Source organism: Lethenteron reissneri, unplaced genomic scaffold (assembly GCF_015708825.2).
Source record: "Lethenteron reissneri isolate LAM-NWPU_2019-01 unplaced genomic scaffold, ASM1570882v1 scaffold_1270, whole genome shotgun sequence".
Classification (NCBI taxonomy): domain Eukaryota; kingdom Metazoa; phylum Chordata; class Hyperoartia; order Petromyzontiformes; family Petromyzontidae; genus Lethenteron; species Lethenteron reissneri.
Genome location: NW_026890971.1, coordinates 1 through 65000, shown reverse-complemented (window position 1 = coordinate 65000; position 65000 = coordinate 1). Strand labels below are relative to the sequence as shown.

The following is a 65000-nucleotide window of genomic DNA, read 5'->3' as shown; positions in this document are numbered from 1 at the left end:
GTTGGTGAGTGGGTGGATGAGTGGTGAGGTTGGTGAGTGGGTGGATGAGTGGTGAGTGGGTGGATGAGTGGGTGGGTGAGTGGGTGGGTGAGTGAGAGGGTTGGTGAGTGAGTGAATGAGTGGGTGGGTGAGTGATTGGAAGAGCTCAACGAGGGGGATGACGGATGCGGGGCGGAGGGCCGGAACGACGAGGCAGAGTGGGAGGATGCGCGGGGGGGGGCGTGGGAAACAAAGAGAGAGTTCCCGCCGTTGAGTTGAACCGTGCCGACGGAGATGATCCTGCGATGGGTGAAGGCCAAGAAACAAAATGGCGGCACTGAAGGGTCGAGTGACGACGATGCGTTGTTCTTTGGTTCTTTCGGTAAAGTCGCGTCTAAAGATAAAATAATAAATTAAATAATAGCATAATACGACGTTTCGATCGCAACACAAGCAATCGTCATCAGGTATAAATGAAATAGCAACAAAAAATCTAACCAGAAAACTATAGACAGACATATAAGCAGACAGACATCACCAAGATACATAGAGAGAGAGTAACACAGGCACAGAGAGGGGTGATCGTCTCTGTGGCGAGGCCTTAAATAGACAGAGGGGGGCGGAGGCAGAGAGAGGGAGGGGTTAGAGAAAAAAATTACATGTCAATGAGTACGAAGAACGCGTAGTAAAGTACGCAAGCTTGAACATTAGGAGAGGGAGAAAGAACACACTAAATTAATTTATCTGTCTGTCTATAGTTTTCTGGTTAGATTTTTTGTTGCTATTTCATTTATACCTGATGATGATTGCTTGTGTTGCAATCGAAACGTCGTAGTATGCTATTAATTAATTTATTATTTTATCTTCAGACGTGACATTACCGAAAGAACCAAAGAATAATTCCTGCAGTCACGAAAGCTCCAAAATTAACGATGCTTTGACTCGTGATAACTCGCCGGTCGCTCTGAGAACAAATGCGTCGCAAGCAGACCACTGCCGTGCCTGAAATGTGTTTTGTGGATGCAGGATGTTTTTTGAGCAAAGGTGTTTCTGGACTAACTGAAATGCTGTTGGAATGAGTGGGTACTAGGGGCGAGGTGTTTTTTCGTATTAAAATGATTGCAAAGAGGTGGAAAACGGAGTTAGGAATGGGCATGTTAAATGTGGATAGATAATGCTATGATTAGGAACATCTGTAGATGGAAGATACAAGAACGATCTGGAAAAAGCCTTTTATGTGCACACTTTAAAAAAGAATAAGTTTTCTACCAGTGCCGTCTTTTACAAAAGCAGCGTTACTCAATGTTTACAATGTTAAAGGTTTGCTTTCGCTAGTCTTGAAAAGATAAAAGTATTCTGCTAAACTTTCACGCAGTGTTATTTGACATAGCATGCAGCTTGTGTAGTTTACACTGTTTGTGCAATTCCTCCTCGGTTGTTGTCGTCTCTCTGAAGCTGCGGTGTTTGTTTGTTTGTTTACACGTTGTCATCTCTGTAGTTTATTCATTCCGTTTTACATGCAAGTAGAATGACGTTGTTGTTGTTCTTCTTGGTTCTTTCGGTAAAGTCACGTAGAAGGGAAATAATAAAATAATAAAAATGAAACATAATAAAATAATTCTCACGACGTTTCGGCCACACCGCAAGCAGCCGTCCTCAGGTGAAGAACAGGTCTGTCGGAAAGACAGCGTCTGAATGAACAGGTCTGTCTTTCCGACTGTCTTTCCGACAGACCTGTTCATTCAGACGCTATCTTTCCGACAGACCTGTTCTTCACCTGAGTACGGCTGCTTGCGCTGTGGCCGAAACGTCGTGAAAATTATTTAATAGTTTTATTTTTATTATTTTATTATTTCCCTTCTACGTGACTTTACCGAAAGAACCAAGAAGATGAATCCCTGCAGTCACGAAAGCTTTAAATCGAAATTTAAAGTTGTTGTTGTTTACAATTGCCAGCCAGAACATGAGTCAGTATTAATACTGTTTGAGCAAGATATTTGTAACATTTTAACAAATCGTCCAGACCACTCACTGGCCTGCGTTGTACTGCGCGTACTATTTTAGCGGTGTATTTTAGCGATGTATTTTAGCGTTCTCTTTGCAAGTTGCTGTTTGACAAACGTCAGTGTATTTCTCCTGGATGTACAACCCCGTTTTTAACGAGCTTCCATTTGAATACATTTTGTTTACCGACGCAGCCAAGGCTGCCAAGACTTGAATTTCTACATTAAAACTCAGAAATAAATCTCAGCGTCTTTATCGTAATGATCGCATTGCTCTGCAATGCTGGCGAGGGGGTGTCGGTGTGCAACTCCCGTATGCGCGATCCTCTCTTAGGACAAGAGACGCACACTTCCATTTCTTGCGCTTATCCAGAGTTCGAAGTTAACGTTCTCCCATTAAGTAAACAGAAGCATGATAATTGGTTTTTTACCCTTCTATCTGGCAACAAAACTGTGACCTTTTTTACAAGGAGTCATGTTTGCATAGACCACAATCCCTGCAGTCGTAATGCAAACAAAACACAACTCTGATAATGTATGCACTGTCCTTGAAGTTGATTGGTCCACACCCGAGACAGCTTTCCTTAGAGCCTAGTCTCACATGGGTTGGACCAGATGATGCCAAAAGGCGTACAACTCAAAGACAATGCACCATCAGAGTATGAGAGCTCGGGGTAAGCATTTACATCATTGGAACCTCATTTGCCAGTAAAAAATAGAATTGTTTTTTGTACCCTTCTATCTGGCAACAAAACTGACACCTTTTTTACATGTTGCCATGTTTGCATAGACCACAATACCTGCAGTCAGAATGCAAACAAAACACACAACTCTGATAGTGTATCCACTGTCCTTGAAGTTGATTGGTCCACACCCGAGACAGCTTAGTCTCGCCCTCGACGAACGAGCCACTGCACGGACCCACCTCGTTCTCTTCACACCACCCCCAGGTGTTGATTGTCAACCCTCACCCGGGTGCTCACCGGCTCGAAGCGTCGTGGTTAGAGCGACTTTGACTGGGGGCCGTGGGGTGCTCACAGCGCGGCTCTGTGAGTCAGCCCACGTTCAAGGCTAGTGTGATTGTTGCACTCGAATGAGCGTTGGGGCAGTGCAGAGGTCGCAACCGGGTACCCGATACCCGTACCCTACCCGATACCCGGCTACCCGTACCCGACCGGGTACGGGTAGCCGTTCGCGACCCTGGTGCGGCCAGGTACGGGTAAGGAAACAAAACCCGTTTGCGACCTCTGGGGCAGTGTCCCATCTAATAATAATTCAAAACAATAGATACATCATGTGCCTGCAGAGCTGTGAGTCGGTGGTGGGACATGTGCACATTGCCACAGCAGCAGCAGGGTGGGTGTATTGTATAGGCCGCAGACTTCTTCATCGCAAGGCCACCAGCGACATGACGCAAATGTGAAAACACACCCCCCCCCCAATCATGCTGCTGTCGAAATCCCAAATGGTTTCAAGCGTGTGGCGGCCCTCACCACACTGATGATGCCTTCATGGCGAAAGTGGTCCCCCCCTATGAGAATGAGTGAAAAACACCGGTACAGGACAACCTCTGTTTGCTTTCCACAAAGTAGTACTCGCTTTATCGACCTCCCGAGAGATGATTTTTAAAATTACAACTTTTTGATGGGCAATCTGTGCCCCAGCCACCGGGCGCTGTGTCCGATTCTACGACCTGAAACTTCTTTCAAACGGTCACAAAAGGTTTCCCACCCCGATGTGTTGACGGCACTGAGCGAGCGGTGGGCATCGCAGCCATCCCACGACAGGGGCTAAGTCTTCCTCAAGTACAACCGCTGCTGACTTCACCAAAAAATGAACCCGTAAAAACAAAGTTTTTCACGATAAATCCTTTATATGTGTGGCGGCTACTAGAGTCCTCTCGTCCTCTGGCTTGAGATGGCTGTCACTTATGGGTCAGATGATTGCATGGCACCATTAAGCAATTGGTAATTAAATATAATATTTTTGTCCTAAAAAGTGTAAAATTTTGGGAAAAAAATTTCACGAACATTAATTGTCACGCACAACGAGTCTGTGTGGAAAATGTCAGCTCGATTGGATCACGGGAAGTGGGTTAAAAAACGACCGAAAGATTTGCACGGTCCTAAGCAAGCAAGCGAACTTAATATAAAGGATTTAAACAAGTAAACCCGTAAAAACAAAGTTTTTCACTATAAATCCTTTATATGTGTGGCGACTACTAGAGTCCTCTCGTCCTCTGGCTTGAGATGGCTGCCACCTATGGGTCAGATGATTGCATGGCAGCATTAAGCAATTGGTAATGAAATATTTTTTAAAAAATTCCCAAAAAAGTGTAAAATTTGTGAGAAAAAAATTTCACGAACATTAATTGTCACGCACAACGAGTCTGTGTGCAAAATGTCAGCTCGATTGGATCACGGGGAGTGGGTTAAAACACGACCGAAAGATTTGCACGGTCCTAAGCAAGCAAGCAAGTGAACTTAATATAAAGGATTTTAAAAAGATGCTTCCCGATGTATTGACCCTGTAAAAGTCGAGTCATTCCGTGACCAAGATCTGGATTCGCAGCCTCGCGATTGCCCAGCTTCTGCACTCTTGCCAAAGTGCAACAGTTGATGAACTACCTATTGGAAATTATTGATCAGACTAAACATCATTTGATCCACCGTAGGAATGCGATTGGCCACTGCTGCACTATGAAACAGTGCAACAGTTGATGAACTACCCATTGGGAATTATTGATCGGACTAAACATCATTTGATCCACCGTAGGAATGCGATTGGCCACTGCTGCACTATGCAACAGTGCAACAGTTGATGAACTACCCATTGGGAATTATTGATCGGACTAAACATCATTTGATCCACCGTAGGAATGCGATTGGCCACTGCTGCACTATGCAACAGTGCAACAGTTGATGAACTACCCATTGGGAATTATTGATCGGACTAAACATCATTTGATCCACCGTAGGAATGCGATTGGCCACTGCTGCACTATGCAACAGTGCAACAGTTGATGAACTACCCATTGGGAATTATTGATCGGACTAAACATCATTTGATCCACCGTAGGAATGCGATTGGCCACTGCTGCACTATGCAACAGTGCAACAGTTGATGAACTACCCATTGGGAATTATTGATCGGACTAAACATAATTTGATTCACCGTAGGAATGTGATTGGCCACTGCTGCACTATGCAACAGTTGATGAACTACCCATTGGGAATTATTGATCGGACTAAACATCATTTGATCCACCGTAGGAATGCAATTGGCCACTGCTGCACTATGCAACAGTGCAACAGTTGATGAACTACCCATTGGGAATTATTGATCGGACTAAACATCATTTGATCCACCATAGGAATGCGATTGGCCACTGCTGCACTATGCAACAGTGCAACAGTTAATGAACTACCCATTGGGAATTATTGATCGGACTAAACATCATTTGATCCACCGTAGGAATGCGATTGGCCACTGCTGCACTATGCAACAGTTGATGAACTACCCATTGGAAATTATTGATCGGACTAAACATCATTTCATCCACCGTAGGAATGCAATTGGCCACTGCTGCACTATGCAACAGTGCAACAGTTGATGAACTACCCATTGGGAATTATTGATCGGACTAAACATCATTTGATCCACCGTAGGAATGCGATTGGCCACTGCTGCACTATGCAACAATGCAACAGTTGATGAACTACCCATTGGGAATTATTGATCGGACTAAACATCATTTGATCCACCGTAGGAATGCGATTGGCCACTGCTGCACTATGCAACAGTTGATGAACTACCCATTGGAAATTATTGATCGGACTAAACATCATTTGATCCACCGTAGGAATGCAATTGGCCACTGCTGCACTATGCAACAATGCAACAGTTGATGAACTACCCATTGGGAATTATTGATCGGACTAAACATCATTTGATCCACCGTAGGAATGCGATTGGCCACTGCTGCACTATGCAACAGTGCAACAGTTGATGAACTACCCATTGGAAATTATTGATCGGACTAAACATCATTTGATCCACCGTAGGAATGCGAAATTTCCACTCGTGGCTCTGAGGATAAGCACCAATATATAAAGTGTAATCCCTTGCAAGCGCTTCCAGGCTGTGCTGACTCTGTAGCTATCACAGCGGTTGAAATTATTTGTATTTTTCTCAATTTCGATTGATTCTCTAATTAGTCTTGGCCAGTAATAATTCGCTTCTGCATAACACTTCCACGTTATCAAAATTAGTTGAATGCCCTTGTTGGCAAGCATGCTCTGTCACTGTTGACAGCTGTGTTTGAGATGTAATTACCAGTCAACATCTCATTTGGGTCATTTTTATGTACCTTATACTGTATGAGATTTCTGATAATTTACATAACCAATACATTTTTCACTTTGTTTATGTAAATCGCTCGAATGCCAACGCGAGTGTTTAGTGTTGATGGCGAGTTTAGTAATTAGTCGTACGTACGGTACAAAAAAAGTTTTCCTCTAAAAAATAAAAAAAAATCTCTCTCCGCCTTGGAGCCAATCACAGTTGAGTGTCTCGCCTGTCACGTGACGCGGCGGTTTGTTTTCCCGCCAAATTTTCTGGCTCCTCCCCCTCCTCGCTGGCGGCCATTTTAGAGTCGTGAGGGGGACAAGATGGCGGCCTCGACCATGACGGCGATTCGACAGCGGTCAGTGTCACCACAATCACTCACTAACTCACTCTTACACACTCACTATCTCACACTTACACACTCACAATCTCACTCACTCTCACACACTCTTACTCACAATCTCACTCACTCTCACACACTCACAATCTCACTCACTAGCTCTTACACACTTACACTCACTCTTACTCACACTCTTACACTCACTCACACTTACACACTCACACTCTCACTCACTATCTCACAATCTCTCTTACACACTTACACTCACTCTGACAATCTCTCACTCACTCTCACTCACTCACTATCTCTCACTGACACACTCACTCACACTTACACACGCTCACTCACTATCACTCACTCTTAAACTCTTACACTCTCACTCACTATCTCACTCACACTCACAATCACGCACTCACAATCTCACACTCACTATCTCACTCACTCACTCTGACTATCTCACAATCACTCACTCTCACTCACTCTTACACACTCACAATCACTCACAATCTCACACTCACTCACTCACCACACTCACACTCAATCTCACTCTCTCACAAGCTCACAATCTCACTCACTATCTCACTCACAATGACACTCACTCTTACACTCTCACACACTATCTCACACACTGACTCACTCACTCACAATCTCACACACGCACACACTGACAATCTCACACTCACTCACACACTCTCACTCACTATCTCTCACACTCTTACACACTTACACTCTCACTCTGACACATTCACACTCACACACTCACTATCTCACACTCACTATCTCACAATCACTCACTCACTCTCACACACTCACTATCTCACTCACTCTCACACAATCTCACACTCACTGACAATCTCACACTCACTCACTCACTATCTCACACACACTCACACTGACACACTCACTCACTATCTCACACTCACTATCTCACAATCACTCACTCTCACACACTGACAATCCCACACTCACTGACAATCTCACTCTCACACACTGACAATCTCACACTCACTCACACACTCACAATCTCACACTCACTGACAATCTCACACACACTGACAAACTTACACTCACACACTGACAATCCCACTCTCACTCACTGCCCCAACACAATGAAGGCTGCACATGGGCAAGGCCGGATTAAGATTGTGTAGGCCCCTGTACTACAAGATGCTGTGCCCCCCCCCCCCCCCCAGTAATATTTACAAAAGGAAAACAAAGTTAAAGAAAAATAATAAAATGTTTTTATTTTTTACTTTTCTCTTAATATCTTTATAATTCTTTAATTAGTAAAAATAATGACAATTTTATAATTATTTAATTATTACAAATTATAATAACATCTGTTTTTATTGGTTCTTTAGGTAAAGTCACATAGATGAAAAAATGTTTTTTTTTATAAGGCTAACAAGAAATAAAATTCATCATTCACGAATGAAATTACTTTTCACTTAATCTCTGGAGGTCAATACTCTTTGGTTCTTTAGGTAAAGTCACGTAGATGAACAAAATATAATAAAATGTATTTTTTACAAGGCTAACAAGAAATAATATTCATCATTCACTAATGAAATTACTTTTCTCTTAATATCTGGAGGTCTATACTCTTTGGTTCTTTAGGTAAAGTCACGTAGATGAAAAAGATATAATAAAATGTATTTTTTACAAGGCTAACAAGAAATAATATCATTCACGAATGAAATAACTTTTCTCTTAATATCTGGAGATGTATACTCTTTGGTTCTTTAGGTAAAGTCACATAGAAGGGAAATAATAAAATAATATAAATATAAAACAATTAAAATTCTCATGACGTTTCGACTGCAACACAAGCTATCATATATTTATAGTTTTATTTTATTATTTCCCTTCTCCGTGACTTTACCGAAAGAACCAAGAATATGAAAATAATTCAATCACGACGTTTCGGAGGCAACACAAGCTTCCGTCATCAGGTGGGACAACCAGAGCACAATCACTGCTGTGAGCAGGGAACTCTTAGTGACACGCTCTTATAGAGGGTGAGAAGGGGGAGGAGCCAGGGAGGAGGGATGCAGGGGGGGGGGGGCTCCCTGCACACGGGGGATGTCTCTGTAGTGCGTGTGTGCATGTTGTAATGTGTAAGGTATATCTGCAGTCGATTTCATGTTGTGTGTAACGTGTAAGGTATAATTCTTTGGTTCTTTCGGTAAAGTCACGTATAAAGATAAAATATTAAATTGAATTAAATACTAGCATACGACGTTTCGATTGGAACACAAGCAATCATCATCAGGTATGAATTAAATAGAAAAACAAATCTAGTATACTTAGAAATGTAATGTAATACAACAGGGAGTCGGATAACATAACAGTCAACACCCTACCTGGTTGATTACGTTCTTCCTGAGAATGCTAAATATGAAAGAGAGATTTAATCTCTCAACCAGATAGGGTGTTGACTGTTATGTTATCCGACTCTCTGTTATATTACATTACATTTCTAAGTATACTAGATTTGTGTTTCTATTTAATTTATACCTGATGATGATTGCTTGTGTTGCAATCGATACGTCGTATGCTAGTATTTAATTTAAGTTATTATTTTATCTTTATACGTGACTTTACCGAAAGAACCAAAGAATAATTCCTGCAGTCACGAAAGCTCCAAATTAAGTGTAAGGTATATTTGCAGAGTCGATCGCATGGAGAAGCCCTCGACAGAGCCCCGTGCTAAAAGGCATCAATGCGACCGGTGTGCCTACAGCACGGATCACACTGGACACTTCAAGCTGCATGCGAGAACACACACGGGCGAAAAGCCATTCAAGTGCACCACGTGTGGGAAGGCATTTGCTCGTTTACAAACTCTTGAACATCATCAGAGAACACACATGGGGGGAAAGCCATTCAAGTGCGCCATCTGCGAGAAAACATTTGTACATTCATCATATTTTCTAGTTCACCAGAGAACGCACACGGGCGAAAAACCATTCAAGTGCACCACGTGTGGGAAGGCATTTGCTCGTTTACAATATTTAACATATCATCAGAGAACACACACGGGGGAAAAGCCATTCAAGTGCGCCATCTGCGAGAAACATTTTATATATCCATCTAATTTTCGAGTTCACCAGAAAACACACACGGGCGAAAAACCATTCAAGTGCACCGTGTGTGGGAAGGCATTTGTCCATTCAAGATATCTTCGAGTTCATCAGAGAACGCACACGGGCGAGAAGCCCTACAAGTGCATCGTGTGTGGGAAGGCATTTGTCCTTTCAAGATATCTTCGAGTTCATCAGAGAAAGCACACGGGTGAGAAGCCATTCAAGTGCACCGTGTGTGGGAAGGCATTTGTCCAGTCAAGCTCTCTTCGGATTCACAAGAGAACGCACACGGGTGAGAAGCTCTACAAGTGCAGTGCGTGTGGGAAGGCATTTGTACAATCAAGTTATCTTCGAGTTCACGAGAGAACGCACACGGGCGAAAAGCCATTCAAGTGCACCGTGTGTGGGAAAGGGTTTATTGCGTCAGGAAAACGAAAGAAGCATGAGAAGATCCATGAGAGGGTGAAATCTACTTGCGATGGTCAAAGTGCTGCTCCCATGAGTCCATCTCGCATAAAACAAGAACCGGAAGAAAATTACAACTTCGCTACGTGGCCAGGAGTGATGGTGAAGTGTGAAGAAGAGACAACGGTGAAGCGTGAAGGTCAGGGTTCGACTCCAGGTGGCGACCTGGTGGATGGAGTCGGCGTGAAGAAGGAGGATGAGAATCGAGATTGTCACTTGTGATGACCCCGTTGCTTTTGAAAAAGGGGTCATTTCAGCTTGGTTGGCATTACCGGGAAAAAAAAATGTGTTTGTCTAGTGAACTGGAAAAGGACTTTGGCCACATTCCAGGGATCCATGAGAAGGTCCATGAGAGGGTGAAATCTACTTGCGATGGTCAAAGTGCTGCTCCCATGAGTCCATCTTTCATAAAACAAGAATCGGAAGAAAATGACAACTTCGCTACGTGGCCAGGAGTGATGGTGAAGTGTGAAGAAGAGACAACGGTGAAGCGTGAAGGTCAGGGTTCGACTCCAGGTGGCGACCTCCTGGTGGATGGAGTCTGCGTGAAGCAGGAGGATGAAAATAGAGATTGTCGCTTGTGATGACCCCGTCGCTTCTGAAAAAGGGGTCATTTAGCTTGGTCGGCATTAGCGGGGAAAAATAATGTGTTTAGTAAACTGGAAAAGGACTTTGGCCATATTCCAGGGATCCATTTGTGCGCCGTTTTCTTTTTTTTGGGGGGGGGACTTATAAATCGCGTAAATATAAGTATATATACTGTATACCTGGTGCGGTTTGTAAACATTGCCCCCTAGGGAGACAAATGCGTTCAGCCGTATTGCTGGCCACCCACCCACTCACTAGTGTATAATGTAACATAGAGACCCATAGGCTCACAAAGAGACCCATAGACTCATAACGCAGACCAATAGATTCATCACGCAGATACCCATAGACTAATCACACATACCCATAGACTCACAAAGAGACCCATAGACTCGTCACGCAGACCAATAGATTCATCACGCAGATACCCATAGACTAATCACACATACACATAGACTCACAGAGACCCATAGACTCACAAAGAGACCCATAGACTCATAACGCAGACCAATAGATTCATCATGCAGATACCCATAGACTAATCACACAAATCCATAGACTCATCATTTAGAGACCCATAGACTCACGCAGAGCCATAGACTCGTCATACAGAGACCCATATACTCACAGACCCATAGACTCATACAGAGACCCATAGACTCACAAAGAGACCCATAGACTCATAACGCAGACCAATATATTCATCACGCAGATATTCATAGACTAATCACACAAATCCATAGACTCATCATTTAGAGACCCATAGACTCAAGAGCCATAGACTCGTCATACAGAGACCCATATACTCAGACCCATAGACTCATACAGAGACCCATAGGCTCACCACAGAGACCCATAGACTCATCATTTAGAGACCCATAGACTCATACAGAGACCCATAGACTCACCACAGAGACCATCGACTCGTCACACAGAGACCCATAGATTCACAAACACCCATAGACACAAAGACCCGTAAACTCATCATACAGAGACCCATAGACTCCCACAGAGACCCATTGTAATTTTCATAATTGCATTGTGAAAATTCGAAAGTTTTCAGAAATGTTGATTGTGCAATGTAATGTTAGATGTGTCATTACAAAAACGTGTTTGTTGTGTGTGTTATTATTGTTATTTGAAGTTTTCGTGACTGCAAGAATCCATACTCTTTGGTTCTTTCAGTAAAGTCACGTTTCGGGCGCAACACATTTTATTTTATATCTACGTGACTACCGAAAGAACCAAAGAGTATTATTGTTGTGATTTATATTCTTGACTAATATGTATGTTTATGATTATTTTCGATTGTGCACAAAGTGTATCGCGACTTGTTACTGGCTCTCTAGTTGTCTAGGGGTTTGTATTGTCAATCGTGACGACATCGATGAATCTCGCTTCAACATTCAAACGTGGCGTGTCGGGCCCAGCACGCTGCCTGTAGCAGCAGCCTGCACGTGACCCCCCCCTCTCCCCTGGCCTCTCCACCAAATACAACGTCAAGTCACTGGGCTTAACCAACAACTTTTACAGCCTGTCGCTCGGGCACTATCGGTGTGCGACGACTCAAATCTCCACCTGTTCCACGTCTCAGCTCACAACTCTTAGCTCAGTGCAGTACGACTTCTCCAAGTCCTTTATCTGCAAGTGACTCGAAAATGAAAAAGCGTCGAGGAAAACTTTCAGCGATACTTAAGTCTGCCTCGGCAAGAACTCAACTCTTAACTACTCGGCGCTTTTCTCCCGGCAAAACTCAACTTATGGATGATTGCGAGAACTGTACCTCAATGCACGTGATGAATGACGTCACAAAGCAACCCTTAAAGGGCCTCAATGCACGTGATGAATGACGTCACAAAGCAACCCTTAAAGAGCCTATTTGCACGTGATGAATGACGTCACAAAGCAGCCCTTAAAGAGCCTCAATGCACGTGATGAATGACGTCACAAAGCAGCCCTTAAAGGGCCTCAATGCACGTCATGAATGACGTCACAAAGCAGTCCTTAAAGGGCCTCAATGCACGTGATGAATGACGTCACAAAGCAGTCCTTAAAGAGCCTCAATGCACGTGATGAATGACATCACAAAGCAACCCTTAAAGAGCCTCAATGCACGTGGTGAATGACGTCACAAAGCAGTCCTTAAAGAGCCTCAATGCACGTGATGAATGACGTCACAAAGCAGTCCTTAAAGAGCCTCAATGCACATGATGAATGACGTCACAAAGCAGTCCTTAAAGAGCCTCAATGCACGTGATGAATGACGTCACAAAGCAGTCCTTAAAGGGCCGCATGCAGCTCCGACGCGTCAGGCTGCCAACCCCCTGGGTCTTGTCAATTGCAGCCTGCGGAATTGTACGTCTTGGTCATGTGACTTACTAACTGTTTACTATATATTTCACCAGGCAAGGCCCACTGAGATAGAGAGGTCTTTTTTTCCGAAAGCGACCTCGCCGAATGAGGTGGCTTGTCACGTGGACTTTTATAGCAGCGGCCAATGCACATGGAGGGGAAAAGCCGCAGGGTGCCGGGAAAAAAATCCACACAACCATGGGGAGAGAGATGCGCAAACTTCAAACATACAGCAGCAGGCGTCTTCAGGGTCGAGATCAAACCCACGACCTCCTGTACACCAGGCGAGATAGTCAACATCTGCTAGCCACCATGATGATGAGAGACACTCAAACTCCAAACATACAGCAGCAGGCGTCGTCAGGGTCGAGATCAAACCCACGACCTCCTGTACACCAGGCGAGGTAATCAACATCTGCTAGCCACCATGATGATGAGAGACACTCAAAATCCAAACACAGCAGCAGGCGTCAGGGTCGAGATCAAACACACAACCTCCTGTACACCAGGCGAGATAGTCAACATCTGCTAGCCACCATGATGAGAGACACTCAAACTCCAAACATACAGCAGCAGGCGTCGTCAGGGTCGAGATCAAACCCACAACCTCCTGTACACCAGGCGAGATAGTCAACATCTGCTAGCCACCATGATGATGAGAGACACTCAAACTCCAAACATACAGCAGCAGGCGTCGTCAGGGTCGAGATCAAACCCACAACCTCCTGTACACCAGGCGAGATAGTCAACATCTGCTAGCCACCATGATGATGAGAGACACTCAAACTCCAAACATACAGCAGCAGGCGTCGTCAGGGTCGAGATCAAACCCACAACCTCCTGTACACCAGGAGAGGTAATCAACATCTATCCACCGTGGTTCCCCTCCGATGTTATAATCTCGTGGATAAATGAGGAGTCCTGTAATGCTCTGCGAGTTCTTCTGAATGGTCACATGGCCTGTCGGTAGCTAGGGACGAGCTTATCGGGTATCTCAATAAAGCTGTCGTATTTTTGGGGAACATCGGGGCCGCCGCTCGCTCCGACAAACGCAACTCCCTCGTGGTCTCTCGACTTCTCAGGCTCGACTCGACAAAATCAACTGGAACTTCGCCTGATGGGGCGGGGGCGAAATGGAGATTGCGCGCTCACCCGGGATGCAAAGCTGCCAAGGGCACCGAATATTTCACATCTTGAGAAGGAGCTTCGCGGATGTTGAAGTTATGTTTAATGATAGAATATAGTATTGTCATCGGTATGACGTACCTATGCCAAGTTTGCAGTCGATACGACATTGTGAAGACGGTTAAAAGTGAGTTTCAAGATTTGAGGATACAACAACCGACGGAGTGAGTGACATAAAAGCGTGTAAAATGTTTTAAAAATATGTTTTGGATGTTTTATGATAGAATATCGTGTTGTCATCAGTATGACGTAGATATTTCAAGTTTGCAGTCGATAGCACATTGGGAAGTGGGTAAAATTATGAGTTGGAGAAGACGTTTTTTGGAGGATACAACAGACTGAGTGAGTTACATAAAAGCGTGTAAAATGTTTAAAAATATGTTTTGGATGTTTTATGATAGAATATCGTGTTGTCATCAGTATGACGTAGGTATTTCAAGTTTGCAGTCGATAGCACTTTGGGAAGTGGGTAAAATTTGAGTTATTAGAGAAGATGTTTTTTGGAGGAGACAACAGACTGAGTTAGTTAAATAAAAGCGTGTAAAATGTTTAAAAAATATGTTTTGGATGTTTTATGATAGAATATCGTGTTGTCAGTATGACGCAGGTATTGCAAGTTTGTAGTCGATAGCACATTGGGAAGTGGGTAAAATTTGAGTTATAGAGAAGATGTTTTTTGGAGGATACAACAGACTGAGTGAGTTAAATAAAAGCGTGTAATAAAAAGAGGATGTCACTCCCCTGTCTGTGTGCTTTTACATCACACCCACCCACCCATTTCATTGCATTATTTATTAACGAGCTTTAATATAATTTCTGCCTTTTGTTCAACCGTCTGAGGTCGCTGGGAAGTGTTAATGGAATTGATTTGAACTGTATCACGGATAGTCATAATCTTTGGGTTTTTTCGGTAAAGTCACGTAGGTAAAAAAATGTAATTAATAAAAGTAAAATAAAATAAAAATCACGACGGTTCACCTGAAGACGGAAGCTTGTGTTGCCTCCGAAACGTTGTGATTTTTATTTTACTTTTATTAATTTTTTACCTACGTGACTATCGAAAAAACCAAAGAATATTAATCCTTGCAGTCAAGAAAGCTTCAAATCTAGAATGTATCACGGATCTTTGCGATTTATTTATTGCTTTATGACCTTTAACAATGAGGCCCCCATTGAGATACAGCACATTCATGTGTGTTGTGTTATTATTGTGATTTGAAGTTTTCGTGACTGCAAGAATCCATACTCTTTGGTTCTTTCGGTAAAGTCACGTGGGGTATAAAATAAAATAAATCGCGACGTTTGGGGCGCAACACATTTTATTTCATACCTACGTGACTACCGAAAGAACCAAAGAGTATTGTGTTTATGATTATTTGCGATTATGCACAAAGTGTATCGCGACTTGTTACTGGCTCTCTAGTTGTCTAGGGGTTTGTATTATCAGTCGTGACGACATCGATGAATCTCGCTTCAACATTCAAACGTAGGTCTACAATCTTGTCGCTGACATCCTTGTAGAGCTCTTTGGTCTTGGCCATGGTGGAGAGTTTGGAATCTGATTGATTGCTTCTGTGAACAGGTGTCTTTTATACAGGTAACAAGCTGAGATTAGGAGCACTCACTTTAAGAGTGTGCTCCTAGGAGAGGTGACGTCATCGCACTGAACGGCACACCTGACGTCACGTCCCCATTTTACTCCTCTACACATAATGAAATTTGATTTAAGTCTGACAACATTGATGTATCACATCGTGATGTGAGTGAAAAGGAATAACACCATTGGGTTTCACAATAGCTTCGTGTCTCTCTGTATGCTGAACGTCTTTCACACCGTACGTAGTCAACCACGTTCATCGCCATGTGTTAGGCTACTAAATACGGGTAAACTCTGGTTATCCGCGTCTCATTTGGGGATTGTTGAGTTTATCTACTTCTAATTTGGGGAAAGTGGCATTGCAACACCAAGCCCTGAACAGAGACGGCTAATTTATTGTCACGCACAGCGATGTCAGTGTACAAATTACTGCAAAAAAACACGGTGATAGTCAGAGGAACAGTGGCAACACAAGCCAACAATCTTGTCAGAATTATTAAATTGTACATTTACATGCGATAACAAGTACATGTTCAAAACTTTGTGACGTGTAAGGGTTGGAATTCAAGCATACTTTCAAGGTGACACTGCAATGCACATGCTAACAGATGATACAATTGTTGCAAATGAAAACGTAATTGCAATACTCAAGCATGTTTTTACAGTTCGAATTTGTCTCAGAGGAAACATTCTATATCGCGACGGAATCCACGCACACACACATTACTAGGAATTGAGTAAAATTGCTTTAGAATTATTACTTAGAGAACACAATCATCTCCACACTCGTGCTTAAATGTGGGAATGACAGCCTTAGGGCTGAAAATAAGATTTCAGAGCTCACGGGAGTGAGGCCATTGTCTGAAAGGCACGGCCATTTTACAGCCTCGGGGATTCTACCGTTGGGCCTAGGGGATTTTGGCGCGGTTTCTGCTCCGATGGCATCCAGCGGTATCGGCCCCCGCTGAGGGTGATCCTACATCACTCCCTGAGGGGACCCTTCGCCGTCTCTCTCTCTCTGGGTTCCGCGCTGCCGTCAGCTCGACCGCGGAGCCTTCAACGGAACCCCATCACCACCGCCGGCCCGGTGAAGATTGATCCCGCGTCGATCGCCGTGCCCGAGGGCTCTGTGCCCGTCAGCGGTGCCGGCTCCTCCAGCGGCGTCCATAAAGTGTGGGGGGGGGGGGGGGCGCTTCCTGGTCGGGTGAGAGGAGACGCCTCTGCTGACGCCATGGGCGTTCGGACAGGCGGCCAACCTTGTACAAGCTCGACTGCCGTGGGAGTGGAGCGTGACCACCTCCGTAAATTGGGTGACCCAGTCCGCCCGAGGCCTCCTGCTCCTCCTCCTCTCATGGCTCTCTCGGACCTGTGGGTGAGTGAGTAGGTGGGTGAGTGGTTGAGTGATGGTTGAGTAAGTGGTTGAGCAAGTGGGTGGGTGAGTGGGTGGGTGAGTAGGTGGGTAAGTGGGTGACTGGGTGAGTGAGTGGGTGAGTAGGTGGGTGAGTGGTTGAGTGAGTGGTGGAGTGGGTGGGTGAGTGGGTGGGTAAGTGGGTGGGTGAGTGAGTGGTTGAGTGAGTGGTTAAGTGAGTGGGTGGGTGTGTAAGTGGGTGAGTGAGTGGGTGGGTGAGTGGGTGAGTGAGTGAGTAGGTGGGTGAGTGGGTAAGTGGGTGGGTGAGTGAGTGGTTGAGTGAGTGGGTGGGTGAGTAGGTGGGTGAGTGGTTGAGTGAGTAGTTGGGTGAGTGGTGGGTGAGTGGTTGAGTGAATGGTTGAGTGAGTAGGTGGGTGAGTGGGTGGGTGGGTGAGTGAGTGGGCGAGTAAGTGGGTGGGTGAGTGGTTGAGTGAGTGGGTGGGTGGGTGGGTGAGTGGATGAGTGAGTGTTTGAGTGAGTGGGTGGGTGAGTGGATGAGTAAGTGGGTGGGTGAGTGGTTGAGTGAGTGGGTGAGCGAGTGGGTGAGTAAGTGGGTGGGTGAGCGAGTGGTTGAGTGGGTGGGTGAGTGAGTGGGTGGGTGAGTGGGTGAATGAGTGGTTGAGTGAGTGGGTGGGTGAGTAGGTGGGTGGGTGAGTGGGTAAGTGAGTGAGTGGTTGAGTGAGTGGGTGCGTAGGTGGGTGAGTGAGTGGGTGGGTAAGTAAGTGGTTGAGTGAGTGGTTGAGTGAGTGGGTAAGTGGGTGGGTGAGTGGTTGAGTGAGTGGTTGGGTGAGTGGGTGGGTGAGTGGGTGGGTGAGTAGGTGAGTGGTTGAGTGACTGAGTGGTTGAGTGGGTGGGTGAGTAAGTGGGTGAGTGAGTGGGTGGGTGAGTGGGTGGTTGAGTGAGTGGGTGACTGGGTGGGTGACTGGGTGAATGAGTGAGTGGGTGATTGTGGGTGTGTGGATGAGTGAGTGGGTGACTGGGTGGGTGAGTGAGTGGGTGATTGTGGGTGTGTGTGTGAGTGGGTGAGTGACTGGGTGAGTGAGTGGGTGGGTGATTGTGGGTGTGAGTGGGTGATTGTGGGTGATTGTGTGGGTGAGTGACTGGGTGAGTGAGTGTGTGAGTGACTGGGTGAGTGAGTGTGTGTGTGATTGTGGGTGTGAGTGGGTGAGTGACTGGGTGAGTGGGTGGGTGATTGTGGGTGTGAGTGGGTGATTGTGTGTGAGTGGGTGATTGTGGGTGTGAGTGGGTGATTGTGGGTGTGAGTGGGTGTAAGTGGGTGATTGTGGGTGTGAGTGGGTGATTGTGGGTGTGAGTGGGTGATTGTGGTGTGAGTGGGTAATTGTGGGTGTGAGTGGGTGATTGTGGGTGTGAGTGGGTGATTGTGGTGTGAGTGGGTGATTGTGGGTGTGAGTGGGTGATTGTGGGTGTAAGTGGGTGTGAGTGGGTGATTGTGGGTGTGAGTGGGTGTGAGTGGGTAATTATGGGTGTGAGTGGGTGATTGTGGGTGTGAGTGGGTGATTGTGGGTGTGAGTGGGTGATTGTGGGTGTGAGTGGGTGATTGTGGGTGTGAGTGGGTGATTGTGGGTGTGAGTGGGTGTGAGTGGGTGATTGTGGTGTGAGTGGGTGATTGTGGGTGTGAGTGGGTGATTGTGGGTGTGAGTGGGTGATTGTGGGGTGTGAGTGGGTGTGAGTGGGTGATTGTGGGTGTGAGTGGGTGATTGTGGATGTGAGTGGGTGATTGTGGGTGTGAGTGGGTGTGAGTGGGTGTGAATGGGTGATTGTGGGTGTGAGTGGGTGATTGTGGGTGTGAGTGGGTGATTGTGGGTGTGAGTGGGTGATTGTGGGTGATTGTGGGTGTGAGTGGATGATTGTGGGTGGATGAGTGAACCGGAGAATCGACCCCCTCCTACGGCGGAGGGCGTTCCGACGGCGTCTGCAGACCGCCTCTACCGGTGACGTCACCTGCACACTGGAACATCGGATCATGGCGTAAGGATTTGTACTATACACACTGCACCATAGACTCAACACTGCACCATAGACTTAACACTGCCCACAGACTCAACACTGCCCATAGACTCAACACTGCCCATAGACTCAACACTGCACCATAGACTTAACACTGCCCACAGACTCAACACTGCCCATAGACTCAACACTGCCCATAGACTCAACACTGCACCATAGACTTAACACTGCCCACAGACTCAACACTACCCACAGACTCAACACTGCCCACAGACTCAACACTGCCCACAGACTCAACACTGCCCACAGACTCAACACTGCCCACAGACTCAACACTGCCCACAGACTCAACACTCCCCATAGACTCAACACTACCCACAGACTCAACACTGCCCATAGACTCAACACTACCCACAGGCTCAACACTGCCCACAGACTCAACACTACCCACAGACTCAACACTGCCTATAGACTCAACACTACCCATAGACTCAACACTGCCCATAGACTCAACACTACCCATAGACTCAACACTGCCCATAGACTCAACACTGCCCATAGACTCAACACTGCACCATAGACTCAACACTGCCCACAGACTCAACACTGCCCATAGACTCAACACTGCACCATAGACTCAGCACTGCCCACAGACTCAACACTGCCCACAGACTCAGCACTGCACCATAGACTCAACTTTGCCCATAGACTCAACACTACCCATAGACTCAACACTGCACCATAGACTCAACACTGCATCAAAGACTCAACACTGCCCACAGACTCAACACTGCACCATAGACTCACCCCTGCCTGAGTTGGAGTAGTGGTTGTAGTAGTAACTGACGGGTAGTTGTAGGGGTAGCAGTATTTTTCGTAGATATAGAGGCGGTAGTAGTGATAGCAGTAGTCGTAGTAGTACCTGTAGAACTGGTAGTAGTACAGGTAGTAGTTGTAGTACTGGTAGTAGTATTGGTAGTAGTTGTAGTACTGGTAGTAGTACAGATAGTAGTTGTAGTACTGGTAGTAGTTGTAGTACTGGTAGTAGTACCAGTAGTATTGGTAGTTGTAGTACTGGTAGTAGTTGTAGTACTGGTAGTACTGGTAGTAGTACTGGTAGTAGCTGTAGTACTGGTAGTAGTGCAGTAGTCGTACTAGCAGTACTACTGGTAGTACTAGTTGTAGTAGGCCTTGCAGTAGTACTAGTTGTAGTGTGAGTACAAGCGGTACTAGTAGGATCGCTACTAGTTGTAGTACCAATTCTAGTAGTACTGGTACGTGTGGTAGTAGTGGTACGTGTGGTGGTACTGGTACGTGTGGTAGTTGTGGTACGTGTGGTAGTTGTGGTACGTGTGGTAGTAGTGGTACGTGCGGTAGTTGTGGTACGTGTGGTAGTTGTGGTACGTGTGTAGTAGTGGTACGTGCGGGTAGTTGTGGTACGTGCGGTAGTAGTGGTACGTGTGGTAGTTGTGGTACGTGTGGTAGTAGTGGTACGTGCGGTAGTTGTGGTACGTGTGTAGTAGTGGTACGTAGCGGTAGTTGTGGTACGTGCGGTAGTAGTGGTACGTGTGGTAGTTGTGTACGTGCGGTAGTAGTGGTACGTGTGGTAGTTGTGGTACCTGCGTAGTAGTGGTACGTGTGGTAGTAGTGGTACGTGGGGTAGCAGTGGTACGTGTGGTAGTAGTGGTACGTGCGGTAGTGTGGTACGTGTGGTAGTTGTGGTACGTGTGGTAGTAGTGGTACGTGCGGGTAGTTGTGTACGTGCGGTAGTAGTGGTACGTGTGGTTAGTTGTGGTACGTGCGGTAGTAGTGGTACGTGTGGTAGTTGTGGTACGTGCGGTAGTAGTGGTACGTGTGGTAGTAGTGGTACGTGTGGTAGCAGTGGTACGTGTGGTAGTTGTGGTACGTGCGGTAGTTGTGGTAGTCGCATTGTCTGTGCCTCGGCTGGAGCAGATGAGTCAACAGCTGTGGATCGTGAATCGTGGTTTCATGGTCGATTCCCCTTTTCGAGTCGATCCGGAAAAGTGCTGCAGGCTTGTAACGTCGATTCCTTGGAATCCAACGGAGATCGATTCGAGGGCAAGCGAATCGTTTGCTAAACAAGCGATTCCTTTGATCACGTGACACGCGCACCCTCCCCTGATTGGCTCACATCGCCTCATTCCTCAAACCCCCCCCCCAGCACGTGACAGCCCCTCCCCTCCACCGGTAGCATCGTGTCACGTGGTGTAGTGTGGAGTCTATATTACTGAAGTGTATATTTCGATTTAAAGCTTTCGTGACTGCAGGGATTCATCTTCTTTATTTTTTCGGTAAAGTCACGTAGAAGGGAAAAAATAAAATAATAAAAATAAAACAAATAATATTACATAATTAAATACTATTTTATTATGTTTTATTTTTATTATTTTATTATTTCCCTTCTACGTGACTTTACCGAAAAAACCAAGAAGATACTGTAGTGTATAGTGCAGTGTATAGTGTAGTGTATAGTAGTGTAGTGTATAGTACAGTAGTGTATAGTAGTGTAGTGTATAGTGTAGTGTATAGTGTAGTGTATATTACTGTAGTGTATAGCTGTGTAGTCTATATTACTGTAGTGTATAGTGTAGTGTATAGTAGTGTACTGTATGGTAGTGTATAGTAGTGTAGTGTATAGTAGTGTATTGTTTAGTACTGTAGTGTATAGTGTAGTGTATATTACTGTAGTGTATATTACTATAGTGTATAGTGTAGTGTATAGTAGTGTAGTGTATAGTAGTGTACTGTATAGTAGTGTAGTGTATAGTGTACTGTATAGTAGTGTAGTGTATAGTGTATAGTTGTGTAGTGTATAGTACTGTAGTGGTGGGAATCTGATGTCGGGTGGTGGGGGGCACAATGACACATCCACAACTCACGCGAGATCTGACCCCCCAAAGAGAAGACCTTTATTTGTGAATAGCTCGGCGTTAAACTCGCAACAGGAAACTTAAAAGGCGATTTGAAGCTTTCGTGGCTGCAGGAATCCATCCTCTTTGATTCATTTGGTAAAGTCACGTGGGTAGAAATAAAATAAAACAAAACAAAAATATGTATTCACACCTACGGGACTTTACCGAAAGAACCAAAGAGTAAGGAAACTTAAACTGAGATGGGTAGATATTTCTCCGATCGACAGCCCTTCCCTTCCTAGAGGCGGCCTTGCCCTCTTCTTGTTTTTCTCCGGAATCTTCCACTTCGTCGTCTGCTGCTGCTGCCGCCGCCGCTTCGTGTTTCTTGCCGAGCTGCACTTGGGGGCTTCTGCTCACGGCCGCCGCGGCCGAGTGTGAGGCCGGAGACCCCCGCCGTCCTCCCTCTCCGCCTCCCCCACCTCTCCCTGTTCCGCTCTCCCCGTGTCCCCACGCTGCCCTGGCCCGTCGGGGCAATGGGGAAATCGTCAGGTCCAGCCGCCGCTCTATCGTGCGCAGGTAGCCTTGCAGCTGCAACGCATCTGCCGCCGTTATCGCCATCTGCCGGGGGGCGGCCTCCTCCGTCTCGGCCGCGTCGGGAGGAGGAGGACGAGGAGGAAGAGGATTGCCCTTCGCAATCCTGTTGATGACAACAACAACAGCGCATTTTTAAATGCTCACCGCTAGTCTTGGCAAAGTGTATGCAGACCAGAGGTCGCAAACGGGTTTTGATTCCTTACCCGTACCCGTACCCGGCCACACCAGGGTCGCAAATGGGTACCCGTACCCGGCCGGGTACGGGTAGCCGGGTATCGGGTAGGGTATGGGTATCGGGTACCCGGCTGCGACCTCTGACGTGTCGGCAGCGACGACGCACGTCCAGTTTCAAGTGCCGCGTGAAAGAATCCGAGTGACAGCGGAGGGAGTTAGTGACATGGGTTAGCAGCCGTAGCAGTTGTAGAACATTACCACTGAAGGCCTGTGCAACAGAAGTTAGCAGCCGTAGCAGTTGTAGAACATTACCACTGAAGGCCTGTGAAACAGAAGTGCCTGAGGCCTACAATAAACCTCAATCCGGCCCCGATGCCGCCGGTGGAATGCCGCCAATGTAACAAACAACAACAACGCTGTCAATACCGTATAGTAGGTTTTTACCATTTAAATTGGTACAAAACTGACACCATTATACAAGGCATCATGTTTGCAATAACCACAACACAAGCAGTCAAAATGGAAACAAAAAGAAACAAATAGTTCACTGCTTTAGCCCACCGGTGTGTTGAAGCCACAACATTTACAATTTGAGTACGACGTTTCGCTGGTAATTGCATCCAGCATCATCGGGCAATTCGCCAGAATGGTGAGGCTCTGCTGTCTCCCGTTCTTATATAGAAAAATATGAAACTATCACAAACACAACTGTCGGCAGTAGCAGAACATGCATGCCAACAGGGACACTCAATTGATTTTGACAACGTGGAAGTGTTGTGTAAAACTAGTTACTACTGGCAAAGACTAATTAGAGAATCGATTGAAATTGAGAGAAACAGAAATAACTTTAATCGCTCAGACAGCTACAGGCTTAGTGCGGCCTGGAAGCGTATTATTTGTAGTAAGTTCGAGGAGACGAGGTCGGAGTTGAGGCACACTCTGTTTATTAACTCAGTGACAGGCACAATAGTTGAAGGGGTAACGGCCCCTTCACCCGTACTATGGGAAACCCACCCTAGTACTATGCCCTCTGTCCTGTTCCCCAGTCCTCCTCTACTGGGCTACGGGAGGCTGACTGATCTGGCCCTGGCAAGCACAGATCTCGGCACCAGCTAAGCCGGCCTTGCCCTGCCAAGGGCAGAGGTCCGGGAGCTCTTGGGCCGCGCCGCTGGCTTACCCAGCTCGGCCCTGACAAGGGCAGCGAGACAGGGGAGTCCCAGGGCCTAATCTCCGAGTCTTCGATCTTCACTGGTCAGCTTCGTGTCGTACTGCCTCGAGCTCTCTGGCTCCCCGCCTTTTATAGGGATCCCCTCAGAGGGCTTGGGGGCGTGGGGGATCACGGATGCGGACGTCGGTGCGACCACCCGTGTGTGTGAGTGCACACACCTCTGTGTTTCTCGTCCGCCGTTTCTCCCGTAATAACCCCTACATATTAAATAAGATACATTACAATTCCTTATAAGGGAAACAACCACTAACTGATAACTAATGTAGCATAATCACAATAAAACACATTCCAAATGATTACTAATCTACAACTCGCATCGTAACAATAGCCTGATTACTAATCTAGTATATAATTACAATCACTCCCCCCTTGAATCTTTGCACCTGATGAGTTAATGAGTTAATGATGACGTCACCCTGCTGCTGCTCTATATAAGAACGGGAGACACAGCAGAGCCCCTCACCATTCTGGCGAATTGCCCGATGATGCTGGATGCAATTACCAGCGAAACGTCGTACTCAAATTGTAAATGTTGTGGCTTCAACACACCGGTGGGCTAAAGCAGTGAACTATTTGTCTTTGTCAACGTGACACTTTTTACTGATTGGCCGTGTCGGGTGGTGGAGGGTTACGACACATTTATAAATAACGCGATCTAAACCCAAAAACGTTGATTATGAATAACATTGGTCGCGAAAGCCTATGTGTTAAACAAAAAGAAACAACTCTGATGATAATAATATGCACTGTCCTTGAAGTTGTCTCAGGTGTGGACCAATCAACTTCAAGGACAGTGCATATTATTATCATTATCAGAGTTGTTTATTTTTGTTTGCATTTTGACTTCTTGTGTTGTGGTTATTGCAAACATGATGCCTTGTATAAAGGTGTCAGTTTGTGTACCAGTTGAAAGGGTAAAACCCTACTACTATATTTTGCCACTGCTAAAGGAGATGTCTCATAGTGCTGTCAATACCGGCGCTTGGCTCGGCTGCCCGGCAGCTCGTCCCTGAGAGCGCCCATCCCCAGGTGCCACATCTCGGCCAGGTCGAGAGCCAGGCTGAGGCACCCCACGGCATACATCACGTGCAGGAAGACGGTCTTCTCCGTGGGCCTCGACACGAAGCAGTCGACGAAGTGGACGCAGGGGTAGCGGCGGGGGCACACAAAGCGGGGGATCACCTCCAAGCCGTACATCACGTACTGGCCCAGAAGGAAGCCCGCTTCGGCCACCGTGCGCAGGACGAGCTGCAGCGCGTAGGCCCACATGAGGCCGTCGGCCCTGATAGCGCGACGCCCGTCGTGCCGTCTGTAGTCGTTCTTCTTGGCCTCGTCGGGAAACTCCCCTCCTTGATCGCCAGGCGAGCTCTCTGACCTGCGGATAACGACGCGGGAGTAAAAGTTAAACATCTCCTTCTCGCAAGAACAAAGAGCGGAATGAAGGTTTTTTTGGGGGACTTCGCCGTTCTTATCACGGTTATCGTCGTCGCCGTAACTTCACTAGGCCTAGTAGTAGGTTTTTACCCTTTCAACTGGTACAAAAACTGACACCTTTATACAAGGCATCATGTTTGCAATAACCACAACACAAGCAGTCAAAATGCAAACAAAAAGAAACAACTCTGATAATGATAATAATATGCACTGTCCTTGAAGTTGATTGGTCCAAACCCAAGACGGCTTTCTTTAGAGCCTAGTCTCCATTGGTGTTGGACCAGATGACACCAAAAGGCGCACAACTCAAAATGATGCCTTGTATAAAGGTGTCAGTTTTGTACCAGTTTAAAGGGTAAAAACCTACTACTATATTTTGCCACTGGTAAAGGAGATGTCTCATAGTGTAACTTCACTAGACCTCTGTATCCTGTGTATGGCGAAGGCGAGGTAGAGAATGCTGGGTGTCGCCACGGTGATAATCTGAAAGATCCAGAAGCGCACGTAGGACAGGGGAGCAAAGGTGTCGTAGCACATGTTCGTGCAGCCCGGCTGTTGGGAGTTGCACATGAACGAGCTCTGTTCATCGTGATAGATGGATTCGCCCGCCACGATCGTCAGCATGATGCGCAAGATCAGGAACGTGGTTAGCCAGAGCTTGCCCAGGTACGTCGAGTGCAAAGATATCTCCTCCAACAAACGGGTCAGGAAGTTCCAGCTCATTGTGACCACCAGCTCGCCAGAAGCGTGCCCACCTGAGGATTCAAGAAGAGAGACGCGGATTCAGACGGCACGTTGGCTGGCCGCGCGCCGCGTTCAGCTCTTTTGCTGCCTCGGGATACCGTCGATCATCATTGATTATCCGGCACGGCACGATAATCATCCGACATTATCCAGCGGTCCTGAGACGATCTACCGAAACTGGCAAAGCCGCTCCAAAGGCCGTAGCAAACCAGTCCCGGCGGTCGGTCCCATCGTGCAGCGTGACAACAACAAAGTAGCCACAGTAGTAGTAGGTTGTTACCCTTTCAACTGGTACAAAAACTGACACCTTTATACAAGGGATCATGTTTGCAATAACCACAACACAAGCAGTGAAAATGCTAATTATTTTTGTTTTCAGAGGGAAATTGAGTTTTCAGGTGCATACGGCGGACAGCCGTTTGGATACGAGCAGCAACAATTGTTTTGTGTCTTTGATTGTTTCTCCCTTGTGATGGGACTTTGCAGGACGAAAGTTGAGATTCACAAGGGCACGGGGTGACCATTAAGGTCTGACTTGGTCTGTAATAAGGGGTTGACAGCTATAACTATATGTAAGTGGAATGCTCAAGTGGTGGTAATCCAAGGAGACCCACACAAGGCACAGAGAATGTTTAGACTGCAGCAGGAGGATTCCGATGAGCTAGAAAGATCTTGAACCCACAGATGTCCAGTCGGGGGCATGTGGTAAGAGCGTAACAACAACACACTCCACACAGTTTAACACGTAGCAGGCTTTCGCGACCAATTTTATTCATAATCAACATTTTGGGATTAGATCGCGTTATTTATGTGTCGTAACCCTCCACCACCCGACACGGCCAATCAGCAAAAAAGTGTCACGTTGACAAAAGACAAAATAGTTCACTACTTTAGCCCCACACCGGTGTGTTGAAGCGTGAAACCACAACATTTACAAATATTTTTTTATTTAAGACCGGGAGCCAGAGCAGAGCCTCACCATTCTGGCGAATTGCCCGATGATGCTGGATGCAGTTACCAGCGAAACGTCACAGTACTCAACAATTGTAAATGTTGTGGTATAGTGTATAGTAGTGTAGTATATATAAGTGTATAGTGTAGTGTATAGTAATGTACTGTATAGTATAGGGTAGTATATAGTCGTGTATTGGATAGTAGTGTAAAGTGTATAGTGTAGTGTATAGTAGTGTATATTACTATAGTGAATATAGCAGTGTATAGTGTAGTGTATAGCAGTGGAGTGTATAGTGTATTGTATAGTGTAGTATATAGTAGTGTAGTGGATAGTAGTGTAAAGTGTATAGTGTAGTGAAAAGCAGTGGAGTGTATAGTAGTGTATTGTATAGTATAGTGTATAGTAGTGTAGTAAATATAAGTGTTTAGAGTAGTGTATAGTAGTGTAAAGTGTATATTACTATAGTGTAGTATATAGTAGTGTAGTGGATACCAGTGTAGTGTATAGTAGCGTACTGTATAGTACAGTGTAGTATATATGTGTATAGTGTAGAATATTGAAATGTATAGTGTATTGTATAGTGGAGTGTATAGTAGTGTAGTGTAGTATATATAAGTGTATAGTAGTGTAGTGTATAGTAGTGTATTGTATAGCTTTGTAGTGTATAGTATAGTGTATTGTATAGTAGTGTACTGTATAGTATAGTAGATATAAGTGTTTAGTGTAGTATATAGTAGTGGAGTGTATAGTAGTGTAGTGTACATTACTATAGTGTATAGCAGTGTATAGTAGTGTATACCAATGTAGTGTATTGTATCGTGCAGTGTATAGTAGTGTACTGTATAGTACAGTGTAGTATATATGTGTATAGTGTAGTATATAGAAGTGTATTGTATAGTAGAGTGTCCAGTAGTATAGCATATAGTTGTGTATAGTGTAGTACGTAGTGTAGTACTGCACATCCTGTATACCAGGCGAGGTAGTTAACATTTCCCAGCCACCGTGATGATGATGGTGGTGTAACCCACGACCTCCTGTATACCAGGCGAGGTAGTTAACATTTCCCAGCCACCGTGATGATGGTGGTGTAACCCACGACCTCCTGTATACCAGGCGAGGTAGTTAACATTTCCCAGCCACCGTGATGATTATGGTGTAACCCACGACCTCCTGTACACCAGGCGAGGTAGTTAACATCTCAATTACCAAGGCGTCAACACCAACGAAGGCCCAGACGACCACCAAACCTCAGGGTCGTTGAAATAGCAGCAGCAGAACTCATCCGCAAGTTGTGGAGACCTGCAGAGACCCACACAGCGAGTTGGCACAGCAGGGGCCCACAATGTGGTGGTAGCATCAGCCACTGTCTCAGTCAGTTGACACGTAACACCTGCTGGGTCTGCCCCGTGACCTCCTCCTGCCACGTGGTAGCCTCAAAGTGCACATGGCCTGGCACAAGCGTCGTGGTGACGTCACCGCCACTTAGTGGCGAATGGCGGTTGTTGTTGTGTGTGTGAGTGTTAAACTGTGAGTGTGTGTACACGTGTTGTACCGTAGCAAGGCTCTGCAGGTCACCTTAGATGCACCCAAGCTCACGGGCCCACAGGGGGCAGCAGAGTTCCTATGACCACTGTTTCATTGCTTTAATGGCTTTATTTTGGTGATTTTTGAAAAGTTTTTCGGTTTGGCCATGTTTGTTTGTTGTAGTACAGAGTTAGACTGATGGCCTTAATCTAAGTTGTCTTGTGGTTGTTGTTGTTGTTGTTTGACTTGCATCCCACTGGGATTTTTGCACACAGCATTGGTGTATGGTGCTTTTTCTGCAATATTTTGCTGTCTTTTCTTGGATTTTCTGTTTGCACTTAGTCACATAGTCACTTTAAGATGTTTTCTTGTTCATGTTTTTGTTTTTTTGTTTGTTGCGGTTGCACCCGATTCAAGAGCCGAATGGCTCACAGGGCTATACCTAATACATGAAAACTTGAAACTTGAGGCGTGTGGGGGTTGACCGAAGGTGACCACCCCCCCGCCTCTTACACTGGTCAACGTGTGTCCACACTAGGACCTTCAAGTTCATGTTCATGTATTAGGTGTGGCCCTGTGAGCCATTTGGCTCTTGAATCGGGTGCAACCTCAACAAACAAAAAACAAAAACATGAACAAAAACATCTTAAAGTGAATATGTGACTGAGTGCAAACAGAAAATCCAAGAAAAGACAGCAAAATATTGCAGAAAAAGCACCGTTACACCAACGCTGTGTGCAAAAATCCCAGTGGGATGCAATTCAAACAACAACAACAACAACCACAAGACAACTTAGATTAAGGCCATCAGTCTAACTCTGTACTACAACAAACAAACATGGCCAAACCAAAAAACTTTTCGAAAATCACCAAAATCAAGCCATAAAAGCAATGAAACAGTGATCATAGGAACTGTGACCGAATTTTCACAATAAACGACGTAAACAACATGTACCACCAGAACCCTGCAGCCATAGCTGGCTGCATGAGTCACTCCACAACAGCAGGAGCATCAGTCGGAGTATCAACATTTTTCAATGCACCTTTAAGATCAGCGCACTAAATCAAAACACAGATCATACTTCATGTAAGCTGACGTGCGCAGCGATCGCTGTCGTGGTGGAGTTGATCGTATTTTACTGGGATAATCCCTTTTGACTCCACACCAAGCTGTCTTTTTGTGCCATGTATAAGGTGCTACATTCGTGAACGAATGCAATGAAAATCAGGTTGATTCACGAGAACAGCATGTTCTTTTTCTGCCATAACAGAGAAAGAATGTATATATAACGTGACATTTTGGCAGACTGGCCCAACTTTATTTATGCCCATAGGATAATGAAAGATAATGCATAAGAATAGGGTAAATCTATTCTTATATTTTCACACACACTCACACAGACCCACAGACTCACAGAGACCCACAGACTCACAGAGACCCAGGTCACGTGACTGACCCCTTCGCCCCGCCCCCTTTCATCTTCTCTCCCCCGAGCCCCGCCCCCTGGCCACGCCTCCTGCGTCACGTGTCCACGGGCCCTGACATCCGGGGCCCTGACATCCGGGGCCCTGACATCCACATCCGGGCCTCGCCTGAGCCAACACGTGCGCAGCCTGGGCCCTTCTTCCCGCCACTTCTCCGTCGACTGCCTGCAGAGGGGTCAAAGGGTAAAGGTGTCTGTGTGCCGAGGGGTGAGGTCAAAGGTCGGGTAAAGGTCAGCTTGTTTTGACCTTGCCTTGCCTACTGGCCATGTGCTAATCCTAAGAGACGCTGCTCAACAATGACAGGATTCTGTGAGGTTTGCGTTGCGTTTGTTATCGTGTAGAGGGTGAACGCCACAGGTAGCCAGGGCTCGCCTTGTTCAAACCCCCTTTTAGTCTGTCCCCAACTCTCACGTGAAGAGAATCTGTGCTAGAAACCATGACATTGTTACGTGTAATGCGGCATTTCTTCCTAAATTGCAAGCCGCGTTAATTACACTGGTCAACAACAACAAAAACATGTTTTTCTGGCCTGGACTGTTGCAGCTGTTCTAGGCTAATTTCAGGGTGCCGATTCTAAATCTGATCTCAGATTTGCTCTATCACGTCTATTTTTTATGCTATCGGCATACCCCATTTTCATTGATTTTACCCGAAATTAACTCTGTCACTTATGATTGCAAGTTGTTGCGAGTCAGTGACTGCTTTAGTGTTAAAATACGGTGCTGTATTTTTAGGAGAGTGTGCATATAATATCATTTTATGTAGATATCCACATTTATTTAATATTTTTATTCTGCCGTTTTTATTGAAAATGCAATATTTGATAATATCTCAAAAACCTGATGTGATGGACAAAAACTGATGCCAGATTTGGAATCATCAGCACCCCAAAATGACCTTAACACCGTTGGAATACCTTATGCCACAAAAAGTGTGTTGACCAGTGTTATGTATGCAATGTTAGTGTGCTGATGTCAACGTAGCCTTTGACCAGATCACTCACAATGCACGCAGCCTTTTCCGATTTTGTAAGCTAAGCAGGGTTTGTGTCAGAAGTGCTTTGGATGGGTTGACCACCACCACCACGTGCAGTATAAAGGTGCTGTGGGCGTTGTAGACAGCAGTTGGCAGTGCAGAAACCCCTATTGGTGTACTGCACTCCCCACCACCACCTCCACCACAAACCCCACTGACCAGCGTGGTGAAGTATAGTCAAATATCGCTCTTGACCCGACCCACAAGACGTGTGCGGAGGTCATCATCCAGCAGTGGAATTATTCAAGCGGACTGTACATGTATGATGCGAGAGTTCCTATACATGTACACGCGTGTGCGTACACATGTATCGGCAGTGTGACAAGATGACATCACCTCTTTTCACGACCCTGAGTCACATTCCCCTGGGGGTCATTAAATAGGGCAATCAGTCACGGACGCCAGTGCAGATAATAAGATGGTGCCATTGTCTATGATCATGACGCTCAGAGGAGGAACGCTATCGAGATGTAATTGTATAACAACAGCTCTTTAGTAGTAGGTTTTTACCCTTTAAAACTGGTACAAAAACTTGACACCTTTATACAAGGCATCATGTTTGCAATAACCACAACACAAGCAGTCAAAATGCAAACAAAAAGAAACAACTCTGATGATGATAATGATATGCACTGTCCTTGATGTTGATTGGTCCACACCCCAGACAGCTTTTCTTAGAGCCTAGTCTCGATTGGTGTTGGTTTCCTTTAAATAATCTTTGCTTTGCAGGTGTGCTTGGACGTGGGAAACACAACGCGAGAACGAGATGGACGTCAGCTGCCACCACAACGAGACGATCGCATTCTTCTACCGCAACAGCAACAAGCCGCTCTACGACGAGTGGTCCTTCACCAGCACGCTGGTCATGGTGCTCGGCCTGACCTTGTGCCTCGGCATCATTCTGGCCAACGCCCTCGTCATGTTCGCCGTGTACATCAACAAGACACTCCACCACCCCGTCTAGAATAGGGTAAATCTATTCTTATATTTTCACACACACTCACACAGACCCACAGACTCACAGAGACCCACAGACTCACAGAGACCCAGGTCACGTGACTGACCCCTTCGCCCCGCCCCCTTTCATCTTCTCTCCCCCGAGCCCCGCCCCCTGGCCACGCCTCCTGCGTCACGTGTCCACGGGCCCTGACATCCGGGGCCCTGACATCCGGGGCCCTGACATCCACATCCGGGCCTCGCCTGAGCCAACACGTGCGCAGCCTGGGCCCTTCTTCCCGCCACTTCTCCGTCGACTGCCTGCAGAGGGGTCAAAGGGTAAAGGTGTCTGTGTGCCGAGGGGTGAGGTCAAAGGTCGGGTAAAGGTCAGCTTGTTTTGACCTTGCCTTGCCTACTGGCCATGTGCTAATCCTAAGAGACGCTGCTCAACAATGACAGGATTCTGTGAGGTTTGCGTTGCGTTTGTTATCGTGTAGAGGGTGAACGCCACAGGTAGCCAGGGCTCGCCTTGTTCAAACCCCCTTTTAGTCTGTCCCCAACTCTCACGTGAAGAGAATCTGTGCTAGAAACCATGACATTGTTACGTGTAATGCGGCATTTCTTCCTAAATTGCAAGCCGCGTTAATTACACTGGTCAACAACAACAAAAACATGTTTTTCTGGCCTGGACTGTTGCAGCTGTTCTAGGCTAATTTCAGGGTGCCGATTCTAAATCTGATCTCAGATTTGCTCTATCACGTCTATTTTTTATGCTATCGGCATACCCCATTTTCATTGATTTTACCCGAAATTAACTCTGTCACTTATGATTGCAAGTTGTTGCGAGTCAGTGACTGCTTTAGTGTTAAAATACGGTGCTGTATTTTTAGGAGAGTGTGCATATAATATCATTTTATGTAGATATCCACATTTATTTAATATTTTTATTCTGCCGTTTTTATTGAAAATGCAATATTTGATAATATCTCAAAAACCTGATGTGATGGACAAAAACTGATGCCAGATTTGGAATCATCAGCACCCCAAAATGACCTTAACACCGTTGGAATACCTTATGCCACAAAAAGTGTGTTGACCAGTGTTATGTATGCAATGTTAGTGTGCTGATGTCAACGTAGCCTTTGACCAGATCACTCACAATGCACGCAGCCTTTTCCGATTTTGTAAGCTAAGCAGGGTTTGTGTCAGAAGTGCTTTGGATGGGTTGACCACCACCACCACGTGCAGTATAAAGGTGCTGTGGGCGTTGTAGACAGCAGTTGGCAGTGCAGAAACCCCTATTGGTGTACTGCACTCCCCACCACCACCTCCACCACAAACCCCACTGACCAGCGTGGTGAAGTATAGTCAAATATCGCTCTTGACCCGACCCACAAGACGTGTGCGGAGGTCATCATCCAGCAGTGGAATTATTCAAGCGGACTGTACATGTATGATGCGAGAGTTCCTATACATGTACACGCGTGTGCGTACACATGTATCGGCAGTGTGACAAGATGACATCACCTCTTTTCACGACCCTGAGTCACATTCCCCTGGGGGTCATTAAATAGGGCAATCAGTCACGGACGCCAGTGCAGATAATAAGATGGTGCCATTGTCTATGATCATGACGCTCAGAGGAGGAACGCTATCGAGATGTAATTGTATAACAACAGCTCTTTAGTAGTAGGTTTTTACCCTTTAAACTGGTACAAAAACTTGACACCTTTATACAAGGCATCATGTTTGCAATAACCACAACACAAGCAGTCAAAATGCAAACAAAAAGAAACAACTCTGATGATGATAATGATATGCACTGTCCTTGATGTTGATTGGTCCACACCCCAGACAGCTTTTCTTAGAGCCTAGTCTCGATTGGTGTTGGTTTCCTTTAAATAATCTTTGCTTTGCAGGTGTGCTTGGACGTGGGAAACACAACGCGAGAACGAGATGGACGTCAGCTGCCACCACAACGAGACGATCGCATTCTTCTACCGCAACAGCAACAAGCCGCTCTACGACGAGTGGTCCTTCACCAGCACGCTGGTCATGGTGCTCGGCCTGACCTTGTGCCTCGGCATCATTCTGGCCAACGCCCTCGTCATGTTCGCCGTGTACATCAACAAGACACTCCACCACCCCGTCTACTTTCTCATGGCCAACCTGGCCGCGGCGGATTTCTTTGCCGGAGTGGCGTACATCTACCTGGTTGTCAACACGGGGCCCAACACTCGCAAGCTGTCGCTGGAGACCTGGATGCTGCGCCAGGGGCTGATCAACACGAGCCTCACCGCCTCCGTCGCCAGCCTCCTGGTCATCGCCATCGAGCGCCACGTCGCGCTGTTCCGGATGCAGCGGATGAGCGAGCGGCGCGTCGTGACGGTCGTCGCGATCATCTGGCTCGTGGCCATCATCGCCGGCGCCATGCCCACCATGGGCTGGAACTGCGTCTGCGACGTCGGCACGTGCTCCACCATGGCGCCGCTGTACAGCGCCAGCTACGTCGCCTTCTGGGCCGGCTACAACCTCTCCATGTTCCTCATCATGGCGGGGCTCTACGGCCACATCTTCGTGAACATGTGGAGGGACAGGATACCCGTGCTGCAGAATAGCTCCAGGTGCTCCCGGAGGCAAGACGCCCCCGTGAGCTTGCTCGTAACGGTCACCATCATGTTGGGTAAGCGTTGTGGGTCTGTCTGGGCAGAACATTCGACAACACGATTCACGATAATTGTTTTTTTACCCTTCTATCTGGCAACAAAACTGACACCTTTTTACAAGGAGTCACGTTTGCATAGACCACAATACCTGCAGTCATAATGCAAACAAAAAACATAACTCTGATAATGTACGCACTGTCCTTGAAGTTGATTGGTCCACACCCGAGACACCTTTCCTTAGAGCCTAGTCTCACATGGTGTTGGACCAGATGACGCCAAAAGGCGCACAACTGTTTTTTTGTTTGCATTACGACTGCAGGTATTGTGGTCTATGCAAACATGACTCCTCGTAAAAAAAGGTGTCAGTTTTGTTGCCAGATAAAAGGGTAAAAAAAAAGCAATTATCAAGGCTGGTCTTGTTCCACGCGTCGCTGCCAAAAATGGCTCGTGCCGTCTCTCCCAGGAGCCTTTATTGTGTGCTGGACGCCGGGCCTGGTGATTCTGCTGCTGGATTCCTTCTGCTCGGACTGCAACGTCCTGGCCTTCGAGAAGTACTTCTTGCTCATAGCGGAGCTCAACTCCGCCATGAACCCCATCATCTACTCGTTTCGGGACACGGAGATGATCGCCACTTTCAAGCGCATCCTGAGCTGCCGAAAGGCGGGATGCGTCGCAGCGAGCGGCTCCGAAAAATCAATTTCCACGTCGAATCCCAACCTGGTTACGGAGATCGGTCACGTGACCACCGCGAGTGCGATGAAGATGAATCAGATTGTCATCTAATATCTAATTGGGCTAACCATGCATGTTTTGATAATTGTTCTTTTACCCTTCTATCTGGCAACAAAACTGACACCTTTTTTTTACAAGGAGTCATGTTTGCATAGACCACAATACCTGCAGTCATAATACAAACAAAAGAGTACACGAGCTTGGAGCATGTATATAAGCTGGGTGCCTTGACAAAGGAATTTGCATATCAAGAGGAATTTAGCATATTTATGGGAAATGCAGGAATGTGATTAGTACTACTTATGCCTGTGCATTATGCAGGATTAGCAGCATCAAAGGGAGAGAATATGGGAAATGCAGGTATGTGATTAGTACTACTTATGCCTGTGCATTATGCAGGATTAGCAGCATCAAAGGGAGAGGATATGGGAAATGCAGGTATGTGAATAGTACTAATTCAGCATCAAAGGGACAGACCTGGTTTTCACCTGAGGACGGCTGCTTGCGTTGTGGCCGAAACGTCGTGAGAATTATTTGATTATGTTTTATTTTTATTATTTTATTATTTCCCTTCTACGTGATTTTACCGAAAGAACCAAGAAGATGAATCCCTGCAGTCACGAAAGCTTTAAATCGAAAAATAAAACAAACAAAAACATAACTCTGATAATGTATGCACTGTCCTTGAAGTAGATTGGTCCACATCTGAGACAGCTTTCCTTAGAGCCTAGTCTCACATGGGTGTGGACCAATCAACTTCAAGGACTGCACACATTATCAGAGTTGTGTTTTTTGTTTGCATTATGACTGCAGGTATTGCGGTCTATGCAAACATGACTCCTTGTAAAAAAGGTGTCAGTTTTGTTGCCAGATAGAAGGGTAAAAAACCAATTATATTTTTTACTGGCAAATGAGGTTCCAGTGGTGATGCATGTTTTACTCGGAAGCTTGTTGTTTCAAAGATATGTTTTACACAAGTCACATTTAACTTGGTGTTTCTTGAATAGGGTTTTACTGGAGGATGCGTTGTTTTTCGTTGGTTCTCTTCCTGTTCAAATGACGGCTGCCCCCCAGCACACACGAACTCGTGTTCACGTGGCCCCCCTTGCGAGCGTCCGTGTTAACGTGGCTGTGTGTGTGTGTGTCCTTCAGGGACATTGTAAACAAAAATCTCGTATTTTGAAAAGCGTCGCTCAATATTTCTGTATTTATTTTTCTTTTTTATTTATTTTGGGGGCCTTTAAACGCTTGTTCAGAATTTTGTTCCGAGCCCATTTTGCGTTGCGTTTTCTTTTGAGCAAGGCAATCGTCTTGTGTGAGAATACTGCCTCCGTTGTGAGAGAAGTCGGTTGTTTTGTGGTGATTATTGTGTAATTATTGCGGCAGTTGCTTTTAGAAAACCGGTGGTTTATTTTGTCTACAAACAAGATGCTGGACCAGCAGGCAGGGTTGATTGGAAATGACCGCTCGTTTTTCCATCTTTGTTCTCACTTCACATTGGCAGCAATCACAAAGGCTCCGTGAACGTTGTTAAGCTACGAGCATTGTGTAACCTTCACGTGGTTCTCGTGACGAAATGGCAAAATGTAACTTTCTTGCACTGTACAAATGTTGGGAGATGTGGGTTTCGTCGTAAAGAGAGTTACAGCACCGTTATTTTGCCGTTAACATTCACTTTTAATCTTTAACGACGGCCACATTTCCACAGTGCAGTGATCGTACTGAGATGTGGGCGCGGTCCCGCCAGTCATCGATGTATCCACACAGCGCAGATTCTACTGGCTGCCAGGAAGGCCACAATGACATTACAATGTGATACTGGTAGGAACCACCTGGTTCCACCAGCCCACAGGGGATTATTGTGTCTGTCCGTCCGTCGTGCATCCAAAAATGGGAGGGGTGGGGCTGGGTTGAGAGGGGAGGGTGGGGAGGGGCTAGGTGGGGTGGGGCTGGTGGGAGGGGTGGGGCTGGGGTGGGGAGGGGCTGGGTGGTTAGGGGCTGGATGGGGGGGTGGGAGGGGTGGGGCTGGGTGGAGAGGGGAGGGTGGGTAGGGGCTGGGTGGGGAGGGGCTGGGTGGGTAGGGGCTTGATGGGGGGGTGGGTGGAGAGGGGTGGGAGGGGTGGGGAGGGGCTGGTCACCCCGTGGTGCCCTTATAAAACTCAACGTTTAACCTACTCACGCCGGCTTGTGCCCGCCCTCACAGTCGGGCATATTTGCGGAATACACCACGCCGCCGTTGACCCTGCAGGCCATTGAGCGAGCAACCCAACGTTCCTACCAGCTCCCTCCGCAGCAGGAATGTGTTTGAGAGCAAGTCATAGTAATCGCCCACATCGAATTGTTCATGCTGTTGAGAGCTGGGCTGCTGTGCGCTTTGGTATCGCAAGTTATAAGATTACAAGACCCCGCGATGAAAACTTTGCGGTTGGGAAATGGCAAAGGAGAGAACGGCACTCCCCACCATTACCTTGAGGGAAGTTTTAGCTGTGTTGAAATCTCGGCAAAAAAAATGTTTTAACATTATCATCAGTCTGGTTCCCAGATAATTGAGTTGGTGTTTCTGTGCGGTATGAGCGCCAACTGTTTAAAGGACTGAGTTGCAAAAAAAGTCTTCATGAATTAGTTTTTGGCAGAGCGACGTTTCTCTCTGCGATGAGATATTAAACCTGGTTACAATGTGTATGTGTGTGTCTTCAAGAATTAGTTTTGGCAGAGCGACGTTTCTCTCTGCAATGAGATCTCATTAAACCTGGGTACAATGTGTGTGTGTGTGTGTCTTCAAGAATTCGTTTTTGGCAGAGCGGCGTTTCTCTCTGCGATAAGATATCATTAAACCTGGGTACAATGTGTGTGTGTGTCTTCAAGAATTAGTTTTTGGCAGAGCGGCGTTTCTCTCTGCGATGAGATATTATTAAACCTGGGTACAATGTGTGTGTGTGTGTCTTCAAGAATTAGTTTTTGGCAGAGCGACGTTTCTCTCTGCAATGGGATATCATTAAACCTGGTTACAATGTGTGTGTGTGTCTTCAAGAATTAGTTTTTGGCAGAGCGACGTTTCTCTCTGCGATGAAATATCATTAAACCTGGGTACAATGTGTGTGTGTGTCTTCAAGAATTCGTTTTTGGCAGAGCGGCGTTTCTCTCTGCGATGAGATCTCATTAAACCTGGGTACAATGTGTGTGTGTGTGTCTTCAAGAATGAGTTTTTGGGAGAGCGGCGTTTCTCTCTGCCATGAGATATCATTAAACCTGGGTACAATGTGTTTGTGTGTGTCTTCCAGAATTAGTTTTTGCAGAGCGACGTTTCTCTCTGCGATGAGATCTCATTAAACCTGGGTACAATGTGTGTGTGTGTGTGCACGCTTGTGGAGGTAATGCATACTAGAATAATAAAAAAACTAGTGGCATTCATGGATAAAGTTGGTGGCAAAAGCTTCCTACTGCTACCACGTGTTCAAGTGTTTATACATTTCGTATATTTTGATGGTAAAGTTTATTTGACGTCTGTTGCGGTTGTGCAGATGCCGAACATTAAAACATTAATAACGGATATGAATTACCGAGTCTGTGGTTTTTTCGAATGTGAGCACCTGCTGTCCAGTGTCCCGTGAATTGCACGCATGGTCATGAACCTTGTCAGTGTAGAGATGTGTAGATAATTACCAAAATGTTGACCGATGAAGTGTTACTATAGAAATCTTGGTGAACCACAACTAAGAGTGGATGATGAAAGTTCAGTAAAACCTTGGATTGCGAGTCACTTGGTCTGCGAGTGTTTTGCAAGACGAGCAATTTTTTTAAAACAAATATTAATTTGATAAACGAGTGAGGTCTTGCTATACGAGTAGTACGTTCTGTCTGCCGAGCGTCACGTGATCACAACTGATATACGAGTGCTTTGATATACGAGTGCTTTGGATTACAAACACGTTTCCGGAACGAATTATGCTCGCAATCCAAGGTTTTACTGTAACTCAATATGATTGACCGTGACGAAACCCACCAATGATCAAATGATGTCCACTTCGATGAGATTGTCTGATTAAAGGTAATACGATCATTGAGTAAGTTGCAATGCAGATAAATAAACATGATCAATGGTACTATTGTGGAGCTAGATTTGAAGCTTTCGTGACTGCAATGATTCATATTCTTAGGTTATTTCGGTAAAGTCACCGTGTAGGTAAAAACATTAAAAAATAAAATAAAAATCACGACGTTTCGGAGGCAACACAAGCTTCCGTCTTCAGGTGGTACCGTCACAGCCACGACAGCTGTATCAAGTACATGAGAGATTGCAGGAGCTACCACCATTATATAAACGGAGTGGTAGCTCCTGCAATCTCTCATTTACTTGATACAGCTGTCGTGGCTGTGACGGTTCCACCTGAAGACGGAAGCTTGTGTTGCCTCCGAAACGTCGTGATTTTTATTTTATTTTACTTTTTAATGTTTTTACCTACACAGTGACTTTACCGAAAAAACCTAAGAATATTGTGGAGCTATTTAAATATATATTTACTCTGCTTGACTGCCCTGATAATATTTGTGGGGGGAGGGGGGCTGGGGAGTTGCATTGCCCAACTTTTAAGTAGCCCAGTGCCAAAGAGTGTAGTGCTCGAATCGCCTCCACCCAGAGAATGACTCCAGAGAGAATCCAGGAAGAATAAGTATAACCCGTAAAAACAAAGTTTTTCACTATAAATCCTTTATATACGTGGCGGCTAGAGTCCTCTCGTCCTCTGGCTTGAGATGGCTGCCACCTATGGGTCAGATGATTGTCTGCCAGTATTAAGCAATTGGTAATTAAATATTTAATTTGTTTTCCCTAAACAGTGTAAAATTTTGGAAAAAAATGTTCACGAACATTAATTGTCTCGCACAACGAGTCTGTGTGCAAAATGTCAGCTCGATTGGATCACGGGAAATGGGTTAAAAAACGACCGAAAGATTTGCACGGTCGTAAGCACGCAAGCAAGCGAACTTAATATAAAGGATTTAAAAAGGAGCGGGGAAGTTGCCGAGGCACTTCTGAATCGGTCCTGGTTGTCCTCTTGCATCAACCCACACTGACCAGTCTGGTGAAGTATGGTGAAACAACCCCTATGATGACCAACGCAGTATGGGAATGTCTTCACCCAATGGTGGCTTGGCGAAGAGATATATCGTCATTATTATTGAGACATCTTAGTGTGGGTTCGATAACAAAAAATGTCATTATTTATCCGTAGAAGTCATTCTCAGTCCCAAGGACCTTTTTAAGACGACAGGTTTCATATTGGCTCACAGGGGGATGCCGTGCTCACCATCTAAGATTCTTCAAGTTCCACCCTGCCATCCTCCGTCCCTCAGTCTCTCAGGCGAGTCGTGACACAATGCACCCGGCCCTAACAACACACCTCGCCCATCTTACGCACGCCGGGTTACTTTTGCGGTTTTTGTTGCTCGCAGAGCTGGACTACTGGTTTTTCTGCCTGTGCGAGTGTAGAATGAACGCGGCGTCCGTGCTCACGGGGTGCTGTGCCATTTTTAAATCCTTTATATTAAGTTCGCTTGCTTGCTTGCGTGCTTGCTTACGACCGTGAAAATCTTTCGGTCGTTTTTTAACCCACTTCCCGTGATCCAATCGAGCTGACATTTTCCACACAGACTCGTTGAAAAAAAAAATTCCAAAAATTTTACACTTTTAGGCAAAAAAAAATTATTTTACATATATTCAAATAGAACTCATTCTTGGCTTTGGTTGAACGTCACAGTATAAGAGCCCAGAGCGTAACCCCTCCACAGGCCGTGGCGGAGTAGCGCAGTTGGTAGCGCCCTCGCTTCCCATGCCAAAGGTCGCGGGATCGATCCCCGCGTCCTCCACAGGCGAATGTTTTTAAATCCTTTATATTAAGTTCACTGCCACGCATATAAAGGATTTATAGTGAAAAACTTTGTTTTTACGGGTTATACTTATTGTGTGTGTGTGTAATAAACCTTCTCGAGACGACTTCTGGAATCAGTCCTTTATTTTCCACTTCCACAGTTTACACACACTCCCCGTTGCTGGCAGGCAACGGGAAGCGGGCAGACAGCCAGCAAAGTCGCACCGCTCACGTGGCACCCAGAGCCCCGTACGCGCGTGGCTCCTGCTCCCTTCGTTCCCAGGTCTGCTCCCGACTCCTCCGTCTCTCCCCCTCTTAACCCCTCGGTCACGTGGTACCCCTAAGCCAATCTCCAGTAGTCAGCGTCGAACACTCCAGATCACTCCCCGTCAACTCCCGGGACCACGCCTCTGATCCGGCTTCCCATTAGCTGAGGCCAAGATCGGCCAAGCCAATCACCTTAGCTAACATGCCGTGATCACGCCGAGATCATGCTCCCGGGCTCTCCCCTCATTGGCTACAAAGCGGGACCGGCAAGCCGATCGTCACGTGAGTCATACATGGCTCTCATTACGTGTACGGTTATGGCATCGGGATCGTTATCTTGAGGGGGCAGTTAATGATTAATTCGGTTGTGTCGAGTGTCCCGAGGCCCTTTAATGTCCCGTGGGTTGCCGTGTTATTAGCTCGCAGTGTGACGTCGGTTTATTTTGTTGATCAGATCTAGTTTTTGTTTTTGTTGTTGTTGTGATTGCGATGTGCCACATTTCGTAACGATGTGTTTATTGTATGGGGCTTTTCTCGCGATCGCGATGTGTGGACTGTACGTACTGCATAGACTGTCTCTCTGCACGGATACGGGTTGTGAGGTGCATTGTTGTCTCCTTGGTACGGATCGTTAATATGTGAGCCACGAACCAGGGCAGGCACTCTGATTGGTCGGGAGCTTAGCGGCAGTCCCTTTGATGTGGAAGCCTGGGTGCGGACGTCGCTGAAAGCACCGATACGGCCCACCATGGCCGTGAAGGATCGCGGGTTAACCAAGGGATTCTTTGATGTAGAGGGGGATAAAAGGGAGGGCACTCTTATCAGTTCGCGTTCTCAAGTCAGCGATCGGAGCAGTCAGCTTGCCAGGCACTGGATCGTACGTGTGACGAGTATCAGCGCAGCCAGGCCCCGCTCCCAGTGAGAGCTTCGTGCACATCCGAGCCGAACAACGAGTACGCGAGAGAGAGAGAGCTGCGAGTTAGCATAAAAGCCTAGGGAGATTAATTCGAAATAGACGCGGTAGGTCGGGTTTAGACCGTCGGGAGATAGGCTAGCCTTACCCTGCTGATTCAGACTCTGATTCAGGTAATAGTGACTCGCAGATGCGCCGGTCTCTGTGGTATTGAGGAGCAGAACCGGCCCTAGACCTTAGGGGGCCCTAAGCAAAATTTGGTTGGAGGCTCCTTTGATGTATGATTTTTTTCACCCACTAGCTAGCAGTGACTCTAGGGGGCCCTCTGCTGGCCACGGGGCCCTTTGCAATTGCAAGGGTCGCTTAGTGGCTGGGCCGGCTCTGTTGAGGAGTGCTGGGAGTGGTGTGGGCATAGGTGTGAACGACGGGTTAACGCATGAATCTTACCCTCGATTCGGTTATCGTTACGCTTGCGCTGTGCTGTTAGTGGGTGCACATGGTGAGCGACGGTAGGATTGCACGAGTACACGTGGGATTCTAGATTTGAAGCTTTCGTGACTGCAATAATTCATATTCTTAGGTTTTTTCGGTAAAGTCACGTAGGTAAAAAACATTAAAAAGTAAAATAAAATAAAAATCACGTTTCAGAGGAAGACGGAAGCTTGTGTTGCCTCCGAAACGTCGTGATTTTTTATTTTATTTTACTTTTTAATGTTTTTACCTACGTGACTTACCGAAAAAACCTAAGAATACACGTGGGATTATTCATACGACCATTGTTTAGATTGTGCCCGAGCATGATGCGTGAATCCTGTCGCCAGTTACTCATCACTGCGCAGAGGGGCCGGAGGACGATTAAAGCATTTCTTTAATTCCCCAGTACACAGCAACACTTGTTCTAAAACCAATCCCGAACACCCGCCCCACAGCCCTTTAAATCATCTCAAATACAACCCCCCAATCGGCAACACGTGTGTGCGAGTGACGTCATTGCCCCTTTGACCCCTGACCCCCATTCCGCACGTGATTGGTGCGTGTGGTTGTGAGTTTGAGTGGCTGCGCGTATACGAGTGTGGGCCGTGGCGTGCAGAGAGTCTTCTACCAACGTTGGGAGGAGTGCGAGTGAGGAGCAAAGAATTAATTGCAGGCAGCCGAGCGCCAGCCCCGAATCGTGCCCCACAGACAGGACTCGCGGACTCGAGGAGCCGGAGAGTGGCAGCAGCGGCTCTCACACGAGTGAGCGAGGAGTCAGGAGGCAGCAGCCCCCCCCCCCTTCCCCCGAGATCAACCCTCCGCCGGGGGAGGACCCGGGGGCCAGCAGCCTCAACAAGACGCATATATTAAACACAAACTCCACTTTATTTATTGTACCAGGTAAAGCGTAATAAGCTATTAGCTTCTTTTTCGATTAAAGCTTTCGTGACTGCAGGGATTCATCTTCTTGGTTCTTTCGGTAAAGTCACGTAGAATTGAAATAATAAAATTATATAAATAAAACATAATAACCTTCTTGGTTCTTTCAGTAAAGTCACGTAGAAGGGAAATAATAAAATAATAAAAATAAAACATAATAAAATACGACGTTTCGGCCACAACGCAAGCAGCCGTCCTCAGGTGAAGAATGAAACACCACCAAGCTTGGAGCGTCGTGATAATTATTTTATTATGTTTTATTTTTATTATTTTATTACTTCCCTTCTACGTGACTTTACCGAAAGAACCAAGAAGATGAATCCCTGCAGTCACGAAAGCTTTAAATCGAAAAATAAAACACGATAAAACGACGTTTCGGCCACAACGCAAGTAGCCGTCCTCAGGCGGAGAACAGGTCTGTCGAGGAGAAAATTCTACGTGACTTTACAGAAAGAACCAAGAAGACTATTAGCTTCTTTTCATAAGCAACCTGGCTATCTCAAATGACACCAGCTTAACAAAGTGGCTGATATCATCATCATCATCGCTGATTCACGTGGAAATTTCTAGCGGCAAAATAACGTAAACAAACTAAAACACACGATCGGTGAGGTTTGCACTCACTTTGTGAGGCAAAAGGGGGGCTAATTTCCCTCAAGAAATGCAATAAAATGTACTTTAAACCTTTTTCTTAATATCTAAAAATTATCGTGCTGTACAAACCGCCGGCGGGAAAGGCCGGCGTTGGCGAAATCAAGCGGGCTTTGGTCGCCAAGGGCATCCTGTGCGTAGTGTGGTTGAGTGGTCTAAGTTGTTAGATTCAGCCTCCAGTCTCTTTGCAGGCGTATATATTTTATTTTAAAATTATTTTACATTTTATTCCTAAATCACATACTCTTTGGTTCTTTCGGTAATGTCACGTAGGTAGAAAAAAAATAATAGATCACAAAGTTTCGATCGTAAGACAAGCGGTCGTTCTCGCTTCTGATCAGGGATCTACCCAGCCAACAGGTCCACAAAGACTGGCCCGTCGCTCTTACTCTGCAGGTTGAACCTAGGAACTGAGTTTTCAACTCTTCACTTCTTCGCTCTTCACCATCACCTCTTCACATTTCACCTCGATTCCTTTAAGTGTCAAATCTGGGATTTTCCTTCAGTTCTTGTTTCACGAGGGATGGGCTCACAAGCCAATTTCAGACTCCACTCCTTGCAGATCTTCTGATGCTTATGCGTTTTCTGGTGTAGATGAAGATTTTATGAATGTGCAAACGCCTTCCCGCAAAGTGCACCTGAAGGGTTTCTCTCCCGTGTGTGTTCTCTGGTGTCTTTCAAGAGCAGATGACTGTGAAAATGCCTTCCCACACACACTGCACTTGAAGGGTTTCTCTCCCGTGTGTGTTCTCTGGTGCTTACAAGAGAAGATGAATGTGCAAACGCTTTACCACACACACTGCACTTGAAGGGTTTCTCTCCTGTGTGTGTTCTCTCGTGTCTTTGAAGATGTTGTGACCGTGCAAATGCCTTCCCGCACAGAATGCACTTGAAGGGTTTCTCTCCTGTGTGTGTTCTCTGGTGTCTTACAAGAGTAGATGAATGTGCAAACGCTTACCCACACACACTGCACTTGAAGGGTTTCCTCTCCTGTGTGTGTTCTCTCGTGTCTTTGAAGATGTTGTGACCGTGCAAACGCCTTCCCGCACAGAATGCACCTGCAGGGTTTCTCTCCCGTGTGTGTTCTCTGGTGTTTTTATAAGAGAAGATGACTGTGAAAATGCCTTCCCACACACAGTGCTCTTGAAGGGTTTCTCTCCTGTGTGTGTTCTCTGGTGTTTTTTAAGAACATGTGACTGTGAAAATGCCTTCCCACACACAGTGCACCTGCAGGGTTTCTCTCCTGTGTGTGTTCTCTGATGTTCTTTAAGATAAGATGACTGTGAAATGCCTTCCCACACGCAGTGCACTTGAAGGGTTTCTCTCCTGTGTGTGTTCTCTTGTGTTTTTAAGAACAGATGACAGTGAAAATGCCTTCCCACACACAGTGCACTTGAAGGGTTTCTCCCCTGTGTGTGTTCTCTGGTGGGTCTGAACAACGGATGAATGTGCAAATGCCTTCCCGCAAATTGTGCACCTGAAGGGTTTCACTCCCGTGTGCGTTCTCTGGTGTGTTACAAGAATATATGACTGTGAAAATCCCTTCCCACACACACTGCACTTGAAGGGTTTCTCTCCCGTGTGTGTTCTCTGGTGTCTTTGAAGATGTTGTGACTTTGCAAATGCCTTCCCGCACAGAATGCACCTGCAGGGTTTCTCTCCTGTGTGTGTTCTCTGATGTTCTTTAAGATAAGATGACCGTGAAAATGCCTTCCCACACGCAGTGCACTTGAAGAGTTTCTCTCCCGTGTGTGTTCTCTGATGTCTTACTAGAGCAGATGGATGTGCAAACGCTTTCCCACACACACTGCACTTGAAGGGTTTCTCTCCTGTGCGAGTTCTCTGGTGCTGTGTCAAATTTCCAGTGCAATCCGTGCTGTATGCACTCTGGTCGCATTGTTGTCTTGCCGTACCGAGCTGTGCTGACTGCCTTTGCTCCATTAGACCAATTCTGCAGAGGAAGCGTCAGAGGAAGCGGCAGCTGCAGACAGATAATAGGAACATCCACACCATCATCAAGTCAGTATCGTGGCACGGAGGAATGCATATATACAGTCACATGTGACTTACACGTCTATACTTATTCATATATTCATTATGTAGTGAAACAGTTTCCCAATATTCATCACACGGGCTGTTATTGCACACAAAGAGAGATCAAATGGTCATACATATGCCTAGAAGCCTTCGTATCTTAAAAATGAATGTGAACCCAAAACTCTGAGCACACAATTTCGGCTGTCTGGCTACAAAAGGAATATTTATAAAGCTAAATTCAGCTGACATAGCAAAAGGTGTTAAAACAATTCTATTTGTGTTATGCAGAAATGCATAAATTCATGTTCAATCGCAACTCAGGTGTGAATCCAGGCTCAGATGTCCTTGAAGGCTGGGATGAACAGATCCGACTTTGTGCTGTGGTAACTTCCTGTTTCCATTCTTACAAAGAGTTCCAGAGGAAAACAAAAATAAACTATTGTTTTGATATAACCTCCGTGTTCAACAGAGTTAATAGACTTTACTGCAAACACAAACTTTACACTGTCACACACTGCCATGGTAAACAGGTGGTGTTTTGACCAGAACCATGCCTGGCCACCTTCATCTGCTCAGCATTAATGATTCCTCACTCCACCAAGTAATTAATTGAGGATCAATCAACATAGCCGAGGCTAACTGGAGTTTGTGTGTCTCTCTCCGTGGTGAGATGTTAACTACCTCACCTGGTATGCAGGAAGTCGTGGGTTCAAACCCGGCCCTGACGCCAGCTGCTGTATATTTGGAGTTTGCGTGTCTCTCTCTCCGTGGTCGCGTGGATTTTCCTCCGGATTCCCCGGGTTTGCCCTCCACATTTAGAGTGAACATCAGCACGAGTTTAGCGTCTTTGACCGATACACATTTCCACACGTATTCTTGGTTCTTTCGGTAAAGTTACGTAGATAGAAAATATCAATAGATAATATAATAAATAAAGACCACTTGTGTTGCGATCGAAATGTCGTGGGTTTTTTTTCTTTATTTACAATTTTCTAATTTTTATTTTATTATCTGTTATTTTTTATTTAATTTTCTATCTAAGTGACTTCACTGAAAGAACCAAGAATATGAATTCCTGCAGTCACGAAAGTTTTAAGTCAAAACATTCACACACAAGTTCACAAAGCCTCACCTTGCGTTGTGGGCAGGTCGCTTCTGAAAACAAGAGCGGTATAGCAGCTCAAGCGGGCTTGGCCTGGTAAAAAAAATGAAAAACTGCATAAATATTTACAGTGAGGGAAAGAAAGAAAGACAAAGAAATGATCAGTCTATAATTTTAATGGTAAGTTTATTTGAACAGTGAGAGACAGAATAACAACAAAAAATCCAGAAAAACGCGTCAAAAATGTATAAATTGATTTGCATTTTAATGACGGAAATAAGTATTTGACCCCCTCTCAATCAGAAAGATTTCTGGCTCCCAGGTGTCTTTTATACAGGTAACGAGTTAAGATTAGGAGCACACTCTTAAAGGGAGTGCTCCTAATCTTAGCTTGTTACCTGTATAAAAGACACCTGTTCACAGAAGCAATCAATCAGATTCCAAACTCTCCACCATGGCCAAGACCAAAGAGCTCTCCAAGGATGTCAGGGACAAGATTGTAGACCCACACAAGGCTGGAATGGGCTACAAGACCATCGCCAAGCAGCTCGGTGAGAAGGTGACAACAGTTGGTGAGATTATTCGTAAATGGAAGAAACACACAAGAACTGCCAATGTCCCTCGGCCTAGGGCTCCATGCAAGATCTCACCACAGGGAGTTGCAATGATCATGAGAACGGTGAGGAATCAGCCCAGAACTACACAAGGTAGCAGGGACCATAGTCACCAAGAAAACAGTTGGTAACACACTACGCCGTGAAGGACTGAAATCCTGTAGCGCCCGCAAGGGGCCCCTGCTCAAGAAAGCACATATACATGCCCGTCTGAAGTTTGCCAATGAACATCTGAATGATTCAAAGGACAACTGGGTGAAAGTGTTGTGGTCAGATGAGACCAAAATGAGCTCTTTGGCATCAACTCAACTCGCCGTGTTTGGAGGAGGAGGAATGCTGCCTATGACCCCTAGAACACCATCCCCACCATCAAATATGGAGGTGGAAACATTATATTTTGGGGTGTTTTTCTGCTAAGGGGACAGGACAACTTCACCGCATCAAAGGGACGATGGACGGGGCCATGTACCGTCAAATCTTGGGTGAGAACCTCCTTCCCTTAGCCAGGGCATTGAAAATGGGTTCGTGGATGGGTATTCCAGCATGAAAATGACCCAAAACACACGGCCAAGGCAACAAAGGAGTGGCTCAAGAAGAAGCACATTAAGGTCCTGGAGTGGCCTAGCCAGTCTCCAGACCTTAATCCCATAGAAAATCTGTGGAGGGAGCTGAAGGTTCGAGTTTCCAAACGTCAGCCTCGAAACCTTAATGACTTGGAGAAGATCTGCAAAGAGGAGTGGTGGGACAAAATCCCTCCTGAGATGTGTGCAAACCTGGTGGTGGGCAACTACAAGAAACGTCTGACCTCTGTGATTGCCAACAAGGGTTTTGCCACCAAGTACTAAGTCATGTTTTGCAGAGGGGGTCAAATACTTATTTCCCTCATTAAAATGCAAATCAATTTATAACATTTTTGACGCGTTTTTCTGGATTTTGTTGTTGTTATTCTGTCTCTCACTGTTCAAATAAACCTACCATTACAATTACAGACTGATCATTTCTTCGTCAGTGGGCAAACGTACAAAATCATCAGGGATCAAATACTTTATCCCCTCACTGTACAATAAAACAGAGTTACAAAGTGAAGACAAATAAAACTTCATCAGGCGAGGGCAGGAGGCAAGGCCCGCGTTGTAAAGTTCCAACCTGGACATCGATTCCAAAGCTCGCAGCTGCTCTATTGACATCCCTACGAGATTTGAAGCTTTCGTGACTGCAAGGATTCATATTCTTAGGTTTTTTTCGGTAAAGTCACGTAGGTAAAACATGAAAATTAATAAAAAATAAAATAAAGATTTTATTTTTTATTAAATTTTATTTTTTATTAATTTTGATGTTTACCTACGTGACTTTACAAAAAAAACCTAAGAATATGAATCCCTACGAGAGAGAGGCTCTACCTTGGTAAACAACCACAACAACAACAATCACAACAACAACAATCACAACAACAACAACCACGAGAATGCATCACCTCAGATTTCAGAAAAAGCGTGGAGCGGGCAGCTTCCTGTTACCTCGTGACGTCACGCGGCAGTAGAAAGTGACATGACGTCACTTCCGGGATACAAGCCACTCCCACAGATTCAGCAGTGACCATCGCGGATGTGACGTCACGCACAAGAGCGCGGTGGAGGGTGACGTCATGCAAGCCACGCCCACAGATTCAGCAGTGACCATCGCGGAGGTGACGTCACGCACAAGAGCGCGGTGGAGGGGAAAACATTGGTGACATGACGTCACTAGCGAGGTTCACCTCCCCTTGGCGTTTCACGTCGATGAGGTCATGCTGATTGGAGTTTTAAGTTAATTTAGATTAAATTTCCATTGCTCCATCTCTTGAACAGAGACCCCTTGGGTGCGTGAGCTCAGCAACTACAACGTGGACATTATTGTGTGTGTACACAGTGAGTGTGTGTGTACATTGTGTGTGTGTACATTGTGTGTGTACACTGTGTGTGTGTACACTGTGTGTGTGTACACAGTGAGTGTGTGTGTACATTGAGTGTGTACACTGTTTGTAGACACTGTGTGTAGACTGTTTGTAGACACTGTGTATACATTGTGTGTACACAGTGAGTGTGTGTGTACACTGTGTGTGTGTGTACATTGTGTGTGTATACTGTGTGTACACTGTGTGTGTGTGTACACTGTGTGTGTGTACACTGTGTGTGTGTGTACATTGTGTGTGTACACTGTGTGTGTATACTGTGTGTGTACACAGTGAGTGTGTACACTGTGTGTGTGTGCACACAATATGGTAGCGCATTCTCTATTCATTGTAGAGGTTCAAGGTTCAAATGGGACAGGCACAGCTGGCTACCCCAGTGACATTCACCAAAATATGCGCAGTCTGCTTCACGGCGGATGTAAGACAAGCCACGTGTCACTCACAAACGCACAGGTCCTTGCATGTTGGTGTCACGGTCAAAATCGTGCTAAGTCCAGACATTGTCCAGACATTATCTAGGTTATTTAATTTAGTGTGTTCTTTCTCCCTCTCTCCTAATGTTCAAACTTGCTTACTTCACTACGCGTTTTCCGCACTCATTGACATGTTAATGTTTTACGTGTTTTCCGCACTCATTGACATGTTAATTTTGTCTCTAACCCCTCCCTATCTCTGCCTCCCCTCTGCCTATTTAAGGCCTCACCACAGAGACGATCTCCCTCTCTGTACCTGTGTTTACTCTCTCTCTATGTATCTTGGTGATATCTGTCTGCTCATATGTCTGTCTATAGTTTTTGTGGTTAGAATTTTTTGTTTGCTATTTCATTTATACCTGATGACGATTGCTTGTGTTGCAATCGAAACGTCGTGATTTTATTTTATTTTACTTTAATTAATTTAAATTTTTTTACCTACGTGACTTTACCGAAAAAAACCTAAGAATATTATCCAGAAAACCCACAAGGGAGATGACGCGTCAATCATCGCCCCCGAACGACAGACTCTTACGTGCAGGCCGGTGCAGGGCCACACCACTTGTGCCACACAGGGGCAGCTGCCACTTGGGGCGCCTTCGATTGTTTGAGACGAGATTCGATACGAAACACCGAGTTGCTGAGCAATTAAGCAAGCAACTTATGATGCAAATGTGATGTTCATAACGTGGTGAATCCATGAGAGGTGTTTTGGGTTTGATCGCAAAAATATATAAATGTGTCGTTAAAATCTGCCACCACCAACTAGTGAGGGTTGTCACGTAAACAGAACGTGACAATTCGTCACTAGCACAGCACTAGTGTATAGTGTAGTGTATAGTGTAGTGTGTAGTGTGTAGTGTATAGTGTAGTGTAGTGTGTAGTGTATAGTGTAGTGTATAGTGTAGTGTGTAGTGTATAGTGTAGTGTATAGTGTAGTGTACAGTGTAGTGGTATAGTGTAGTGTAGTGTGTAGTGTATAGTGTAGTGTATAGTGTAGTGTAGTGTATAGTGTAGTGTATAGTGTAGTGTATAGTGTAGTGTATAGTGTAGTGTACAGTGTAGTGTGTAGTGTAGTGTATAGTAGTGTATAATGTATTAGTGTATGTGTAGTGTATAGTGTAGTGTGTAGTGTAGTGTATAGTAGTGTATAATGTAGTGTATAGTGTATAGTGTGTATAATGTGAGTGTATAGTGTAGTGTATAGTGTAGTGTATAGTGTAGTGTAGAGTGTATAGTAGTGTAAGTGTATAGGGTAGTGTATAGTGTAGTGTAGTGTATAGTGTAGTGTGTAGTGTAGTGTATAGTATAGTGTAGTGTATAGTGTAGTGTATAGTGTAGTGTAGTGTGGTAGTGTATAGTGTAGTGTATAGTGGTAGTGTATAGTAGTGTATAATGTAGTGTAGTGTGTAGTATATAAATAAGTCTTGCCGTTACAGAAGATGCTTCCCGTTACAGAAGATGTCTTCCCGTTACAGAAGATGTCTTCCCGTTACAGATGTACAGAGGCACAGACACGGAGACAGTTTCAGTTTAAAGTTTAATTTATTTTGAGGTATAACCACGTGACCCATGGGGCAACAAACAAAAAACACGAAAAAAATAAAATCTTAAAATGACGACGCGCAACAGAAACATCCAGGAGAAAAAACCTTCCCCAAAAAATCAGCGCATATCAAACAATGACAACCATAATACAATTTACATTAAAGTTATGAGACACAAAGACAGACAGACACGCGCAGAGAGAGAGATGGCTTAGCGAAGTGGCTTATCATCTCAGGGACAGACCCAGCAGGCGCCGTGGGTTGACTGCTGTGCCAGGCTAGGTGCAGGAGGAGGTCACGGGACAGACCCAGCAGATGCCGTGCTGTGCCAGGCTAGGTGCAGGAGGAGGTCACGGGACAGACCCAGCAGGTGACACGGGTTGACTGCTGTGCCAGGCTAGGTGCAGGAGGAGGGGGTCATGGGACAGATCCTGTGGTGCCATGGGTTGACTGCTGTGCCAGGCTAGGTGCAGGAGGAGGGGGTCATGGGACAGATCCTGCAGGTGCCATGGGTTGACTGCTGTGCCAGGCTAGGTGCAGGAAGTCACGGGACAGACCCTGCAGGTGCCGTGGGTTGACTGCTGTGCCAGGCTAGGTGCATGAGGAGGTCACGGAGCAGACCCAGCAGGTGCCATGGGTTGACTGCTGTGCTAAGCTAGGTGCATGGGTCTGTGTGGTGAGTCTATGGATCTCTGTGTAGTGAGTCTATGGGTCTCTGTGTAGTGAGGCTATGGATCTCTGTGTGGTGAGTCTATGGGTCTGTGTGAAGTCTTGGGTCTCTGTGAGTATATGGGATTCTGTATGAGTCTATGGGTCTCTGTGTGAGTATATGTGACTCTGTATGATGAGTCTATGAGTCTCTGTGTGGTGATCCTATGAATCTCTGTGACGAGTCTATGGGTCTGTGTAGTGAGTCTATGGGTCTGTGTGTGAGTCGATGGATCTCTGTATGATGAGTCTATGGGTCTCTGTGTGGTCAGTCTATGGGTCTCTGTGTGATATATGGGATTGTGTGGTGAGTCTATGGGTCTGTGTGGTGGTCTATGAGTCTCTGTGTGGTGAGTCTATGGATCTCTGTGTGATGAGTCTGTGGGTCTCTGTGTGGTGAGTCTGTGGGTTTGTGTGGTGAGTCTATGGGTCTCTGTGAGTGAGTCTATGGGTCTCTGTGTGATGAAGTCTATGGGTCTCTGTATGAGTTCTGTGGGTCTCTGTGTGATGAGTCTGGGGGTCTCTGTGTGGTGAGTCTGTGGGTCTCTGTGTGATGAGTCTATGGGTCTCTGTGGTGGTGAGTCTATGGGTCTCTGTGTAGTGATTCTATGGATCGTGTGATGAGTCTATGGATCTGTGGTGATGAGTCTTGTGGTCTCTGTGTGATGAGTCTGTCGGTCTCTATGTGATGAGTCTGTGGGGTCTCTGTGGTGGATGAGTCTTGTGGGTCTGTGTTGATGAGTCTATGGGTCTGTGTGATGAGTCTATGGGTCTCTGTGTGGGTGAGTCTATGAATCTGTGGTGGATGAGTCTATGGTCTCTGTGTGATGAGTCCTGTGGTCTCCGTGTGATGAGTCTGTGGGTCTGGGTGGTGATCTGTGGGTCTCTGTGTGGTGAGTCTATGGGTCTCTGTGTGATGAGTCTATGGGTCTCTGTATGATGAGTCTGTGGGTCTCTGTGTGGTTGATCTGTGGGTCTCTGTGTGATGAGTCTGGTGGGTCTCTGTGTGGTGAGTCTGTGGGTCCTCTGTGTAGTGAGTCTATGGGTCTCTGTGTGATGAATCTATGGGTCTCTTGTGTGGTGAGTCTAGTGGTCTCTGTGTAGTGATTCTATGGATCTGTGTGATGAGTCTAGGGATCTGTGTGTGATGAGTCCTGTGGTCTCTGTGTGATGAGTCTGTCGGTCTCTAGGTGATGGAGTCCTGTGGTCTCTGTGTGATGAGTCTGTGGGTCTCTATGTGATGAGTCTGTGGGTCTCTGTGTGATGAGTCTATGGGTCTGTGTGATGAGTCTATGGGTCTCTGTGTGGTGAGTCTATGAATCTGTGTGTGATGAGTCTATGGGGTCTCTGTGTGATGAGTCTGTGGGTCTCCGTGTGATGAGTCTGTGGGTCTGTGTGGTGAGTCTGTGGGTCTCTGTGTGGTGAGTCTGTGGGTCTCTGTGTGGCGAGTCTGTGGGTCTCTGTGTGGCGAGTATGTGGGTCTCTGTGTAGTGAGTCTATGGGTCTCTGTGTGATGAGTCTATGGGTCTCTGTATGAGTCTGTGGGTCTCTGTGTGATGAGTCTGTGGGTCTCTGTGTGGTGAGTCTGTGGTCTCTGTGTAGTGAGTCTGTGGGTCTCTGTGTGATGAATCTATGGGTCTCTTGTGTGGTGAGTCTATGGGTCTGTGTAGTGATTCTATGGATCTGTGTGATGAGTCTATGGATCTGTGTGTGATGAGTCCTGTGGGTCTCTGTGTGGTGAGTCTGTGGGTCTCTGGTGGTGAGTCTATGGGTCTCTGTGTGGTGAGTCTGTGGGTCTCTGTGTGATGAGTCTGTGGGGTCTCTATGTGATGAGTCTGTGGGTCTCTGTGTGATGAGTCTGTGGGTCTCTGTGTGATGAGTCTATGGGTCTCTGTGTGATGAGTCTATGGGTCTCTGTGTGGTGAGACTATGAATCTGTGTGTGATGAGTCTATGGGTCTCTGTGTGATGAGTCTGTGGGTCTCTGTGATGAGTCTGTGGGTCTGTGGTGAGTCTGTGGGTCTCTGTGTGGCGAGTCTGTGGGTCTCTGTGTGATGCGTCTGTGGGTCTCTGGGTGGTGAGTCTGTGGGTCTCTGTGTGATGAGTCTGTGGGTCTTGACGGATTGTTTTCCTCGCTTACCCCTTATGACGTTTCAAAGGTTGCGATTCGCCCAAGATGGCGCTTCACTTCTGCCGGATTTGAGAGCGGACGGGGCTTGGTCCGAGTCCTTGTTTGTGTAAAGTAGTAACTCGGCAGGAGACGACTTCACGGGTAGCACACTCTTTATTTTCACCAACTTGTAGTTACACGGATGACTAACACCCACTTAGCTACACGGGTGACCAACACCCACTCAGCTACACGGGTGACTAACACCCACTCAGCTACACGGGTGACCAACACCCACTCAGCTACACGGGTGACTAACACCCCACTCAGCTACACGGGTGACCAACACCCACTCAGCTGTACTGACACGGGCTCTTACGCCCCGTAGCCTTCCGGGACACACCCAGCCGGGGTGCCCGTCTCGGCTCTGGGTACCACCGTCCCGACCCACACGGGCGTCGGACTACGGTCCCCCCAGTCTCGGCTCCGAGCCACACAGGGCCCCGGTCCCCACAAGGACGGCGGGACTAGGGGTCTCGGGCCCCTACCTCCTCCACCCCGTCTTCAACTGGTTAACACTGACCACGAGTGCTCTCGCGCGTCCCCCTTTATACCCCTCCTGCGGACGTCGCTGAGAGTACCCACTTATCTGACCAATCACTGCGCACTCGCTACGATCCTCTTTTCCCAGCTTGTGTGAGCGCGCCTCACCACCGGCGCGCGCGTCCATGCCACGCCCACACCGCGTGCCCAACCCCGCGCCCCGTGATCCATCACTGCCGGCGCACGTCAATACCACCACTACATTTGCATTCAATAAAAGTCCACAAAGTGGTCGGAAAACTACGGCGGAGTATCTCTTCGTGTTCGGCGTTGCGTGGCGTTTTTTTACGTTTGAAATGAAGGTTTAGTGCGTGGTGTCCCGTCATGGCACCTTCTTGTCGGTGTCAAAGTGTACATCAGCCGCACCCAGTTTACACAACAAAGGCTCATTCCTAACAGCGTGCTTCAGCCGCACCGAACCTCACAACAATAATATTCAGGGCCTACCTTGGCTCCTCCCACCCTCAACCAGTATATATACAAGTACTGTGTTCTTGGAATTTCTCTCACTTGATACAGCTGTCGTGCTGTGACGGTTCCACCTGAAGACGGAAGCGATTTTAATTTATTTTACCAATTAAAATTTTTTACCTACCTGGTGACTTTACCGAAAAACCTAAGAATCTGTAACGACGGCTTGGCGCACTTCTCTTGAGACGGCACTTCACTGCAGACGCGGCGACTTGGCATCGGCCGGAGATCCCCGCCGCGGGAGACTCGCGGCTCCCGTGGCGGGGATCTCCCCCTCGTACGGCAGCACGTGGCCCCCCTCGCCCCCCTTCGCAATCGCGCGACAAATCAAATCCGCCATTTTTTTTGTCGCAAAATATAATTGACGTTTATTGGCGCCCATTTTATTCCCTCACAAAATGTGTGCGCAGTGACGGGGTTTGCCACCTGTCACTGCGCACACTGCTCACCACGCCCCCCGACAGACCTGTTCCTCTTCACCTGAGGACGGCTGCTTGCGTTGTGGCCGAAATTCGTGAGAATTAATTAATGTTTTATTTTATTATTTTATTACTTCCATTCTACGTGACGACTTTACTGAAAGAACCAAGAAAAACCTGTTGACTGTGGGGGTTAACTAGAGGTGCGGGTGCGTCATACAACGGCCGAACCCACAAGGGGCACGTTAACTGGGGCAAGGCTCAAGGTGGGGATTCACTGGGAAGCTCCTGGAACCAGCGAGAGAGTTCCAGAGGTGGGCGTGGCCACGCTGGGCAAATATAAGGGAGAGGCAAGTGGGGGTTTGGGGCTGTCGTGGTGGTCTCGGGTCAAGGCTGTCGTCGCTGTCATCACTGCCGTCTCTTCGTCGTCGTCGTCGTCGCACAGCCAGCCAGCTATAGAGTTGTACGTCGCCGGTGTGGCTGTACGGGTGGCAAAGCTCTACGTGGCCCGGCGTGTATGTTACTCCGTGAGCCTGTCCGGAGCGTGTCGAGAAATCAAGTTAGCCGAGACAACCACGACACCACACGCCGTACAATAACAGCCACGTAGGGCGATACACCCACCTGCACGACAGGCTTTCGTCTGAATTCACATAGCCAGGCCTTGCCAGCACGCCGGCTCTGGCTAAATGTCCTCACGGAATGCTTTTCCCCGGTCGCCCGAGGGGCCGGTTGATTTCAATTTTCGGTTGACTTGGACCCAGCGGCTTGACATTCAACGTCTCCTGCGTCGTCCTCCTTCCCCAGCTCGTGGCTGGGCAGCCTCAGCCGGGCGCGCAGAACCGCGCCGTGCAGCGCCGCCGCCGCCGCCGCACCCTCCTCCAGCTGCGGCTCGCGGTGGGGAGGGAGGGAGGGGAATCCGGTGAGCTGCAAAGCTCTTTGCGGCAGGGCGGCGGTGCGGGTCGTCACAAAGTCACGGCGACAAAACAAAGCGGAGCGATCCGTCCTCCGTGAGGTGTCACGTGCGACCGGGCTGCGGTGCGTGTGTGTGTGTGCATGTGTGTGGTGGTGCGTGTGTGCGTGTGTGTACGTGTGTGTGCGTGTGTGTCTATGTGTGCACGTGTGTGCGTGTGTGTCTATGTGTGTGTGTGCGTGTGTGTGCGCGTGTGTGTGTCTATATGTGTGTCTATGTGTGTGTGCGTGTGTGCGCGTGTGTGCGTGTGTGCGTGTGTGTGCGTGTGCGTGTACGTGTGTGCGTGTGTGTGTCCGCGTGTGCGCGTGTGTGCGTGCGTGTGTGCGTGCGTGTGTGTCTATGTGCGTGCGTGTGTGTGTCTATGTGTGTGCGTGTGTGTGTGCGTGTGTGTCTATGTGTGTGCGTGCGTGTGGGGAGCGGTAGTGTAGCGGTTAGCGCTACGCTGCGCTATGAACCTGGAGACCCGGGTTCGATTCCCGCTCACGGCCAACACCAGTGATGATTATCTGAACCGGTCCTGGGCCTCCCCTAGGTCGACTCAGCTTCAAATGAGTACCTGGTGCGGTGTGTAGTAAACATCGCCGTTGGGAAAGTGTGTTGCGCGTGTAGTAGGAGGCACATGTGGTGCATCAGTCAGTCATCTCGGTCAGTCGACCCGTGGCACCTGCTGGGTCTGCCCCGTGACCTCCTGCCAGCGGGCGTTCGATACTTCACGTGGCCTCAAGGTGCACATGGCCTGGCACAAGCGCCGTGGTGACGTCACCGCCACTTAGTGGCGAATGGCGAGGATTGGTATTGGCACCGGGTGAAAGTGTGTGTTTGCGTGTGTGAACATGAGTGTGCAGTCCTGGGCCTCCCCTAGGTCGACTCAGCCTCAAATGAGTACCTGGTGCGGTGTGTCAACATCGCCACTGGGGAGACAAAGGCGGCCGGGCATGGTGCTGGCCACCCACCCCCTCGTCCGTGTGCCGTTCCGGCCTTCATAGGTGCTCGCTAACAGCACTTGCCCCTACAGTCTGTTAAGGCTACACGGGGGTTCTATGTCAACGCCGGCCTCGGGAACGAATTGTGTCCGTGGTGCAACAGAAACATCGAGACGAGGTCGTACCTTCATCCGGATCCGTCCAACTCCAAGCTCCGAGTGCGTGTCCCACGTGACGGAGAAGCAATGGCGGACGTGTCCGTAGCACTTGATGTCCAGCTTGAGGGTCACCGCCGTGGCGTCTGCTGCCACACAAGGAAGCGGCACTCTGCACATCGCCCACAGACCCCCCCACAACCTGCAGCCTGCACCCCCCTCTGTGGGTCTCTGTGGGTCTCTGCGGGTCTCTGTGGGTCTCTGCGGGTCGATGGGACTCTGCGAGTCACCGTTTGTCACTCATTTAGCGTAGGCTACGGGTAGGGAATCAAAACCCGCTTGCGACCTCTGCCGCCGCCGCCACCTGCCTGCGAGTGGCCCCGTCGCGGGGCTCGCGAAGCGCAGGCTCCCGGCGTGGACGTAGACGCGGCAGGGCCCCGCACGCACCTCCGCCGCCCCGCGGCGGCTCCACAGCCGCCCTTCCCACGCGGCCAGCGGCGGCCCGGCCCCGCCGCCCGCCGCCGGCAGGAGGTGAGCCCGCAGGGCCCCCAGCCAGGCCCGTCTCTGGGCCTCGTCGTCGGCGGCCAGGGCGAGGTACCCCGCGTCGGCGAAGACCGCCAGGCCGTACGGGGCCCGCGCGTCCGAGCGCTCCACCGCCGCCCCTAGCCCGCCGAGGGGCAGGACGCGGGGCGGCGGGCGGAGGAGCAGGCGGGCGAGGCGGGCGAGGCGGGCGGCGCCGGGCAGGTCGGGGTGGGGGAGCGGGAGGAGGCGGGGGTGGGGGCGCCCCGCCCCCCCAGGCCAGGCAGCTCTCCCGGGGGCTGCGGTAGCACTGGAGGAGGGGGGCTACGGTCCCGTCGCCCCCACGCAGCACGAAGAAGCGGCGGTGGCCACTTGGCCGCTCGGTGAGGAAGCCGCTGAACAGCACGGAGCTCCAGCGGAGCCACGGAGCTCCAGCCGGCGGTGGCGGTGGTGATAGTGGTGGTGATGGTGGTGGTGGTGATGGTGGTGATAGTGGTGATAGTGGTGGTGGTGTTAGTGGTGGTGGTGATAGTGGTGGTGGTGATGGTGGTGATGGTGGCGGTGGTGATAGTGGCGGTGGTGGTGATAGTGGTGATAGTGGTGATAGTGGTGATGGTGTTAGTGGTGGTGGTGACAGTGGTGGTGGTCGTGGTGTTAATGGTGGTAATGGTGACAGTGGTGGTGGTAGTGGTGGTGTGGGCGATGGCGGTGGTGATGGTGGTAGTGGTGGTGATGGCGATAGTGGTCGTGGTCGTGGTGGTGGTAGTGTGGGTGATGGCGGTGGTGATTGTGGTAATGGTGGTGATAGTGTGGTTGATGACAGTGTTGATGGTGATAGTGGTGGTAAAGGTGGTGGTGATGGTGGTGATAGTGTGGGTGATGGCGGTGTTGATGATGGTGATAATGGTGGTGGTGATGGTAGTGTGGGTGATGGTGATTGCAGTGATGGATGTATTTGCAACCACGTTCGCATTCTATAGTGCCCACCATGACAAGCGGAGGTGCATGGGGTGGTGATGTAGTGACGCTGGTTATTTTGCTCAAGTGGTGATGGTGGTAATGATGATGGTGATGGTGGTGACGGTGGTGTGGTGACGACGGTGTGGTGATGGTGGCCGTTTTGGTATCGGTGTGGTAATGGCGTAGAGAGATCGCGACGGTGCGATGATTGTGAGTGTGCTGATGGTGGTATGGAGATGGTGGCGTGGTGATGGTGACGGTGGCGTGGTGATGGTGATGCGGTAATGGTGATGACGGTGTAATGATGGTGTGGTGATGGTGGTGATGGTGGTGGTGATAGTGGTGATGGTGGTGGAGTGCTGGTAGTAGCGACATTGCGTGAGTGTGTGTGAGTTTACGTGTGTGGGTGGGTATGTGTAAGTGTGTGAGTGTGAGTGCGAGTGTGGGTGGGTGTGAGTGCGTGTGAGTGTGTGCGTGGGTGTGTGTGAGTGTGTGAGTTTGCGTGTGTGGGTGGGTATGTGTGAGTGCGTGTGTGTGAGTGTGGGTGGGTGTGTGAGTGCGTGTGAGTGTGTATGCGTGAGTGTGCGTGTGAGTGCGTGTGTGAGTGTGTGTGTGGGTGTGTGTGAGTGTGTGTGCGTGTGTGGGTGTGTGTGGGTGCGTGCGTGTGAGTATGTGTGTGTGTGTGTCAGTGTGTGTGTGTCAATGTGTGGTGTCAACGTGTGTGTGTCAATGTGTTTGTGTCAATGTGTGTGTGTCAGTGTGTGTGTGTCAATGTGTGTGTGTCAATGTGTGTGTCAGTGTGCGTGTGTCAATGTGCGTGTGTCAGTGTGTGTGTCAGTGTGTGTGTGTCAGTGTGTGTGTGTGTCAGTGTGTGTGTGTCAATGTGTGTGTGTCAGTGTGTGTGTGTCATGTGTGTGTGTCAATGTGTGTGTGTCAGTGTGTGTGTGTCAGTGTGTGTGTGTCAGTGTGTGTGTGTCAATGTGTGTGTGTCAGTGTGTGTGTCAATGTGTGTGTGTCAGTGTGTGTGTGTCAATGTGTGTGAGTCAATGTGTGTGTCAATGTGTGTGTCAGTGTGTGTGTTGTTGCCTCTTCCACTACTGAATTGTCCTGCACACCAGACGATGTAGTTAACATCCTGGGGAGAGAGACTCCAAACTCCAAACACAGCAGCAGCAGCAGCGTCGTCAGGGTCGGGATCGAACCACCACCACAACAACACCACCACCACAACAACCACCACTACCACCACCACAACAAACACCACCACCACTACAACCACCACCACAACCACCACTACAACCACCACCACAACAACCACCACCACTACAACAACCACCACCACTACAACCACCACTACCACCACAACAACCACCACCACTACAACCACCACAACAACCACCACAACAACCACCACTACAACCACCACTACCACAACCACCACAACAACCACCACCACCGCAACCACTACAACAACCACCACTACCACCACCACAACAACCACCCTACCACCACAACAACCACCACTACAACCACCACTACAACCACCACCACCACCACAACAACCATCACTACCACCACCACCACAACCACCACTACAACCACCACTGCAACCACCACCACAACAACCACCACAACCACAACAACCACCACAACCACTACAACCACCACCACAACCACCACTACAACCACCACAACAACCACCACTACAACCACCACTACAACCACCACAACAACCACCACAACCACAACAACCACCACTACAACCACCACTGCAACCACCACCACAACAACCACCACTACAACCACCACAACAACCACCACTACCACCACCACTACAACCACCACTACCACCACAACTACAACAACCACCACAACAACAACCACAACAACAACCACAAAACCACTACAACCACCACCACAACCACCACCACTACAACCACCACTACAACCACCACCACTACAACCACCACTACAACCACCACTACAACCACCACCACTACAACCACCACAACACAACCTCCAACCTGGGTGCCGCCATCTTGAACTTGGCGATGGTCTCCGGGTTATGACGTCCCGGGAATCGTTTGTTCGATTCTCATCGATTCTAATCGTTGGTTTGCGCGTCTCTCTCTGCTAATCGATTCCCATCGATTATAATCATCGTTTTGCGTGTCTCCCTCTCTCTGATGATCGATTATCATCGATTAAATTATCCGTTCCGATGGCTCCGTGTGGCTATGAGATGTTGACCACCTCGCCTGGTCTACAGGAGGTCGTGGGTTCGATCTCTCATCATCACGGTGGCTATGAGATGTTGACCACCTCGCCTGGTCTACAGGAGGTCGTGGGTTCGATCTCTCTCATCATCATCACGGTGGCTATGAGATGTTGACCACCTCGCCTGGTCTACAGGAGGTCGTGGGTTCGATCTCTCTCATCATCATCATCACGGTGGCTATGAGATGTTGACCACCTCGCCTGGTCTACAGGAGGTCGTGGGTTCGATCTCTCTCATCATCATCATCACGGTGGCTATGAGATGTTGACCACCTCGCCTGGTCTACAGGAGGTCGTGGGTTCGATCTCTCCATCATCATCATCACGGTGGCTATGAGATGTTGACCACCTCGCCTGGTCTACAGGAGGTCGTGGGTTCGATCTCTCTCATCATCATCATCACGGTGGCTATGAGATGTTGACCACCTCGCCTGGTCTACAGGAGGTCGTGGGTTCGATCTCTCTCATCATCATCATCACGGTGGCTATGAGATGTTGACCACCTCGCCTGGTCTACAGGAGGTCGTGGGTTCGATCTCTCTCATCATCATCATCATCACGGTGGTGAGTGATGGTGGTGAGTGATGGTGGTGAGTGATGGTGAGGGTGATGGTGGTGAGTGATGGTGGTGAGTGGTGGTGGTGTGATGGTGGTGAGGGTGGTGGTGGTGAGTGATGGTGGTGGTGGTGAGGCCACCTCCATCACTACCATCACCACCACTCCACTATTACCACCACCACTGTAACGTCCACCAACACCACGACCTCTACTTCCAACATCACCACATCATCACCACCATCAACACCACCATCACCACCACCATCACCACCTCCATCATCACCACCATCACCACCACCATCATCACCACCATCACCACCACCATCACTACCACCATCACCACCACCATCATCACCATCATCACCACCATCACCACCATCATCACCACCATCATCACCATGATCACCACCACCATCACCACCACCATCACCACCACCATCATCACCACCATCACCACCATCATCCCCACCATCATCACCATGATCACCACCACCATCACCACTGCAACTCAGTTTGTACAAACTGAAATGTCGTGATTTTTATTTTATTTTACTTTTATTAATTTAAATTTTTTACCTACGTGGCTTTACCGAAAGAAAATCAACCTAAGAGTATGTGTGTGTGGTGTGATATCAGCAAATTCCATTGGCCAACATCTAATTTGTTTTATTTTAAGGCCACAACATTGTTGACGAACGTGCTGAGTGTTTTGTCTTCATGAGACGCGTTGTGTGTGACCACCGCGTGTGCGCACAATGCACGAGCTGGCACCATGAGCGCTCGGCGTGGAGCGGTGGCGCAGTTGTTAGCGCACACCATCAGAATGTTTATACTGGAGGAATCCGATGAGCGATAAAGCTCTTTTAGACAGATGTCCAGTCGGGGCAGGTCAGAACGTGCCACAACAACGATACAGAGACGCAATAGAAGTCCTAAGTAGAGGAAAGGTAATCGAATCACTTACAAAATGTACACAAACTAAACTTAACTATTTTCTAGTTTAGTTTACAGCACTCCGCTGCAAATCCAGCAACTTGAGTTTCAATTCCCGGCCACTGCTGACATCAGCGGTGAGTCACATCTGAACCACATCGTGGTTGCCTTTCACCACATCCCCGCGGTGACCAGCGTGGTGAAGTATGGTCAAACAATGCCCACGGCGAGGGGGAGGCATTCATCCAGCAGCAGGGCATGGACACAGCGCTCCTCCGTACGTTGTGTCTATAGTTATACGAATCAGAATATTTATTTTAAATTTGAGAAATCCGATGATCTACGAAGCTCTATTTTTTTCAGAAGTTCAGAAGTTTCACTGGACGAGGAAGCCCGGACCAGCTGACAAGCCCTCCTTTTCAAGGGCGACACGGCCGGCAGACAACATCAAAGCACTCCACAATTACAGTTATTATTATTAAAAAAAAATGTTTTATTAGAAAAGTGCTCCTGTTATACACTTTGACACGGGGGGGCGGTGGGGGGAAATATCCTTTATCCGCTGGGAAATAAAAAAAAATAAGCCACGGAAATTCACGGCAACACAAAAAATAAAAGGCAGAATCGGAGCGGCTGCGGTTGGGAGATGTTGGTGTGGACCCAGCGCCCTCGGAGGATCAGAGGGATGTGCGAGTAACGAAGCAAAAAACAAGTCTCCGCGGAGAGAGGCAGTTCTGTTGCCTAACTCCGTCGCGTACTTGCGGATTCTGTGGCGTACAAACGCGCTCGATCTGGGGTTTACCCCCCTCCCCCCCCTTGCAGATGACAATGGATCTCGGCTGGTTAACAAAACTAACAA

General features: G+C 47.4%; 2 protein-coding genes and 1 long non-coding RNA gene across 3 annotated transcripts; 1 reads left to right on the top strand and 2 right to left on the bottom strand.

Annotated features, from left to right (window-relative positions):
- Window positions 1-17226: 17226 nt before the first annotated feature.
- On the top strand, window positions 17227-35814 carry LOC133361871 (lysophosphatidic acid receptor 1-A-like). The gene is made up of 6 exons (XM_061580859.1): window positions 17227-17314; window positions 30340-30512; window positions 32094-32334; window positions 32467-32639; window positions 34220-34983; window positions 35430-35814. The coding sequence occupies exons 5-6, from the start codon at window positions 34257-34259 to the stop codon at window positions 35747-35749; spliced, it is 1047 nt and encodes a 348-aa protein (XP_061436843.1). The 5' UTR covers window positions 17227-17314; window positions 30340-30512; window positions 32094-32334; window positions 32467-32639; window positions 34220-34256; the 3' UTR covers window positions 35750-35814.
- LOC133361870 (gap junction gamma-1 protein-like) lies at window positions 25114-25981 on the bottom strand. Its single transcript, XM_061580858.1, has one exon. It carries the CDS (start codon window positions 25595-25597, stop codon window positions 25157-25159), a length of 441 nt encoding a protein of 146 aa, XP_061436842.1. The 5' UTR covers window positions 25598-25981; the 3' UTR covers window positions 25114-25156.
- A 21195-nt stretch (window positions 35815-57009) lies between the features above and the next one.
- LOC133361872 (uncharacterized) lies at window positions 57010-59015 on the bottom strand. The gene is made up of 3 exons (XR_009757430.1): window positions 58925-59015; window positions 57468-57728; window positions 57010-57376 (listed from the first exon to the last, which is right to left on the bottom strand). It is a non-coding gene; the product is annotated as an uncharacterized LOC133361872 (long non-coding RNA).
- Window positions 59016-65000: the final 5985 nt, after the last annotated feature.

Bases quoted from the DNA above. Each gene is read 5' to 3' on its own strand.
- LOC133361870 (XM_061580858.1), bottom strand. From the start codon at position 25,597: ATGTTTAACTTTTACTCCCGCGTCGTTATCCGCAGGTCAGAGAGCTCG.
- LOC133361871 (XM_061580859.1), top strand. From the start codon at position 34,257: ATGGACGTCAGCTGCCACCACAACGAGACGATCGCATTCTTCTACCGC. The intron at 34,984-35,429 runs GTAAGCGTTGTG...CGTCTCTCCCAG, and splicing joins AACGGTCACCATCATGTTGG to GAGCCTTTATTGTGTGCTGG.